This window comes from Phodopus roborovskii, unplaced genomic scaffold, assembly GCF_943737965.1.
Source record: "Phodopus roborovskii unplaced genomic scaffold, PHOROB, whole genome shotgun sequence".
NCBI lineage: Eukaryota > Metazoa > Chordata > Mammalia > Rodentia > Cricetidae > Phodopus > Phodopus roborovskii.
The window spans coordinates 8,253,824-8,325,912 of NW_026126618.1; the positions used below are offsets into that span (position 1 = coordinate 8,253,824).

Sequence of the window (72,089 nt, forward strand, 5' to 3'; positions counted from 1 at the left end):
ATTGTTGGGTGTCTACTTTGTATCAAGTTTCTGTGTGCCTATTGGGCAGTTTAGAGGTTGTATACTCATGAGTAGAAGACTGGGCTAAACCTAGCCAGCAATGCAGCCTACTATGTGCAATGTGTGTTCACAAAAAAAAAAAAAAAAAAAAAAAAAAAAAAATGTGGCATACAATTTTAAAGGAGAAATGATTAGTTTGGCTTATGGTTTCAAATGCTTCAGTCCATGGCTGACTTTCTTCCTTTCTGTAAAACTTGAAACACTTTGTCACTCCATGACCACCAGTAAGCAGAGGCAAGCAGGGAGAAGCCAGAAATAGCATACTCCTATCCAAGGCATGCATTCAATGATTTACCCCTTCATTTCCATTCTACCTTTTGGTTGTCCATCAGTGGATTAATTCAACAATGAAATTAGTGCCCTCATATCCCAATCTCCTTTCTGTAATGCTGTAAGACAAGGATCAAACTTTCAACTATGAGCTATTTGGAGTATGCTTGATATCTAACCCATAGCATCACATAGAATACTAGTTAAAGGTAAAGTTTGTTTTTGGGATTGAGATAATATAGTGAAAAGACCAAAAAAAAAAAATCCCACCCTCATAGAGAATTGTAGTATAATGAGATATAGTTGGTTTTGATGTACTCTGTTTCATTGTAAATGGCACATATATAATTTTAAAAAATATTTATATTTCCTATGTTTTTGGGGAGTTGACTGATGAACAAAAGTATTCTGGCATGTTATGTTACTTATCTAAAAGTGAAAGCCCCATAATAGCTTTCTGAATTAGGACACTTGTTTTCCTTACTTCGAACATAACTATAAGGTTCAAGCAATAGGGAAGAAAACATATTCATGGTCTCTCAGGAATGGAAATAATGAAGCTGGGATTCATACTAGGAATAGTTAACAAATGACCCACTCCTTTAGTGCCTTCCTGAGTACATATGAATCCAATCATCCACTTCTTTGTATCCTTTTCTCTGGAAGTCATCTTGCCCAAATCTGCAAGTTTGCAACATTGACCATGTCATGGAGAGTATGTAATAGCAGCCACCATTAGAATCTGCTTTGTATGTACCACTGTGAGCATGATTAGACTTGGAAGAAATGAATTTCTAAAACAGTACATTTAACTGATTGACTGTAAAAGTTGTTTTATGGCTACTGCAATTCTTAATAAAAATTATCATGAGGCAAAAATCGCTATTTTCAAACCAAGATTCTTTTTCTTTGGAATGAAAAACAACTTCTAAATTTCAGTATTTACCCACACTATAAATAAAAAAGTTCTGTGTCCTTAAGTCAACCAAAGAAAAAGTAGTTAGAAAAAATTTGCAATTATCTTCATAGAATAATTTAATGCAAGTAAAAACATGTAGTAATGGATCACTCTGAATGTATAAACTGTGTGTTGACATGATTCATAACTATATCCTTCATACAAACATGAAAAATAAATTTCTTTAGGAGACAAACCAGATGTAGTCAATAATTACTTATAAAATAATTACTTAGAATAATTACTTATAAAATGTGAAGGTACAATCATTGGAAAGGTTGATGCAGCAGTTTTGAATTTTGAGAACTATGTAATAAGTTTTATTAATCCTACAGTTACTGCGCTTTTCTACAGAAATGTTGTTAAAAGCTGAAAAATGAGGTATTGGCCCACGTGCATGAACCAGTTTCCCTTACTTCTCTGTCTTTAGTGTAAATAATCAGGACTTTCATGAAGGCAAGCTGTAGTAAAACTCCTTGGCATTTGATTTGACATTTATAGTTTCTTAAATCTCAACTTTATCACTGTCTCAGTGTAACACGATACATAAACAGAAAGGGAGATAAACTGATGGAGTTGGAAAGGAAGTTATCCTGGGCTAGGGAGATAGCTCAGTAGGTAAAGGTGGTTGCTGACCAGCCCAATCACCTAAACTCAAATATATTAATAAAATAGAAACTTATAAGTTTGCATAGCAAGTCTTTAAATTGATTAATACCAGAGACACAAATATCCATTCATTCATTAGGCATACATTTATTTATCATATTTCAAATGTCTATTGTGTTTGTAATACATAATATATTGTCTTTATTCTCAAGAAATACATTAGATGCACCATTTAACAGAGAAAAATAAGCATATAAACAATCACAATTTTATGCTACAGCTGATCTGAGAGAAGTCTGTCCTAAGCAAATGATAGTGTAAATAACAATAAAAGATAGTAAATTCTAAAAATTACTAGTGAAAAGTTAGAGTACTTGAAGTTATAATTGAGATATATACTTAAATGTAACTGCATTTTATGCATTGAGGGAAAACAAAGTATAAGCAGGAACCAGAAGACATGAACCACTGGGGCCAGAATAGTTGGAATCCCCAATTGTTCACTGTAACTGGTATTTACAAACAATGTAAAACAATGAATTAAAGGAAGAGGCTGGAAACCTAAGCATGAATGTGATATTAATCTCATATTTGAGCTAATGCAGTTTGCTTTAGTTTTGTATAGGAAGATAAACAGGTGCATGGAAAGAGGGCATAGAAATATACTGAGTACACAGATCCCTGGTTGTTGCTTAAAGAAACACTGGAGTAGATGCCCTGTCCCAAATTATTCAGAGACAAGAATTTAAAACTTAGAGAGAGTAAGAGAATAAAGACCCAGCTATACATTCTTTGCTCAGAAAAATTATTGTACAGAATTAGTGAAACATAAAGACTTTCTTAGTCAAACATTGACAAAATACCTGTGTGAGAAAAAATGGTAAAAGATTTCCACTGGAAAGAAATACAATGGTGTAAAATGTAAATATAGAAACAGTTAAGGTTGTGGTGTTTATAAAAGAGTAAATACTTTGACTCATGCAGGCTATTGTGTGAATGTACCATGGGAAAGTGAAGTGAGAAATGATGGAAGAATTGGAAATGCAGCTGTGGTGTACTGCAATAGGAATGAGACGAAATAGCATCATTCAAATGAAAATTATATAGTTAAAGTGTACATGAGAAAACACATGGAAATCACTGGATATAGAAGATCTTTACTCTTAGCAGATAATGATGAAATCATGTGACATGTTCATTTAAAACAGACGAAAACAGAATGTGCTGTATAAGTAAAAAGATATTAAGTGCTTTACATAGTCAAAATTCCCAGTGTGTTGGATATTAATTTAATTGTATCAGCTGCAATTCTTAATAATGGGTGTTTAAAAAAAAAACCCAGGACATTTGAAATTGTGAGAAGTGATAGAAGCAAGGTCCAGAAACTAACTTTAAAAATAAAATTATAAAATTTCAAGGCTAGGGAGATGGTTCCATCTAAAGTGATTGTCGGGCAATCATGCAGCCCTCAGTTCCATCCCCAGAATCCACCTACATAATCTAGGGATCTTAGGTCACCCATGATCTTAGCACTAGGCACGTACTCCCTGAACAGCAGTGTAAGGAGTAAGGTTTTTCCTCTCGCTGCTGGTCTTGTCCCGCCACCACGCCAGCCCCAAATAACACACTGAGACTCTGTATTTGATATAATTCTGTTGGCCAGTTACTTGTTTCTTATCGGCTAGCTCTGCCTCAAGTATTAATCCATTTCTATGTATTTCCACGTGGTCTTACCAGCGAGAGGCGGCTGGCGGTTCTGCCTTCTCCAGACTCTCCATGCTGACTTCTCCCTCCCTACTTCTTCCTCTCTCCTCCTCGTCTCCTAGTCCCACCTATCTTGCTTTCCTATTGGCCAACAGTGCTTTATTCATTAAACCAGTATGAGAAACATATTTACAGAATTGCATCTTCCATCAAGCCAGTGTAGCCTATTTTGTGTGTTTCAGGTCAGTGAGAGATTTTTGTCTTCAAGAGTGATGGACAGTGCCTGAGAACAACAATAAAGATTGCCCCTGGTCTTCACATGCATGCAAATGTGCATGTTCAACTGTACCTACCACTATCTGCATGTGTAGCTCACACACAGGAACTATACGTATACACACATGCACAAAATCAATTTAAATCTGTATTGGATTTACATAAAAGAGTGAAAAAAGATATAGAATACTTACACCAATCTAAAGAAGGCTTGTGCCATTACATACACATATACATATACATCATATACATATACATACATATATATACATATACATATACATCATATACATATACATATACATATACATATACATATACATATACATATACATATACATATATACATACATATACACATACACATACACATATACATATACATATACATATATACATACATACATACATGTGCATGTATACGATCACTTGGGCTGGCAAGATGGCTGAGTCAGTGAAGATACCTTCTTCCAAGCCTTATGACCTGGGTTTATCCCTAGAACCACAGTGGCAGGAGAAAATATATTCCTGAAAGTTGTCTTCTGACCTCCACAAACTCAACATGACGCACATGCGCTGTCCCCATCACCCCCTACAAAACATATACACACACATACACATACACATACACACATACACACAAACACACACACACGCACACACACACTACATAAAAAGCATACTTCAGAACAGTAACGTTATGAAGAAAATAAGATGCTACATTTTGGTAAAAAAAAAAAAAATCGGTTTTAAATTTTCTTACTTGTGGGTAGTCCTGCCTGAAACATTATCAGTAAACATGAAGAAAAGTTAATCAATTTGAAAGGAGAAAAAAATTAACCCACAACATAGTTGATAACTTTCACATCTCTCTTTCAGTCATTTGTAGATCATCCGGCAGAAAATTAAAGTGTATTTAGTCTCCATATTACTATCAATCAATTTGATCTAACCAACACTCCTGGAAGACTATATCCAACAACAACACATAATTCTCAGGCTCACATGGAACATTGAATAAGGTTGACCACATTCAGGCCCATTAAATAAACCTTAAGAAATCTAAAAGAACAGAAAACATTCAAAAATATTCTATTCTAAGTCTCAACAGAACTAAACTAGAAATAAAACAGAATTTTTAAATTTTAAAATACTTGATTTCAGACAGCATAATAAATAACATTTAGATAAAAGAAAACACCTAAGAAGAAAAATATTTATAATAAATGAAAATAAAAATTCAACTTGTCAAAATCTGTAGAATGTAGTAAAATGGGCTGTGAGAATATGCCACATGAATACATATATGAAAAGAAAGATCTAAAACCAGGGGCCTCAGCTTCAGATTAGGAAAGAAAGTATCTTTAAATTCTATCTATTTGCAGATTCTTTTAACTAATTTTTGTGTGATTATAAGTATAATAAATCATGACAAAGAGGTGTAATTTTTTAGAGGTATGCTGTGGAATGGCTGCAGAACTATTTTATGGACTTAGTATTTCATTGATATGGACAAAAATATTAGTGTTGCTGTGGTAAAAAGGGGCTTTGGAGAAGGATCTTGATTGCTTCTTTCACATAATATCATGGTTGCAACTCCATTGACAAGACAATAAGTTGCCACACTTTATAACAAAGTGCTGTCCATTTCCCATTTGTGTGATCAGGTTCACCTCAGATTTACCATCCTGCTCACACCCCTCAAGTGCTGGAATTACATATGTGCACTAGCATGTCTACACATTACCAAGTAGTCTGACTCAGGGATTATATACCTGTGGCAAATTTCTAGTTTTTACAAGTTTGCTTAATTTTAGCGTGATTATCTAGTAAACCATTGTAGAATGACTGCATCACTTTCGTGCCAAATACCAGAGGAAAAACTCTTGAAAGGATTGGCATACGATCTCCCCAAGTTGTTTTGAGGAGACAAAGAATAACAGGGACATTTTCACAACAAGAGAAAGTCATGTGAACACTAAGTCTGTGAAAGCTTGGTTCCATGTTTTCCCCATGACCATGCAGGAAGCTCTTCTGATGGATGTTATTGTCTAATTCTGTACCAAGAGAGTTCTACAGATGCCAGAATGTTTCACTACTGACATTTCACAGCTTTGTCCCTTGGATGAAGAGAGCATCCTTATGCAAGACAGTAACCCTTTCCTTGGTGGGGGGTGGGCTTTACACATTGTTATGTTGATAGAAATGAAAATCAGATACTTTTCTACATTCAGGTCACTCCTAAAATTTTCTGAGCTTCAAAACTTCCTGTCATCAGCCAGGTCTTTATGATGTCAATGTAGTGTAGCACATTCTGGTCCCATTTTTCTTTGCTCCATAATAAATACTACTTCAAATTATTTACAGTTGACCTTCTATGAGAGAGTCTTACCCAGAGTTTGTCTTATGGGGAACCCAGCATCTCTGATTCTGCATCCATTTAAGAGTCCAAGGTATCAAGGAGAATGTGAGACTGGGTATTCTGTGGTTGGCACATGACACAAATGTGAGGAACTCTTTTGGGGAAATATTAATGTAGGACACACTCAACAGTGTTTGAAATAGCTTTACTTAATAGGGTCAGTCTGGACAATGATTTGGAGATAGAGTATATGCCAGAGGACACAGGTTCCACTAGCTTTCAAATTGACATCACTGTGAATCCTCTATGACACTGGGCACACAGTTAATGACCTCCCAAGTGTAGAGAATAATGTTTAATGTGAGTCTATCAAACAATTAAACCTTCTGTGTGTACATGCCTGAACTTTGTTAGGAGTCAAGTGACATTAAAACATTTTAGAAATTGCCCTTAGGAACAGTGGGGTACATGTATTTATAATTGTTCAGTTCTTTCATGTCTGATAAGAAAGACTTCTTATATTAAAGACTTCTTTACTTAAAACTATTGAGTAAATAAGAGGAGATATATGTTATGAAGCCAGTAATAGATTGACTGAATTTTTAAAGACTTACTTTATTTTTAGTTAGGTGAATTTGTGTTTGTGTGAGGGCATATGTATGTGAGGGCATGTGCTTGTGGGTTCTAGAAGACATCTGTTCCCTTTGGGTTGGGGTTACAGGTGGTTGTGAACTGCCAGAATTGTGTGCTAAGAACTAAACTTGGATTCTCATAACTGCTGAGTCTTATTTCCAGCAACACTATATTTCAGGCAAAATGGTAGTGGTGTCAGAGAAGATACAGTTTGAAAATGGAAAAGTGAGAAGGAAGAACAGAGAGAAAGGTTTTCCCACATAGATGACTGCATCATTTTTGGGTCTTTCTGAGAAGATCTGGATGCCGAAGTCTCAGTTCTGGAATGCAACAGGAAAACCAGAGCCGAGATGTCCAAAATTAATAGCATTCAGCTTGGACCAATCTTGAACTTGATGGTATGCCAATGGAGCAGGCAGCTGCTTGTGAATGTAGTCATTTAGAGGCTTGAAGGATGAAACACAGAAACATCAAACGCCTGTGCCTTGGGTTTGCAAAACCTCAAGTCACACAGGGTAATGGGCAAGAAACATTCAATTTACCCAGTTCACTCTGTGCCAATGCCTGATAGACATGATGAATACCACAAGGAATAGAAGAGACAATAGACCAGCTTTACAGAGAATGCATCCTGAGATGACCATCACTAACCAAACTTGGGGTGGACTAAATTACAATTTTTAAAAATGAGGCCAAAGGAGCTATGAAGATAGATCAGTGGTTAAGAGCACTTTCCTTTCTTGGAATGGAATGGAGTTCAGTTTCTAGCACCTTCCAGGATCCAGAGCCCTCTTCTGGCCTACTTAGGAACTTGTATGCACATAGTGTGAATAACATAACAGGCATATACTCAGACACATACATAAAATAAAAAGGTAAATGTTTAAAATGAGAGGAAAAGTAATTTATTGTCTCCCACAGCAACTTTGTCTTGTACTGACTTGTATTCTAAGAAAGTTTATACAATAGTTCAATATTTACTTTTTAGAATTAAACATGTATGTGTTTTGTTTACTGTTTCAGTATATTAAAATTTTTAAAGCCTTAGAAAGTATTTTATTAGGAAGACCTTAGTCTGTAATGTTTTCATAAAATGCTGATTTGTGTAGAACCTGTTTCTAAGGAGGCCAAGATGAAATCTTTTATTTTGTTTAGCTGGTCCTTATAGTCATAAAATATATTCTTCTCCCATTTAACACATCTATTGAAACAACTCAGGGGTATCTCTGAAGCTGCAGGTGCATCCCCGAAGCTCTGCTCTGTACTGAGAGAACTTAGACGATGAGATTTTACACGAAGAGTCAGCACTGTGCCCTATGTGCATCAGCTGGTCCCTGACAGGCATTTTAAAAACACACATTAGATGCTATCAAGGCTCTACTGAAGGGTTCTTTTCTACAGAAAATCTGTACATTGGGTGTTACAGTTGTTTGGACATTATTTTCATAAAGACTGATAAGCATTTCCAAACTCCACTTTTGGTATGAGGACAGCAAGCTCTGAGGCTTGGGGTTTGGGGTTTATTGGCTTACACCAGGATTATCTTCCTAAAGCCCCTGCCCCAGAATCAGTAGAACATCAGCTACTTTCTTTTAGGACAGTTCCATCGCATTCCATCCTCCTCCCATTTAATCTTGAAAAGAAAATCTAGCCTCTCCAGTACAAATAGAAAGCTGGTCTTATCCTCAAATCAAAAGCTTATTGTGAGCCTGTTATTTGCCCTTATTGGGCATATTCCTGAGTGTAGAAGTGGAATGAAGGGTCCAAGCATCTGGGTGGAGGGGACTTATTGATACTGCTATGTATGTGGGATGAAAAAGCTCTGAAAATGGACCATGGTGACAGATACGTGATGCTGGAAATGTACTTTATGCTGTAAAAATAACTGTAAAAATAAAAAGGGGGGATACTTACGCTGTGCATATTTTGCCACAATAAAGGGAATACGAACAGAAGGAGAATCAATCTTCTTTCAAAGCCACCAGATCTGTAATAACATTACATGCTCATGGCCATAATCCTGGTGCCATCACATTTTAATCACTAGCTGGTAACAGTGAAGATGTGGAACTACAAGGAATGGCATTGAAAACAAAATGAATCTTCCCAGTTCCTCAGTTTTCTCTGCAGCTTTCACTATGAAGCACATGGCATTCTTATCTTCCAGAGGGTAAACAAATCACCTACTTGGAGAATGTTTTGATAGTAGAAACTTCTATGTGGCCTGTGGGAAGAATTAGGCACTCTCTTTCTAGTTGGGTTTTGTATTATCTTAGATCATTAGTAATGCTGGAGAAGCGATTGAAACTGGCCTCCAGGAGGAAAGATGTTTCATGAGAAGCCAATCTTTTGATGAAGGAAGCGCCAAAGAGATTTAGAGCTGAGACGCCACGCCAAATGTGATCATGCTCCAAGTTTCTTTTGTTGTCCCCACAGGCTCCTAATTATAAAGTAAGCTTATGAGCTGGTGATTTAGTGCTTTTATAAATATGGCATGTTAATGCAGCTTTCTAAAAATTGGGCACATAATTTATTTCCAAGAGGTATTATTTGCTCAGGTGTTTGAAAAATGTTTATTCAAGATACAGACTTGTCTCCAAACTGAAAACTCTCACTAAATTCAAATCGGAAGTTCTTTCATTTGTTGTGTTAATATCTATCTGCATCAAAATTCCATCTCATAAATTAAATCAATACCTTCCATAAAGAAATGACAACGACATCATTATTGCCATTGACAGGACAAGTCGAGACTAAGGGACAGTTCTCAAAGGGCCGCAGAGAAAGCTCCTAAATGAAGTCATTAACTGAGTTAAGAATAAAACTTTTCATTCATTTGCCTTTGTAAACACTGCAAGGCTGTTTTGGTGGCGGAGCATTTACTTTTCCTAGGCTACAGTGAAAACTAAAAGGCGAATGTTTACAGACCAAATAGGTGCCCTGAATTAAACACATACTGCAGACATGACCTGCATTTGAATGCTCCAAAGTCAACAGGGTGTTAGCTTGCAGGGAAGGGTATGAATAAAGGCCAGGAGGGGACAGAAATTCCTTAAATCCTTGGCCCTGTGCAAAATGAGTTACTTGACATGAACTTGCAGAGTTATCAACTCTGATAGGCTTGTTTAGACCCTATTTACACCCTTGGTTGCTCATTTTTATCCATATAGCAGAGGGCTCATCTCATTCATGGAGAAGCTGTGCACAGCTACATAGATGGTCAAAGGCAGAACAGAATCAAACATTAGTAAGCTGGCCCCAGAGTCTGTGTTCCCACCACCTACATGCTGCTAACCCTGTATAGCATAATGCAAAGTCTGCACATAGTACTTTTGTTGGTTTCCATAATTAAGTATTATAAGTAAAAAGAATTCAGTGACCAGTATGAACATTGAACCAACAGCCTTGCATATTCTAGGCAGCTACTCTGCCCTTGGGCAGTGTACCCAGAATAGGTTTTAAAGACTGTCCTACTGCATCTTTTCATGCTTAGCCTCAAGTTTAGTCTTTACACGGGACATTTCTTTTTGTTGAACACTACCAAAGGAGCAGGCCTTTGGAAGCTGGCCTTGTTTCCAGAATATACATCAGTTCATCTATGAATAGCTGTGGGAAGGGGCCAGGATGTTATCTTCCAGGTAGTACTGGCTTTTGGCTCTTTCCATTAAAGTTTATACTCCTTTCTAATACTTGTAGTCCTATTCAGTTTCATGCTATCTTCTGCTTTTCCGAATTCAAGGTTTTATTGGTGTAGTTCTGCCTACCTAAGTTAAGCCATTTACTTCCTTTGAAGCCAAATGAATTACTTTTAATCCCCCAGGATCCAGCTCCAATTTTACCTTGTTCTCTATAAACAGCCATCTAACCACTCAAATGTAAAATGAACTCCACCTTATTCCTCCTCTGGCTTACTAAGACAATTTTTGCTAACTATATCATATTTTATTTTGGATGGAATTGTGCTTTATATGCAGGATTTCTGGCATGATATTGTAAAGATGCTGTTATATAAATAAGTAGTTCTCTGTTCTGTCTCATTTCTTTATGCCCTATAAATGCTTTCATGCCATGGCTTTTGATTTGCTTTCTGTATTTCTTGGTCCCTTCCCATGTCCTAAACTAGTGGTTTGTCCTACAGTTGTTCCTTAGCCAATATTTGCTCATTTATTGATAGATAGGTTACTAGATATTCCCTTCTCTATCACCTTGCCTAGATACCTCCATATATTCAATAAATGTTGGTTGATTGTCCAAGTACACACTGATTTATTAGTAGTACAAAAAGAAAACTAAGTATTTTGACAGAAATAGAAAACAAGATGTCTTTAATCACAGAAGAGTCATACAGTTAAGTGATAGCATATAGCCCTACTGTACCTTTATACTTTTCTTATGCACTGTTTACATTAGCCGAGGCTACTCTCTGTTTCTATGTTGTGGTTCATAGTACAGACACTTAACCTGGAGCCCATTAAGGGTTATAAAGTCCATAGAAGCACCTTGCCATTTCCAAAGGCTACTGACACTTAAGGCACAAAGAAAGCTGTGTCTCAAGGCTCTGGTGACACACACCTTTAATCCCAGAACTCAGGAGGCAGAGGCACAGAGGCAGGCTGATCTCTGTGAGTTCTAGGCCAGCCTGGTCTACAACAGTGAGTTCCAGGACAGCCAAGGATATACTGAGAAACCTTATCTCAAACCAACCAACCAAACAAACAAACAAGCCCAAAAAGCAAAAAAAAAAAAAAAAAAAAAAAAAAAAGGAAGAAATTCTTTCAATTGTAGCATGATGTTGTTAGAGCTGCGAGTTGCTGGGCTAAAGAGAAGATGCAGTTCTTATTTTTTGAACTTCAATGTCCAAAGCAAGGCTTAGTAAACAACATCCACAAGGGCCACAACAACAGATCAAAGAAAAAATGTGTGTGTGTGTGTGTGTGTGTGTGTGTGTGTGTGTGTGTGTGTGTGTGATTAGGGAAGGTCAGACAGAGCTCTTACCCATTTGCCTTCTTTAAAGCTCACCACCAGCTCAGACAGGGGACACATAATGGCTGCCCACATTCTAAGTGTTGAATACTTGTGAAATGGAAACATTTTGTTAACTTACACGAGGTGAGAGTGTAATGAATACAGTGGCCATGGATTGGGGACATTGAGGCAGAAGAGAACCAAAGTGAATATTTCCAAACACATATTTTTCCTGAAACTTATCTCAAGCTTCAGTAAATTCCACCCTACCTCTTTTCTCTGCTGAGAAAGAAATCCGTCTACCTTGTTAAGGTACAGAGTGATGTAAAACCCTCAAGTACTGACTTTATTTTGTTCCATCAGTCTAAAAGTAAAACAGATCATCTCATAAGTTTCTGAGGAGAGTCACCTGCTTGCAGACCTCTTAGAAAACAAAAGGTGTGAAGCCTCCTCAAAATGGCCCTTGACTGTATGAGGATTGCAGTTGCTCTAGCTGGTGGGATGTCAGTGTGAGTGCAGCACAGTGTGGGCAGACTTAGCAACAGCTCTGGTATTCACTCTGAGCTGGACTGTTTCACGTGTCTACATGGCAGCCAGGGTTTCAGTGAATCCAGCACTCAAACACTGCAGAGCTGGGGTGCTTAAGCAAACAATCTCTTCAAAGAGCTGATTCCAGCCTTTGAATGCAGATATGTAGATTCCACTGATGGTGCACTGATCTTGCTTTTACTTAACTGTATGACTTAGTGGTGAACTAGTTTCTTGCATCTATAAAAGGATATATATATATATATATATATATATATATATATATATATATATATATATATGTAATTAATTTGTAAAAAGATGAATCTCGATAAATGTGTGGAAATTTAAAGTTGTCAGTAAATTTTTAAAACATCATGAAAATATTTGTTTCTCTCTATATATGAATGAACAAAGTTTATGCAGTATTATAACTTCTTGAAACTTTTTTAAAAAATTAGATAATGATTAAAATGGTCTGTGTGTGTGTGTGTGTGCGTGTGTGTGTGTGTGTGTGTGTGTGTGTGTGTGTGTGTGTGTGTGTGATGCAGTATGTGCTTGAGGCTTGAGGAACTGGTTCTTTACCTCTACCTTTACCTGGGTTCCAGACAGGGAATTGACATCGTAGGCTAGAGGAGTAAATAACCCTATCTTCTAAGCTTTTTCTCTGGCTCTGGTATTGAACTCCAGCACAGCATTGAGAATGAAAAGACATGCTGTCTCAGAGATTCAGTAGTAACTCTCTCTGGGTTAATGTTTAGTCCCCTTAAGATGTGGCAGAGCTATGCAACCGAGATTGAGAATTGCTTGGAGTTGCTTTTGCTTTGCTTCTTACCAGCTGTGTAGGCTTGGGCAGGCCACCGGCCTCCAGTTTTCACATTTGTGAAGTGTAAAGAGTAAATACTATCTCACCTGCCCGGCTTAAGAGAAAACTATGTAACACACTAGAAAATGAAGGAAGGCAATGTTTTACAAAGAGCTTACACTGAAAGGGTCAGGCCTTAAGTAAATTGTTTTTAATCTATTGTCTTCTTCCATGTTTCATCTAAGGCTATAAATTGAGTAATGATATCTATGCATCCCACAGGTGCAGAAACTGAAAAGCAGAGGGGTTATGGGAGTTGTTTAATTCATAAACTTGTTGCCACAGGGAAGAACCCAGATGTGAACCTTGAAGCCAGTGACTCCACTAGTAAAAATGAAATGATGTATGTGTCCCTTTCTGTTCCTCTTTTTTCTATCCCTTTGCCTTTCTTTCTTCTTCTGTCTTGCTACTATACTAGTTAACGAGTACTGTCATAATTTCCCATGATTCACTCTAGATACATTCAGTATTGCTAAGGAACATATCAGGGATTAAGAAGGATTAATGGTCACAGTGCAGCCCACGGTCAATATTTGACTGTCTTTGGTAATTCAGAGAATTTCTGAGATAATTTCCTACATATTTTAACTATATTAGTTTGGGGGACTCTGTATGCTCTTTGGGAGTAAGACATGTGCATAAATAACTGTAATATGAACAAGGAGTCATCACATGTAAAGGTAGAGATAAATGGAAGGAACATTCAGAAGAGAAAATAAATTAATGTCCTATGAAAGGTCCACGTTTTAAAACCGATGTCAGCTAACACTTGTACTTGTCTTTTTCTAAGACACCAGTATAACCCAGTATGTTGTCACTCACTGCAAAAAGGGGGTGGGTGGACAAAGAGTTAAAAAGCAGGCAATTAGACTTGGGAACAGAGTCAAAGTAAGTGTAGCTACATCCTCCTCCTCCTTCAGATTTCCTCTCAAGAATTTAAACCCTTCAAGCTTCATAAAGCTAAAGAATATTTACTGTAAAAGCATCTCCTTAGATGGCTAGAGGGAGGGAAGAGGGAGGGTGGGAGGGGGGTCTTCTCATTTTTCACAGATGTTGATTTCAAGTTCCCACCTGGTAAGAGCCTAGGGCCCCGAGAAGAGGCAGGTCAGAACCCGGGCAGGCAAATAGAACACCCCACAGCATCCAGAGATGGAATTATAAAATCCCTCAAACTTTTTCCAGTGGCTAAACAAACATCTCCTTCTCTATTGAACTTTCTCTCGTTCTTTTGCCCTATTTACTGAAATTTGGAAATAGCCACGAAAAGCCCTGACTACATACAATTCCCATCTATAGCAATCATTTCTAAATTATAGTAGCATCAGCTTCTTGTTTCTATGTGTTTTATTTAGCAACAGCCAAGGGCAGACAATAAGACCGATTTTTAAATCGTGGGTAATAAAAGTAATAAAAGACACACTTTCCAGATTAAATCCTGGCTTGCTTCCAGAACACCCCAGAAATACATTCAAAATGCACAGAGAACTGCAGAGCACTTGAACTTCAGAGCCCACGGGGCGTTCCATGTGAGGCTCTGTCATCTCCGAAGACCACGTTTAAAACAGCTACAAGATTCACTTCATTCCATTTCCCATGCCCCCACATCTCCAAAGCATGAAAAAAAAAAAACCGTTATTTCAGAAGGATAATAAATACTACTTACAAACAAGGCTGGAATGGGTGGAGAGACAGAGTGGAATGGGGTTGGGGGTGGGGAGACAAAACTCTTCATTTACAATCTTTTCGTGGGGGGAAAAAAAAATAAGACAAATTTCAAACCAAGCTGCTCCACTAGACTACAAAAGCAGTTTGGAATGTTAGGCGGATGCAAAAGGAATAAAGCAAATGTGGAGGGGGGAAAAGGAGGCCGATAAAGTTTCTGGCTACAATACAAGAGACGTATCATTACCATATGATCTAATGTGGGTGTCAGCTGGCTGTGCTCATTGAGTGAAACCTTCGTTTTGAACTGTGCTATGGAGTAGAGGCTGGAGGTTTTCAACCTAGTGACAGTCACAGAGCAGCACTACCCCTCCTCCTTCCACACCTGCAAACTCTTTTGCTTGGGCTGAATAGTTAGTGTAATTACATCTCAGCTCTGAGGGCTCCCGTGGCAAATACCCGGATTAAAAGGTATGGCTTTCAATAATTGTCCTGAACTCTGCTACAGGCTAATAAAACTTCCGGTAAGTGGAGGGCAGAAAGAAACGCCAGGCGCGAGAGAGAAATGAGGAAGAAACTGTGCTAGACTTTTAAATAATCTTTATGCAACATTAGGAACAAGAGTTGCTTGAAAACAGAAGTTCAGTACTCGGTAAAATTGTAGTTTGAATGTATTGTGTTAGTGCTTTCTCTTCTGTCCTTGCAAAGATGCTTATTAAAAACCTGTAAGTTAACACCATGACTATCTATATGGATGTTTTTGAATATGTACTGATGAAATGCTTTGCTCTTTGTAAACTGCTAGCAGAAAAACATTCTAAACTTGCCACTGCTTGCGCCTAGATGAGCTATTTAAGGATGTATTCCCCTGCTGGATTCTTGCATACTTCACAAACCTTTAAAACCTCAGCAAGCGGACTGTCTAGCTCTAGAGATATAATGTCTATTTCTGCAACACCAGAAATGAATATAAATTATTGCCAGAGAAGTGAAAAGCAACACTGAAAATATTTATGTTAAAGATCTGAGATAATACGTCACATTCTTTCTTGGATATCAATAAATGTTTCTGTCAATATTTTCAGTGCAAATGAACCTTCCTAGGAGGCACATTGACTATGAGGTGAGGGTGAGAGCTGGTTCTCATTTTAAGGTTAAGCATAGTAATCAGGCTGGTTAAATGTGTCCAGTGATCTCAGTGCCTATGGCTTTTTCTTCCTGTTTTTGTTTATTTTACCAGAAAAAAATGAAAAGAAAATATGAATTTTATAATCACTCTTGTTTATGGACAAATGCTACTCTGATTGTCCTTTAATTATTTCTGTTGTTACTGGACTTTTGAGTTCAGCAAATACTGTGGGATTTAAAATTTGTCCTGAATCTATAGACACTCTTGATACTTAAGTGTTAAGTTTTGACTTTGAGACAACCACCAAGACTATAAACATTTTTATTCAAATGTTAATCTGGACGATATGTCTAATTAAATTGGAGCCAGAAGTACTACTTTTGATGAGGCATTTCTGAACAACAGCAACCATTATTAGTGGAAGAGAGCAACTCTACAAATATTTAAGAGTAGCAGTTTCCATGAAATATGAAAAGTGTGTGGCCTCTGTTACAGTCCCCTTTCTTTGTATATGGACAACTTCTTTTTGCTGTTCTATTTATCACAAAAGGAAAATAAAAAGAAAATAATGAAGAAATCATAAGGATCCTTGGCAAATGTTAATTGCTCTAATATCGGAGATCTTTGAGTATCATAAAAATTGTAATAAGGAATTTAATGGGAGAATTTGAATAAAATTTATAGGCATGTTTTTCTTCTCTGGGATAATGGAGATAACACTCACACACACACACACACACACAGAGAGAGAGAGAGAGAGAGAGAGAGAGAGAGAGCAGCAAGTAGCTGAAATGGTATGCAGCTTTAATCTAAAGGAAGATTTGTGCAGAGAGTTTGCACTATTTTAACAAGGGTAAACAAATATAAACAATGAGTGTTCCTCTGAGCCAGCGCTTAGCATTTCCTTTTTTGGGTTGTTAGGGAAGCCACCAGGCATTTCGGGTCTGGAGAATGGATTACCAAGAGACATCTGCACTAACTCTCCTTGCCCTCATTAAAGCTGAGATTACTTTGATTCATTTTTCCCCTCCTAAAATTACAAGGCATTAAATATGCAAGGCCAGCACACTTGTGGTAAACCATAAACATTGTATTTTAATGTGAAACAGTTAGAAGGCTTCTCCTTTACTGTGATCCAAGAAAACTCCTTGTCAAAACAATAACCTCCCTTTAAGAGAGACCCAGTAACTCAGTGGGAATGGGATGCTACAGGACACTTGGTAGTGAACTTGGGGCAAGTTATGACCCCTTTCACTGAAAATCACAGCCCTCTATGGCATGTGCTGTTTTGGAGATACTCAGTATTAAATATAAGCTAAGAACGAAAGGGGAATTTTTAAAATTTGAAACATTTTTTTTTATCCTAGTGTATCTGGCAAAAGCTTCAAGGATATATATTCTGTGTCTGTTCAAAGATGGTTTCTTTTCTTATTTTGTAGTTACTATGGGCAAATACGACTCAAATGGTCATTTATTTGTATTTGCAGAGGTGTAGCTATACAAGGGTAAATGTATTATTCTAAGTTGAGATCATGAGTTTAAAAGTAACACCCAAAATATGTTTGGGGACATGTAAGAGCTGCAGAAGGAAGGATCTGAAGCCAAACCATCTCAAAAAGAGATTGCTTGGTCTCCATTTAAGCAAATGGACTTTGTTATTTAGACTGTTCACTTGGAGTTATTTAATTCATATCTAAATAAACTGAAATTTGGTGTAAATATACAATTTGTGTTTTAAAGCATCAGACTTGGTTTCTTGGAACAAACGGAATGCACTGTATTGTTAAGAAAGTGATGGTCGGCTGAGTCATTTGTGTTCGAAATATTGTGCAAGGCATGGGTACAGACCAAGGAATAACAAGGCACGCCCAGAGAGAGCACATCCGCTAATGCGGGGAAAGAGAGAACACAAAACACATTACGATATGTGATAAGTTCGTTAAGAGAGGTCAGAGCCCTCTGCTTGGGATCATAGAAGAGTCAAAGAACAGCACCCTACTTGGATGAGTCAGGGAATACAGGAGGGAAACCCAGAATCTCACATAATCTTTAAAGTTCCTCGGACGGTAGGTAATCAAAATGGCAAGAGGGTCTGAGTATCAGGGTTGATGTCTATCTTGGAGAGAGAGATGGAGAGAGAGATGGAGAGAGAGAGAGAGAGAGAGAGAGAGAGAGAGAGAGAGAGAGAGAGAGAGAGAGAGAGAATGCCGAGAAATGTAGCTTTAACTATCGATTGGTACCAGATAATGAACAGTTGCAATCAAATACAACCCAGGGAGCATGGTTAACATGACGAGTCGTGAAATGTCAACAAATGGCGGCAGTAGAAGTGAACTCCGTGAAACCTAAGTTTTATAAGTTTTAGACAATGACTTGGACAGCCATGTGGAAAGTGGTCTGGTGTAACAGAAATGTTCAGAGCAGAAACGAGTGGGACTCTCTTACAATGACTTAGGGAAGGGTTGAGGAAACCTAGGCCAAGGAAAATGCAGGAGGATGAACATGACTTGATGAGATGTCTCTGTAGGAGTTGGAAATGTCTCAGTGTATACGTAGAGATTTATTAGTTGTGGTATGGCACTGCTGAGTGAGCACGGAAAAATCCCGACATGATTTCTTACTCAAAAAACAGCTGGCCAGTGATGTGGCACCTCATCATAACCAGACCCCAAGATGGAACAAGTAATTTAGTACTCTTTTGCTCTTTTGATTGCTCCTGGTAAGTAAATGGGTTATGTGTGTGCTGTGATCACCTTTATCACCCTTCAAAGACTTTTTTTTTTTTTTTGAGTGCCTGACTTCTTCACAACAAAGTGTTATTTTCTTTATTTTTCTCTGTGCTGACTCTGCTATGAGATACTATGTAAGAAACAATACACGAGTTAAGTGACAACCTCATGCCAAAACCCTTCTCTTTGCTTTTCAGGTTCGCAGGCTGCCAAAGTACATGAGATAACCATGAAGGCAACTCTCATCTTCCTCCTTCTGGCGCAAGTCTCTTGGGCTGGACCATTTGAACAGAGGGGCTTATTCGACTTCATGCTAGAAGATGAAGCTTCTGGGGTAGGCCCTGAAGACTCTGGCCTGCCTCCTGATCTACCGCACCTGGAGCCCCTGGGCCCCGTGTGTCCCTTCCGCTGCCAATGTCATCTTCGAGTGGTCCAGTGTTCTGATTTAGGTAAGTGAGTCAGACCAAGCTTGTGCATCTTCTTCATGGAACTGGATTCTCTAAGTGTTTGCTATGTGCAGGATTTATCCGTGATTGCAGAAGTGAGACACAGCGCCATCTAACGAGGAGTAAGGGAAGCTGTCAAGGAGAAAGAACTAACTCAGACTAGGACTCTTTTGCTTTTGCTTCACACCCCACCATACCAACCCCACCTAAGTCCTTAAGTCAGTCTGCCAACTTTGCAGTCTGCAATGAATTGCTGAAAAAATAAAATCTTCCTGACTTTAACACACCTCCCCTTTCAAGTAAGATGTCTACCAATGCCTCATCTTGTAGTCTGTTTGCAGGGTTTCTTTTTCTGTTTTTTTGTTTTGTTTTGTTTTTTATTCTTGATTTGTTTTCTTAAGATTTTAGATACTAAGAAACCATGGCCAGCCCCTTTACTCTTTACAGGGTCCAGGCAATGGAGATTAAACATGACTAACTTGCAAAATATGCAGTTATCAGAAGCAAAACAAGTCAGATTGTGCAACAGTAATTTATCTTTCAGATACATAAATATTCCCTTTATCCTCCGGTCTGGGTTTTCTTCTTACCTTTGGCAGTTTGCAGCCAGGATGATTATGGTCTTTAGAAAATTTCAAAAGAAATAATTATAACTGCAGTACAATGTAAATACCCAGCATAATCTTGAATCATGAAATTCTAGCCTAATACACCAAAGACAGCTGACTTATCCTTTTTAAAGTAAAAACTGGCCTGGAATTCCAAGAGCCACATGCTTAAAAGATAAATCTTCAGAAAGCATGAAGGCTCAGTGGTTGGGTCAAATGTCAATGAACTTGGTTCCCATGGCAGCAGCTTTTCCTTTCTTCCTCTTTACTTGTATATTTTCTTACCATAAACGAAAGAATGAGCACACGTGTGTCATTCCTTATGAGAGGACTATCACAGCGTAAGAAGGGGCTTCTGTAAGAAGCCCCATATTTATTCAGGGCCATATTTCGCAGTGAAAGTGCCATTGATATTAACCAAAGGAATACACTATACGAAGGTGCTCAGAAAAACATAAAATGGTTCACTATCAATGACTGAGAAACATTTATCTCAATCGCCTTCAGTGCTGACACAAACTGTACCCACTTAAAAGTATGCGGATGCTTCCAAAGGCTATAGACAGTTCATTGATCCATCCATTTATCAGATGTATTACACATCTGTGGCATTTCACGGGTGGGGCTATGAATTAGTATCAGTTCCCATGGCTAAAGTTTTCCATAGGACCATCCTTGTCAGGGTTTCTAACAAGGCAGAGGAGGTACAATGTCCAATCTTTAGTCAACATTACCTATATGTGATAGAGTATAAGCAGATAGTTTCCATATAAATGCTTGACTGTGTGTTTCCCACCAAGGATTATTCAGATACAAGAAATTAAAATGGAGAAACTAAAGCCCTGCCATTTGTCTGAGAGGAAATGGAAACGCTTCTGGAAGATGCTTGGAATATTTGGCCCCGGTGATAATTCTTCAGGGTGCCGTCATGACATGCTTCTCTAGGGCACAGAGACCTGAGAAAGGAAACATGAGTTGGCCATAGACAGTGGCCAAATTCTTTTGCAAATTCTGTTGCCATTTAGTTTTGAGTTGAACCAGAATCCAGTTAAGACCCTTAGCTTATCTTCTTTCTTTAGCAGAGAAAGAACACTTAATTGACAAATGAAGCAGCAAATGTAGTCTGAACTAATTAAAAAGGCCAACTGTTATCAGTAAACTGAAAGCACTACTCGTTCCTTTTATATTTACTCTTAAATATATATATATATATATATATATATATATATATATATATATATACTCTTGTAAGATGTGAGTACACTATGGGTACCATGTAATATTTTGGTACACATATACATTGAATACATTGTAAATATGTTAAATATGTCCTTCTCAAACATTTTTTTACTACATCATGAAGAAACTCCAAACTTTTTCTTCTAGCATTCTGAAATATATAGTACACTGTAGCTACCTAGAGTTGCCTGACTGTTCAACCTACTGCAAAACATCCTTCCCTAACTGAACATAGTAACCAGGGACAATCAGAATTTTCTCCCTAGCCCATTCTATCCAGCTCCTGGTCATGACAATTCTACTCTTAACTTCTGTAAGTTCAGTTTGCTGAGGCTCCACACAGCGTGAGATCATTCAATGCCTATCTTTCTATTCCTTGTTTGTTTCACTGAACACAACTCTCTCCAATTTTATTCATGCCTCAAAAGACAGGAGTTCACAATTTTTAACCAGAAGCAGTCCTTCGCATATGAACATCACAGTTTTTCTAACTATTTACCATGTCATGCATGCTAGATATAATATTGTAACAAATTACAAAGCTTTGGCTTGGAAAATGAAACGGTAGAGGCGAGGGATGGCCTACACAATGGAGAAACATATTTGCTAGCTATAAAACTGTAGTTATTTTTCTTTCAGAACATATAAGGGACTCCAAAGATCCACCGCCAAAAAGGTAAACGAAAGCAGGAATGAATATGTCAGCACTGAGGTTGTGCCTAGAAAGCCAGTCTCAGTTATTCCAGACAGCTTCAGCTCAAAAAATCATAGCAGCACAGACTGCTATTCATAAGACTGAGTCCTGGGGGATCCAGTCCCGACCAGACTTCCATGACATTTGGTCCTGTTAATATTTGGTTACAAATGAATGGCAGACCCAAATTGAGAGCAAACTTTCTGATTGCTTGCCAGATTTCTTGTTTCAGGTCATAAACTAACTGAAAATGTTTAAAGGCTGCCGTGCTTGAGGGGCATCCATCAATGCTAACAGTTACAAGTTTTTAAATGAGCAATAGATCAAAATACACATTTCTCAGAAGTGACCCATTAATACATGAAGAAAAAACCACTACTAAAGATCACTCATTATCAAGGAAAGGCTAATTGAAATTCTATCACCTGACAGCAGTAAGAATGACTTTATCAAGAATACTGGGGCTAGCCAAGGCTCAGGAGCATGTCAAAAAAGGAAGGCCTTAAACTCTGTGGGGAAGAATTTAAAAAGAGCATAGTCCCTGTGGAGGGAAGTATGGGGGTCCTCAAAGCATTAAGGGTAGCACAATACCTCTAGCTGTCCTACTCCTGACTATGTGGTAGAGAGGTACCTTCATGTTCCTGTTCACTGTAGCCCAATCTACAGAGGCATGAAACACAGAGCTGCTAACAGAAAGTATAGAGGTGAATGTAGCTCATTCTCTCCAAAACATGGACAGTTGCCTGATTTTGATCTTGAGCAGATGTTCTATTTTGTGTGTATGGTGTCATGGAGGAAGACAATATCTCTTGCCTATGGACTCTGGTTCAGCTATTCATGTTGGGTTTATGGGCCATCAAAGAATGATTTGGTAATAACTTTAATTTCACTGTTAATATGCATGAGTCCTGAAACATCACACAACACACTCATTGTCTTATGTTTAATTTTTTAAAAATTAAGAACATAATGAATCATGTTTGAAAGACATTTCAATACCTTTAAAATCATTTAGAAGTGGAAAGTTTTTTTGTTGTTTTATTGGTTTTTATTTTTTGTATATACAGATAGCCTTGAACCTAGTTTGCCCCATATATATATATATATATATATATATATATATGTATGTATATATATATATATATATATAAAACAATATTTTAAAAAGCTTATTTTCCCATTTAGTTAATGGACATGCATTTTATTTTGCTAAACAAGGACTGGTGTGTGTGTGTGTGTGTGTGTACTACTTACAATAGTAACTTTTATAATCAGGCTATCTCATAGATGAGTAGAAATTGGTTATCTCCTATGTACATGCCTCATGAAACTACAAAGACAGGAATGGTGAGAAAAGCCTATATTCTCAGCTACTCAGGAGGCTTGCAATTTCAAGGCCTGTTTGGGTTTGGGCTACAGAGAGAGATGGGGTTGTAGATCAAAAGCCATTCTAGGCAAATAAGGATATATCAAAATAAATAGTAACGATATTACGCTCCCATGACCTATCACCTGCTCTTATAAACAGTGGGGATTATCTTTAGTTTAACTGACAGCAGTTAGCCATCAAATTGAACTTTAGCTCTAAGGTATTTCTATCTCAGTGTTTCAAATGAGAACAGACAGGCTCGTGTGCTAAGCTGGGGTTTAGTCATCTTTAATTCATGCCTGGATTAATTTTAATCCAAATCTCTGAAGCCAAAAGTGGTTTTAAAATATCTGCTATTTTATCAATATACAAAAAACTGGAGTATATCTTTGTCCCCATTAAATAGGATGAAGTTGATTAGGGGAAGATTAAGGGTATAACCATTTGTTAGGAAGCATGCGCTAAATGAATTGAAGGCTTCCTATCCATACAGGGATCTCTGTAGATAAAATCTGATGGCCCTGGACTTCATGGAACAGCATTAAAAACAACTCTAGTCTTTGCTGACAAGAGGAACCAACTTAAGGTTATGATGTTTCCATGAAAAATCTATGTTTTATATACCTGCAAAATAGACTATAATCTCCAGGACAACATTTATTACACTCTAATCATCAGCAAAACAATTAGTCTAAATTCATTCTTATTGATAATAATCATAGATAATAAGAATTGAGACTGGCTTTCCACTGATTTTTCCCAAAAGCCCTATGAAAGGTAGCATTCAAGAATACTTTTCAAGTCACTGACAGCTTATACAAAATTTGGGGGGGGGCATAAAATGACTAAGAGGACAAACAATTATTGAAATTAAAATCATAAGAATGAAATTATGTAAATGTCTTTAAATAAGCAAAATCTGTATAATAAGATAACAACTTGGAGATTAAGATCACTTGTTCTTGAGGAGAACTGATATTTAATTCCCAGCACTCACATGGTAGTTCGCAAACATCTGTAGTTCTAATTCCAAGAGAGATCCCATGTTCAATTTGGAAGTCCATCAGCACCAGAAACACATGTAGTACAAAACATGCATAAAGGCAAAACATCTACATACTGTCAAATCAAATCAATAAACCTTAAAAATTTCTAAGTAGGATGAAAGAATTTTTTTTTTAATCTACTTAAGCACTTCAACTAGTCTCAAGGAATTACACTATATTCCTCTTTCTTCCTCTTTCAAGTAACTTTGAGGTAAATTCCAGGTGTTTCATATAATACATATCAAGTAAACATATTTTTGTAATATATATAGTGAAATCAATAATGGAAATTAAATAAAATATTCACAACTAGTTAACATTCTAAATTAACATTTCTCAATATGTATACTTCCAATGAATCTATAAATACTAAAGTGTTCATTACACACCTAATTATTGTTTATAATGGTCCAATTGTAGTACATACATTAAACAATTCTGGCGAGAGGTTTGTGTCATCAATGACTAAACTGAAGGTCTCATATGTGCTAAAGCACATGGGCTGTGAACCAGGGCCATTCTCCATTTTTAAAAGTAACTCTTAAATTTTCTTTAAAATGAAGTCCCACGAATTTTCCTTTGGGTTCCTTCCAGGCCATTTCCTGAAAAAGTTGAGGTTTTTGTTGGTTCCAAACTTATTAGAGTATCTTGACTCATTTAAAGTGAAGGTGTAACTCTATTTATGAAATTCAGAATTAATTGTGTGCACTGATTTCAGTCAATATTTGTCCATGAATGCATATCTGTGTCCCATTTAGCAGCTTACAGTACATCCTCCTCCAAAAGAAATAACATAACACCCAAAGAAGTCATTAATCCTGACCCAGGACCATGTAGAACAAAGAGAACAATCTTCTTCAGGTACACATGTGACCAAAGATGCATTAAAAATACACTACAATCAGAGAAGAGAAAGGACTTCATTGGTAGAAACAATGGAAAGGACAGCAATGGCAGAATTAAAATGAAGAATCCTATAGCCAGTTTTGTCATAACACATTGGAGGAAACAGAAAACTGTAATAGCAATAGGATTTGGAAAAATTTTACAACACAACATGGCAGAAGAAGTTTCAAGACTGTACTGATGAACTCTTCAGTGTACGACCACAAGGCAGCTTGATTTTTTTAAACTGATGTGTCAGAAAGAAACCTGTGTACAGCCAGAACAACTTCAAAATGGAAAACCAGTAACAACATTTTTCTGTTTATTCTGAATTTTTAGGTGAACATGCAACGATTCTAAAAATCTAAGAATGCATGCATTAGTCTCTGGTTTGTAAGGAGTGTGGGCTCAAGGCATCACTGCTCCATGGTGTGATGTGGATGGGTATTTATAAAGGAAACAAAGAATAAGCTCCAAAGGGTATGAGAATAAGAGTGATGGCTGGGAGGAGTTTCTTACCAAACATCCATGGTATGAACAAAAATGGGTTTCTAGAGTCGACCTTAAGTGCCCACAGTGCAGTAGTGGTGGCGTGTATGAATAGCATACCAGCTCCTTCTGGACTGAGGATTCAGACCATCTTGGTTCTTGGTCTGGACTGAGGATTCAGAACATCTTGGTTCTTGGTCTAGCTTAGCTATGAACTATATTGGAAATTTTACTTCTCCTGTCTTATTTATTCAGAAAAAAAAGACGCTTCAATTAGGTTACTAATTACCCTCCCCCTTTTTGTTTCTGGGGCAATTTTTTTTTTCTTTTAGACAAGAGCTCACTATTTAGCACTGGCTCTCCTGGCTCTTGACTTGCAGACCAGGTTGTCCTCGAATTCTTAGAGATTTTTCTGTTTTTGCCTCCAAGTTTGGGATTCAATGTATCTTCCCACCAAGCCAAGACAAATAGATGATTTTCCTTTTGAATTTGAAAATAGCCTATCACTTAATACAATTAAAACAATGTTGGCTAAAATAACACAACCTTTCAGCACCTAACAATTCAATTTTAGAAGGAGATACTTTTAAAGGCAAGAAATAAAATAAAAGCAGAGAATGGTCTCTGAAGTGCGCGCGCGCACGTGTGTGTATGTATGTGTGTGAATTTACATCAAAACTAGTTAGACTAACATTTATTTTTCTTATTTTAATGTAGCCTTGTAAAAATTTGATAGAGTATACAACAAGCAACAGACTAGCTGACAATTAAGGCTCTTTCCCTTTGGGATATCCCAAGGAACTCATATATTGGGTAATTTACCTATTACATTTTTAATCTTTGAACATACCAATTTATAGAATCTAGACATGAAATGTATAGAACTTAGGGGGAATCTGGCATAAGAACAGTTTTTTTTTCTTGAGGGGTACAGATAAATTGACATACAAATATCATATTGGATGCCTGGAGGGTTGTCTTTTAGCCACACACTTTACACCTCATTAGAAGTTTTGTTCATGCCATTAGGTACTTTCAAAAGTTGACTTGGTGAAATTAAGTTACTACAATGCTTTATGTTTCAGCATTTATCAACAGTCCAATATGCTGTCAAAGTGCTGCTGTAAAGCGAATAATTTCTAAAGCTATCCAATTCAAAGGAATGATGACAAACTACTGAGGTTGGCCAAATGGATATGAGTCCATTAGTAATTCAGAGAAGATGCATAAGTGTTAAGATTTTTATCACTAAAGTAGATCTCCAAAAGCTAATCTGCATGTACCAGAAGTATGAAAGAGTATTTTTTTTTTCTGCTAAGTCTTCAGCTATAAAGCATATGCCTGGGTGAAACAGTTTCTGTTATACAGTTCAAGGGTGACCACATGAATCAAAAGATAAGCATTCTTTCCTTACATGTGTGGGAATTCATGTCAGCTTGACATTGTCCAAATGTTAAGACAGCCTCTAGGATTTTAGTTCACAATTATACAGAAATAAGCACAAATGGGAATTAAATCCCTGGAAGCAAACAGAAAAAGGCGTAATAATGAGGCATGGCACCATATTCCAAATGGAAGGAAATCATGTCTTTTTGTGGTTGGATCACACGAATTATCAAAGATTTGGCAAAAGTCTACCTCCTCTAGTTGCACACAATTAGCAAATTGACATTTTTGAAAATGGCAGTGATTATGATTGTGGAGTACGTCCTCCCACAACGTAGCTGTTTTGTAGTTTTCTTCTCAAGGCTGAAAACACTTCAATCTTACATTTCTATGGGAAAAGTGTCTGTAGTGAGTTCTATGTTTATAAAGCACATGATGTCAGTTGAGTACCAATTGCATTTAATATTAAACTTTATTAAGACACTGGTCATGGATTTGAACAATATTTCTTCCCATTATCGTTGGAGTGGTCACCCATGGACAAGACCAACAACAATAACAACACAAAAAGACACCAGAAATAAGTGATTTTAAATGTATGTAATTTTCGTGGAAGAAATGAAGAGATTTGAAATTTGATTGCCATGTGGTTTCTGAGTGCATGTTCATTAAAAACTCAGAACTGGAAATATCTCTTCCCAACATAGCAGTTACTATATTTTGTTGAGATTTTAGTTTAATTGAAAACTGAAGTCAATTATGTTTTCTATGAGTTACATTTCCAAGTGGGTAGAGTCTGTTTGTTCCAACTGCATGTCTATAGGTTCTAGTCAATGAAACAATGACTTGTCAAATGAGTCAGAGATTGTTAGTACTTCAAATTGTAAATGATGGAGAACTTGCTTCTATTAAAAAATAACAAATTAGAATTTTTGTTATAATATGTTAAAATGTAGAGATTGACATTCTATGTGAGAATAGTTTCCAGGTTTTTTTTTCTGTTTGAAAATAAGATTTGCCTTTCTCTTTTTCTGTGTATGCCCTGTGTGTGTGTGCCTGTGTGCAGGCAGGGGTGTGCCTATGTGTGAACCTGTTTATATGGAGCCAAAGAGGTCATTGGATTCCCCACAGCTGAATTTATAGACTGTAGTGATCTGTTGACATGGGTGGTGGAAACTGAACCCAGACTCCATACAGAAGCAGTAGACACTCTTAAACACTGTGCCATCTCTCTGGACTTAGATGTCCAGTTTTTATTTTACTTCCTACACTTCCCAAAATGAAGATAAAAAGTTTAACAAAATTGGCTATATTACTTACAAATCTATTTTAAGGCAAGGACCTCTTGATCGTTAAGTATCTACATTAATATACTGAAATTCTACATTCAAAAATGAAAGCTTCATAAAAATAATTTCACAGTACATATGCCACCAAATTTACCCCAATTTATACTACTACACCATAGATCAATGGATTATAAATGACTATTAAAGCTGACTTTGTCATGACATTCTACTTAAAATGAAAATAATACCCTCTCTAAAGCTTAGATACATTTCCATTGTACAAATAAGAACTTGGTTATAAGTTCAAATAACTACAAGTTTAAATATAGATATGTATCAATGTTGGATGTATAAAAAGGAGATGGAAACTGGAGCGTTCTATTGATACAGCATTTATACTGGTAGTACAGGTTAACAATGTACTCCTATCAAACATTCACAAAGCTCTATTAAGGTGCAACATGTAGAAAGTGATTTGAGCAACATGCTAAAAGAAACCCAATTTTCCTCTATGTAGACAAACAATTATACTGGAAACATTTTCAGTTTATGACTAAGGAAAAAAATCCTTGACTTGGTTGGGAAACATTTTCAACTATAATTGATGTAATTCTTGGAGGAAAACATGTTACAGACAGAAGCACCATTCATTAAAACTTTAATTTCTTTGTAAACTCACACTTTTTAAAGTTGGAAGGGCTGTAACTTCAGTGCTTAGTAGCCCTAGGCAGAAGGGTGGCAAATGTAAGTTAGCACACAAAGTGAACTATTGTCTTAAAAATTCTTAAAAAAGATCTTTTTGTGATTCTGTAGCCGGGAGTTCCTTCACGTGGACTATGCATTCCTGTTTCTTTTATGCTAGGTTTGGATAAAGTGCCCAAGGATCTTCCACCTGACACAACATTGCTAGACCTGCAAAACAACAAAATAACTGAGATCAAAGATGGGGACTTCAAAAACCTGAAGAACCTGCATGTAAGAATTATTTCAGAGTTTCTTTCGTCTTTTCATTGTCTTTTCAAAACAAACCTACAATAAGAACAAAACTAGATGTGGTAATAAAACAGCACACATGTCTGTGTTTATCAAATTCTCTTTCTGGTAAACAGAACAACATGTTCAGCTCCACTAAAAGAGAAAACTCACCAGTTTCTATATATCATTCCTATCATTGGTAAAATTACTTTATAATCTTTATACCTTTATCTCTGTCCATGTTTTCACAAGTAAATATATGTATTGCCTCAAATAGATTGCATTTCAGTCAGAATAAGACAAAACACCATGGTTTTAGTGTTATTTTATGCTTTTGTTTCTTTGGTTTTCTGTGATTCATTCTCTAAAGCTGTGTGACTAACCTTTGAAATTCACTTGGTACCAGTAGAGTAAGGAATAAGGACCCACATGCTGGTTAGTAAGTGTAACTCTACAGATATATGTATTTACTGCAATCTACTTTAGATTATTCATGTTGTTGTTTAAAGATGGAGGTAAGCCAAGAACACATGGAAATACTTAGATTAATAGAAATGGTTTAATAATTAAGAGAGCTAGCCAGTAAGAAGTCCCAGCCATTGGCCAACAATTTACAAATTAAGATAAGTCTTTGTGTGTTTATTTGTGGCAAATTTGCTGCAGGACCAGACTGGAAAGAAACTCCAGCTACAGTTGTTTGTGTGTGTTTTCACTTATCTCTACTTCAATATCCAGTAGCATAGTCAAGAGTGTATCAGAAAAGGGAAGGCACTTTCAAATGGGTTTCATGAGAACACTTCACAAAGTCCTTGTTCATACAGCAGCACTGGGAAACTGCACAGGACTAGGAAGCATTCAGATCTGAAGAGCATAGGAGGTGTGAGAACTACGGGGCACGGCACTAGGAAGTCTCACCCAGACTTCTCACAGTTGCCTATATATCTGAATCTTCTTAAAGGATCATAAAAGCACTTGGTTGAGGCAGAGGTCACTTTTTCACACACACAGTGTATCACCAAAACCGGTAGAGAATGAACATCATTGTGATAGGCAGTAGGTAATGATCAACCCAAACAGTCAGTGTCAAGCTTCTTGAGGCCAACCCTTGTAAGGTCATCTAAGGAGGTCACCAGAGTCACTAATAATCTTGTTATCAGTTGGCTTCCTGTAGGATAAGTATGATCCCTCTCAAAATATCAGTGCACACTTAAGATAGGTAAGCCAGGCATCAGTGCCTGAAGTATATTGCACTGTGAAAATCTCATTGTTTGTACTCTACTGCAGAGCAGCTCTTGAAGTATTGAGTATGATCCTTGACAAAGAAATTCAAGATGGCCTTTAAAGAAAGAAGACAGGGATAGTCACGGGGAGGAAGCATATGACTGTTGTGTTCTCAACACAATCAATAGAGATGTCTCTGTCTACATTGAATGAAAGGTGACATAACTTATTTGAGAGGCCTGATTGAAAACGAAGAACTACAATTATTTCTGTCAATAATGAGACAATAAAATCATCCTAGTGGGAGAAACTTAAAGGAAACACAATTTCACTTCACGGTAAATTCTAATTTAAAGAACATTTCCAGAAAATAGAAATGCTAGTGATATGGCTCCAACTGTGGTGATAATAGTTCATAGAGATTTTATTTTAATAACGAATGTCATAGTAATATGGTTCTGAATCCCAGAACACTTAATTTACATGCATTTATTTATTATATTCATTGCAGAACTAATTGAGGGAGTTCATAATAAAATAGGCAATGTATGATAAAATACAAATATAAAATGAACCATCCAGCTGTTATATATTAGAAGTTGTAGTTATAAAAACAACACTGATATTCAAGGCAGAATAGGCTAGTCTGAAAACATTATAGAGTTAATATAGTCAAGAAGAGAAATAGTAGTGAATTACTTGAGAGCCAAGGTGACTGAAGCCGTAAGTATTCATGAGACAGCATACTAGATTTGTAAAAGAATTCAAATATTTTTTTCTCAAACTCTAGATTCTATATTGACAATGCTAGCCAATGTGTAAATTGAAAAAAAAAATAAAATAAAATCCCTATCTCACTGCCTTCACCTGAAGGCTCCACTACAGAGTTTATGGAAAACCCAGCAGTATTTGTCTGGGACTGTCCAAGTCACCGCTCAAAGAATTCCATTTAAGTGAAGATAAAGAACAAATATCATGTCAATTAACTGAACCACTTTAAAATATGAATTTTCTCTCACAAATTTTATTCCAAATGAACATTACTAGGCAAGGAAATTTCCCTTAAAATAGCTACAACTTCTTAGACATATAAGTGAAATTTGTGGAAGTCCTTTATAGGAATACATTCATTGTCTGCATGTCTCTCTCCAACTCTGCTGTTTCTTTCCATAAGTTTCCTTCTGGAAAGTTTGTGAAACAGCCATCAACTTGGCAAGCCTTTGTTTCTACTTCAAAGTGTGCATTGGAAGAAGAGGAATCGTTTATTAGAGCCTGTGATTGCTCAGGGGATGCCAAACAGCTCTTTTCCTCTTTGCCTTTTATTCTCAAATTCCTTCCTTCCTTGTTATTATGCAAACAGACATTATAATTTTGGTCAGGAAAACTGTACCAGAATGATAAGGAAAGAAAGAAACAAAAGTTTAGAAAGGATTAAAATAGAAAAGGATTTAGGGGAAAACAAAAGTCCTTTATTCTACAATTGTTATCTGCATTTACAACTCTGTGGGTTATTGCATAAGTAGTTTCATAGACCATATATATGTCTAGATGTGTATGTATATATAACCTTTTAAAATAATAGAGCTACATCCACATTTGATATGCTTGTCTGAAACTATGGCTTAATAAATGTAGTAAGGAATGGGTTTTAAGTAAAAATCAGCAAAAATTTTTAGCCACTAAGTACTATCAAATACCTGTTTAGCACTCATGGTACTATGGTTGTAGTTTTCAAACTAGGAGGCCTTATGTTAACCATCCTGGCTATTATCACTTTAATATTCCTTCTATGGATAAGGAAATAGGCAGAGAGAGATTTGTTGCCTTACTATTGTGGAGAGTGACCTTTGATGTTTCTTTTTTGTTTTTTTCGTTTTTTTTTTTTTCCCCAAGAGGTTGTGAGGATGGGCATCCATGAGATCCCTTTGGCTGATGACTAAACAAGATGTAACCTATCCCTGACACAGAGAGTTTTACTTGATAGTGTAAGGTATCTTGTTGGGACATTATCACCCCTGTTGTATGGTGACTCTCTTTAAACTTTTTCACTTCTGTGTATATTTTAGGAAACTTCTACTGCAGTAGGTTTCCAGATTAGTGTTCAAAAAGCCTTTAGTGTCATTTGTCCTTGTCCATATTTTCTCCTTTATCCTTCTCTCTCATTCCTCTACCTACTTAAGCTGCTTATTCCAGTTTTCAGCTTCCCTCTTAAATCCTATATTCTATTTCCTCTTACTTTGAAGATTCCCACCTAGTCCCTTACTAGCTACCGGAGATTATTCTGTTATTATTTTAATTGAAACCCACATATCTAAAGCATCAAGATAACATCCATATATATGAGAAAACAAGCAATATTGGGGGGTGGTTTGTGTTACCTCGGACAGTATGATTTTTTTTCCTGAATCCTTTCAATTCACTTACCTGCAAAAATTTAATTTTTCTTTACAGCTGAGTAATATTCTATTGTATAAATGTACCACATTTTCATTAACTATTAAGTAGTTGGTTGGCAGCTTGGCTTTTCTAATTTCTGTCTGGCTATTATAGAGCAGCAATGAATATGGATGAGCACATATCTTTGAAGTAAGGTGTAGAGTCTTGGGGGATATGCCAAAAAGCAGTATAGCTGGATCTTGTGGTAGATCTATCGTCAGCTTTTTGAGGAACCATAAAGCTGACTTCCACAGTGGCTTTAGCACTTTGTCCTCTCACCAACAATTGATAAGTATTCCCCTTCCCCTAAATCCTACCCAGCTGTGAGGTTTTATTGATCTTGGCCGTCCTGACTGCAGTAGGATGGAATCTCAAGTTTTAATTTTCATTTTACTGATGGATAAGAATGTTGAATATTTTTTTAGTGTTTCTCAGCCATCTGTGTGTTATCCTTTGAGAACTCTTTGTTTAGTTTTATACCCCATATTTTGCTCATTTGTTTCTTGAGGCAAGGTTTCTCAGTACAAATCTAGCTGTCCTGGAATTCTCTCTATAGACCAGGCTAGCCTCAAAATCAGAGATCTGCCTGCCTCTGCCACCTAAGTGTGGGGAATTAAGGCATGCGTCACCATGCCCAGCTCTGAACCCTATTTTTAATTGGATTGTTTGTTTTCTATATGTGCAGATTTTTAGGTCATTGTATATTCTACTCTATTAGAATATAACATTTTATTCTAATATGATATTGTTATTTTTCTTGCTTTATAGTTTTCCACTTTGCTGATATGGTAATTTTCTTTGCTGTACAGAAGGTACTATTTCTTAATTATTGATCTTAAAGCCTCACAGGACCTATTGGACCTTGTTGGGGTCCTGTTCAGATATTCTCTGTTTGTGCCAATGATTTCAAGCCTATTCCCTAATTCCTCCTCTATCATATTCAGGCTATCTGGTCTTATATTGAGGTCTTTTTGGAGTTGAGCTTTGTGCAGGGTCATAGATGTGGATTTATTTTTGTTCTTTTACATGCAGCCATCCAGTTTGTTCAACACATTTGTTGAAAATGCTATCTTTTCTCCAGTGTGCATTTTTGGCTTCTTTGTTAAAGACCAGGTGCATTAGGTGTGTGAACTTATGTTTTGATCTTTATTTTTTCCCTATGTATTAATGTGTATGTTTTTTTATGTCAATACCATGCTACCATGCTGTGTTTATTTACATAGCTCTGAAATACAACTTGAAATCTGGGATGGGGATACCTCCAAAAGTTCTTTTATTATCCGGGATTGTTTCAGCTATTGTGATTTTTGTGTTTGCATATGTATGTGTGTTTTCATATGAAGTTTCAGATAATTATTCAATTTCAGTCAAGAATGGTGTTGGAATTTTGGTAACGGTTGTTTGGAATCTAAGTACTGCTTTGGGTAGGATGGCCATTTCCATAGCAATAATCTTACCAATCCTTGAGCACTGGAGATCTTCCCATCTTCCAATATCTTCCTTTCCAGTATTGGATAATTTTTATTATACAAGTCTCTCATTTTCTTGGTTTGAGTTATCCAAAAATATTTTTGAGCTATTGTGAGAAGTATTATTTCCCTGATTTCTTTTTCAATATGTTTGTCATTTGTATATAAGGAGGCTCTTGAGTGTTGTGTGTTAATTTTATATTCTGCTCCTCTGCTCAAAGTGTTTATTGGCTGTAGAGGGTCCTTGGTGGGGTCTGTATTGTATTTTATGCAAAAAAAAAAAAACAGCAACAAAAATCCCTTATCATCTGCAGATACAGGTAGTGTCCCTTCCAATCTGAATCCCACTGATCTTCCTCAGTTGTCTTATTACTTTAGGTATGATGAGAGAGGACATCCTTGTCCTTGTTCCTGATTTTAGTGAAAATGCTTTAGGTTTCTTTTCATTTATGAAGATGTTGGGTATGAGCTGACTGTAAATTGACTTTATTGTTTTGTATACAAGTCAATCTTAAAATTAATCTTTTATATTTTTACATTTTAAGTTTGTCTAGCAAAAGCAGTTAAGATATTTATGAGCACACAATAACAACATATACTTAGCTATCTTTACATTATCATTCCTAAGTTTCATGATCAGATTCTTTTTCCCAGCCAGAGTTTTGATAATTAACATCTGAAAGCAGCAAACTCAGGTCATTTCAAGGAAAACCTTAATATTAACATTTCAATAAGTTTAGATAAGCCTGTCAAGGATAATCTTGAGGGCTTTTTCTTTTTCTGTAACTAACACAAATTGGATATTTTTTTCTTCTTTTCTTTTTTGGTGGCAGGAGAGGTCACCAGGATGGAGGGGCAGACTTTGGAGGACTAGGAAGTATGATCAGAGTGAAAGATGTGAAATTTCCAAAATATCAATATCAATAAAAATATTACGTTGGGAAAAAAATTCTCAGAATCCTTGGATTTCAGGGTTAAAAAAAAACAGAGAAATGACTGCTCTTATATAATCCAAAATAACCCTAAGCACATTATTTATACACACACTCACATATTTTTAAAAGCATGCCAATCATGATCATTGGTTCACAATGAATTTAAAACAGAGAAGCAAAACTTAAATGGCCAAGGTTTCTCTTCAAGAGCAACATAGATAGAGACTGTTTATTGCTCCCTTACTGTCTCAGAAATCACCTCAAATTTATACAACACTAGTCAGTTTCAGCTCTTGATAGAGGGTGCCAAATTGGTAAAGCCTCAGGATTTTCATCCTTATGGGAATGGGTGCTGACCACAGCACCATTGTCTGTTTAAAATGGCTCCACAGAGCTGCAATGGCTCAAAAGTGTCCCCAACCCTTTTCTGTCCCATGGCAAATGCACCAAAAAGCTCAACAGTACTCCCAAGTTGCTCAACAGGCCTCTAAATTGGCAAAGCCTGTTTTATGGTTATGGGATTACTCCTTTAAGACACTTGTCAGTAAAGTGAAGCCAGGCTTCCTCCTCTGACAGGTCTCTTCCACACAGGGCACAGCAGGACAAAAAAGGAAACCCAAGTCAGAGGGGACCTAAGCATGTCTCCCTGAAGCCTCCCACTGTAGGGGTGACAGTAGATTCTCCTCTCTTTAGTCACCTGCTCCAGCTACTTTCAGATTCTCAGTTCTAATGACAGTGTTACCCAAGGCCACCTCATGATAAACAGTGAAGCTATACCTTATGCAGAAAGGCTGATGCAGGGTGAAATCTGTGGCATTGATGACATGAAGGGATCTGGCGACTTTCAGTGATTTCTCTAGCATCATTTATTTCAAATAAAAATTATAAGTATATGTACACACATATCCACACAAGAGGAACACATTTCCACATTGTTCCTGATTTATTGTGATTTTGCAAATTTCTCCATGTTGTTCAGTTCTCTGTGTTGTTCAATTTCCACAGACCTTGATTCTTGTCAACAACAAGATCAACAAGATCAGCTCTGGGGCGTTTACACCTCTAGTGAAATTGGAAAGGCTTTATCTGTCTAAGAACCAACTGAAGGAACTGCCCGAAAAAATGCCCAAAACCCTCCAGGAGCTCCGTGCCCACGAGAATGAGATCAGCAAAGTGCGGAAAACAGTATTCAATGGACTGAACCAGATGATTGTCATAGGTACATATTTGATTATAGCTCAAGGACCTGGGGTCATGAAGGGATCTCAACTAATCCTTAGCTGCTGAAAAGGGGTGATGAGCCAGAGCCCTGTGTGTCTGAAGGCTGTGTGGACATCAGTTGCAGCTCCAGGAGAAAGGGGACATTTTTCCTGGACTTGGTCATCTGATAATATGAAGGGAAGACAGCACACCTGGTCATATGAGCAAGATGCAGGATGGACAGGGCTTAACCTGAAGGATTTGGGAAAACTTTTCCTCAGAAGAGGTTTTCCTGTGTTCCTACTCTCTGTGAATTATTTCCGTTCTAAAACTGTTTAGAAGGTTTTGGTGGGTGTGTGATTATTAAATGTGATTTTACAATTGGCTGGCAAAAATGATAGATTTAAATTCGTTAGCAGCCTTTAGGATATTTATAGGATAATGTGTGATTTATTAATTTCTGGGGAAATTATAAGTAGTGCCATGGATATTATTTTTTTCATAAATATTTGTTTTAATTGTTTGATTAATTGATTCATTCATACATACATACATACATACATACATACATACATACAGGGTTTCATTGTATAACCCAGTCTGCCCTTGAATAGTGATCTTCCTGCCTGGGGCTTTTGAGTGTTGATGGCTAATTCCATCACACCAGTCTTTGTTTAATAGGACCACGTTTATTTCCTTTTGACGTTTCTCTGAAGAAAATAGTCTTTCTACCTGTATTTTCATTTGTTTCTCAGTCCAGAAGAGACGAAGATTTTTTCCCCCTAGAATCATCACCAAAAAAGATACAGACATCCTAAAAATCCTCTAATAGCCTTGCACTTTTTGTCTTTGTAGAACTGGGCACCAACCCATTGAAAAGCTCTGGGATTGAAAGTGGAGCTTTCCAGGGAATGAAGAGACTCTCATACATCCGCATTGCAGACACTAACATCACTGCTATTCCTCAAGGTACCAAAAAATTCTCCAAAATATCTCAATTCCTGGAGGTGGTTCTGTTGGGCCTAGTTGCCTATTGGGTCATGCAATCCCTATAAAGTCCTTTCTAAGATGCAGCTTAAGACACAGTAAGTTTGTGTTCTGCATTCATGATTTCCTAAAGAAAGTGTATGGTTAGTAAGAGTGTATTAGTGTTTTGTTTTGTTTTTTTAAAAAAAGTAAAGGGAAAATTGCTCATATGTGGCAGTATCTCTGAAACTGAGACAAATTTTACTTTGATTTTCTAATTCAATAGGGAATTCTTTTCACTGCAAAACTTTCCATTCATCAGTGTCTTAATAAGCAGATGAAACCGATGGCGTAATCTTGGTCACCATAAAGAATGTAGATGTCAAATCTTGGCTTGGGCTCAATTTGTCACTAATTGGCTCAAGGAATCTCAAAGTCATAGGGTATGGGCCTCAAATTAAGTAGCACATATGAGTATAGATAAGCAGGGAACTAATATTTCCTTCTATTATTGTGTGAAAATGTGTTAAAGTTTCAAGCTCACACAGTGTATACTGGAAACATTTAAGTGAGCAAGAGACTATTCCTTAAGGCAACCAGAGTTAGAAGGCTGAAGGGTGACCATTGTCTGTTATGAGTATGTTTCCCTGCCAGTCTGGTCCCACAGCCGCGCCAGCCCCAAGTAACACACAGAGTGCTGTATTAGATATAAAGCTGTAGGCCAGTTACTAGTTTCTTATTGTCTAGCTCTGTCTTAAATATTAACCCATTTCTATTAATTTAAGTAATTCCACATGGTCTTATCTTACCAGAGAGAGATCCCAGTATTCTTCTCTCTCAGTCCTCATCTTGAATCTCCTCCCTACTCCTCCCTCACTCCTCCTTGTCTCCTAGCCCCGCCTATCTTGCTTTCCTATTGGCCAACAGTGCTTTATTCATTAATCAATACGAGAAACATATTTACAGAATGGCATCTCCCATCAATTGTCATCAGTGCAGCTTCCTGCGGCCACATGGTAATGCTGTCTTGTGAACCTGCAAAGGCAGCAAAATGCCTGCCAAAAGTGCCTTGAATGTCTCTTTCCTTCTACCTCAAAGTTCAGTCTCAGAAAAGCCACTCCATATTTCCCACCCATCCCTCACCCCTGCTATCTTCAAGACAGGGCCCTTTCTTTGTAACTTGATACTAGATGCAAATTCTCACCTACAGGAAACATTGGTTACTTTTACAAGATAGAAAGCTCTCTTATACCACTGACTACTCTAGGCTTTTTATACAGAGAGTGGTTTGGTACCCTGGTACCCGAGGAAATAACTATTGGGATAGTTAGGTACATACATACATACATAATATACATATATTCATACACAAGTATATGCTAAATGATAGATAGTTATCTAATTAAGGATAGTTAGCTAGATAACCACATAAATTAAAAGGTATGTTTATTTTGAGCCTCTCACTTCTTGCATCCATCAAATGCTCTTTTTATATGAAGTAAAGGGAAATTCAATATATGTGTTTATATATATTCAATTAATTATAGATCAAAAATACTTAAAAGATTTTTCTTTCCTAGTGGCAAGCTATTCTTGCCACTATCCCTGAAACAGTATAGTGTTACATTTATTCACAGGGATTTAATTGTATTAGAAATCATATGTGGAGGTAATTTAGAGAATAAAGCCACATGTGCATAGGATTTATGCAAACACATCACTTATACAATTAAGTTGAACATCTGCACATTTTCACTTACACAGAGATTCTGCACCAATCCTCCAGGAATGGAGGGGCAAATGTGTGCATGTATACCTACATACACTGAGAAAAGTGTACTCATATATGCTGATTATGCATATTATAAACTATACCTAGTATACTCACAATAGCCTAAACCTGTAGGAAATGAAGCAGTTGAAAATTCTGCATCACTTTCTGCTGTCATGTCACCTGCGTTAGTCACAAATTTTGACTCTGACTTTACACTCTACTTCAACGTATCCTCCAAAATGTCTCTCAGTGGCAGATTTCAATGAGCGATGTCTGTTTCCCTTTACTTTGTATCTGTCCTCTCTATCCTGTGAGCCAATGACCACTTCTGGCTTGCTTATTGACTTCCTCTTAACCACACAAAACTTACAAGTATGACCAATTAAGCACCCACAAGTGCTAGGTTTTGTGTCAAACACATTTTATATTAGTACTGTCCCTGTTGTATAAGAAAATCAAGGGCTTAGAAAGTCAAATAGCTGGACCTTGGAGATTTGAATTGATGGAGTTGAGATTTTGATAGGACACCTTAGAGTTCACTTTTTTGACTTAAGTCTTCTTCCTTGTGCATATATACACTTCTCTAATTTGTGACTCTGTCATTCTTAGACTGGGACCCTTATGCATGCACGTCACCAGATGCCTGGTTATCTTTTCTCCCATAATTCATGGAAGTGCAAAGTTCATGTAGTATATAAATTATAATATTGTAGTTTTTAGGTACACTAGTCCAGGAAATGGCATAACACACTCTTGTAGTTATTCATCGACTTTAGGCTATATAGTCACATTTGTAATACATGAGTTTTGTCAACTACAAATATAAGTATTAATAGCAACTATATTCCAGCATTGCTATGGTGATTACTAGATGAAAGTAAGGCTCATACTGTATAGGTAAAGTACCTGTACCAAGCTGATATTCATTCATTATTTCTCTATAATGAAAATGTAGAGAAAAATACATGTCTCTATTGAACAGATAGATTCTTTGGCCAAATGTCACCATGGGGAAGAATGATGACAATCGTTCTGAATTCAATTCTCTGCAATAAAGCAACCACTTCCTTCAATGTCAAACTTCTTCCTGGCCCTAGCTTTTGGGAAACCGAACTTCTGGAAAGAGACGTATTTAGGGGACAGCAAGCAGTAACAGAGGAACTGTTTATTGGTGTTCTGATGACACTGCTTTAACAACAACAACAGAACTTCACTGAGTTAGAGAAGGAAGGAAGGCAGGCAGTATCTCAAATTTGCTTTATTAAATATACCTTTGTCATACTTACAGGAAGATGTTTAATTTTTTTTATTTGTGTCTATTTATTCATGAGAAAAATTCAATTACTATTTAATTTCCTCTGGCTTATAGAGTGCTATTCTAACTTCCCCTGTCCAGATGGGAAGCATGGTACACTTCTTGTTTAAAACTTTCAAATTTATAGCCTTGAATGTCTGTTTGGCTACTAAGAAAAGGCATTGATTTTCATCATTTTGCACATTGAGAAAATTAATGTAGTTGATAAAAGTAACATAGTCAATGCTTGGCACATAACAGAAGCAGAGCAAATAAAAACTTATTTATTTACATTCTCATACTATCTGCTACTCAAAATCTTTATCTATGAAGAAACTTAATAACTTTAAAACCAACATATAAGACATATTGCAATAAATGAAATCATTAACATAATTTGGAGAGTCTAATGCAAATTTCATAGCAATGAAATCTGTCATTTCTTAATTATGTGTCTTTATAGACAAGGAAAATTAAAACTAGCTTCAACCCAGCACTAGGTCTACATGTATTCATTTTCTTTGTAGGTGTTGTTAGTCCTTATAGTGGAACACTGCATTAATATCAGCCATATAAACAAATAATCCCATATAAACACATAGAAGACACAGAAAAATGAAAATAAATGCAAATATTGCTTACTATTTACATTACTTTGGAAATCACAACCATTAAAGATGTGTTTTTCAGAGTTTAGTGGACCAATTGGATGTTAGATTATGTATCCAGGTGCTCTAAATATGTAAGGTTACTTGATCACAAGGCCTTTCACACCCTTCTTAACAATAAAGGGCCATGTAAACCAGAGGCTTCAACCTGTGTGTCACAATGCCCTTCAGAAGTCACTTAAGCCCATTGGAAAACACAGACGTTTACCCTACAGTGCATAACAGAAGAAAAATCACAGTGAGGAAGCAGCAATAAAGATAATTTTATGACTGGGGGTGAATGTTAGGAAGTGTTATAACAGTAGGAAGATGGAGAATCACTTACACTGTAAGAATTAGCTATTACTGCAGGGCTCTCACAGAGAAGTCAAGTCTAAGGGCCAACACCAGCGCTAGACAATGCTGCTAGTTATGGGTAACACTTGTAAATGAAATACCGACTAACATTTACACACACTTGACAGATACATGGATCCATAACCCTCCCATGTCATTTCCAGTGTTCGCCTCCTCATGTTGTCTTTACATTGCGGATTGTTCACAGAACAGCAGCAATGTGAGCCCACTGACCCAGCAGGAAAGGACAATGAGAGGGGACGTGTTCATTTGACTTCCGTTCTACAGTTACCTGCACGGAAATCGATCAAACGATGCATTCATAATTTTATCTAAGTCTCTTTGAGACAAAGACAGTAAGGTAGCACGTCACTTTAAAGTGTGTATCATTATCACAAAAAGGAAGGATTAAAAAAGGCGAAGACCAAAATTATTTGAAATGTCTTTTTAGAAACTGACCATTTGCATCCCCACTGAAAGACATTTTCTGTGTATAATGGTTGGTGACTAATTTAGCATCTTTTTACACCTCTCAGGTCTCCCTCCCTCTCTCACTGAATTGCATCTGGATGGAAACAAAATCACCAAAGTCGATGCATCCAGCCTGAAAGGACTGACTAATTTGGCTAAGTAAGATAATTTAATAGTTTCTATCAAGACGTTGAGGGGGTGTGTCATTCATTGATAGACACACAAGGCTCTACATATTTTACAGACCACCTAAAGTTGTATGTTTTAAAGTGATATTCCAGCTTACTTGACAAATTCTTGACAAAAATCAATGAACTATTATTATATTACTACAGACAACAAGATTGATAACATATTTTGTGGATATTTTGTTGTTTCTAAATATTTTGTAAAGGTGTTCAAATAAAACAGGTTTTAAATGTGATATATCTAATTTAGTGTCATTAAAGGGAAAGTTAAGAAAACTAACAAGTTAATTCAAATTTGAGGATGTATTCAAATGGCATCTATATAGACATAGAAATAATACTTTTGGAATAACTGCAAGGAAATTATCTAGCCCCTCTTCTCTGAAGGACTTAAAAGAAAAATGTCATTGAACATTTACTGCATGCTCACAAAAGAAAAAAAAATTGTGGCCCTGCCTAATTGTATTTTTTTTCTTTGTACATCTGCTTTCTAACTGTGCTTCATATCTCCTCTGTATTTAAAACTTGGTTATAGAAGAAAAAGCAAGCTAATGAATTTATTCAGGAGTCTTCAAGAAAGGCTTCCTTGATATGCATAGAGCTGAATATTCTTACAGGGTGTGTATACCTGCTGTAGCATAATACCAAGTCAACATGATAGTTGGATGAATATATGGAGCACATCTCTTTAGCCTTGGGAAGTATCAGTAATCTAGTCAATACATCAGGTAGCTTTTCCTGTTTCCAAGTATAGTCTCCAAATGACCCAGTAGATGGTGAAGAGGAAGAATACTACAACATTGTGAATATAGCTCTATGTTTCCCTGGTGCCTGAAATAATAAGAAATATTCTATGTAGAAAACTTTAACCAATTTCTAATGTAAAAGCATTAGAATTCACATTATGCGTCACCAATCTTTTCTTACTTACTCCCTCTAGCTGAAGATGAATATAAGCAGATCAATTGCATTATTTATTACATATATGCCATTAGGATTTTATCTCCATATTATGATGATAATGATGATGATTAATAGCAAAAGAGGAAAATATTTTAAAACTCTAAGAATGATAAATCATTCATATTATATGTATTTCCTTAGAAAAGATGTTTGTGTTATATGAAAACCAGTAACAGGATTCTGGCATTCTGAACTTTGATACTGATGACATGTGCTGTCTTAAACAGAAGCTTAAAGTACTAGTAAATTATAAAAAAGCTAATAAAAAATCAGGTTTCTGATTCTGAATGGATTCTGAATTCCATTTAATTACTATATTTTTAAGTCCACATTTTCTAATTCTTGGATGTAACAAATCTGTTTCTTTTGGAATCAAATCCAGAGAAAATTCTTTATTAAATCATCAAATCACTGTGTTCCTTATTATTCAGTTGATGTTTGAACACAGTAAATGTGTTAGTGTTGAAAATTAAAAAAACAATAAAACCTGTGAAAAGAAACCAAAACCTCTTTTCAAGAAGGAGTTCCAATTTATTATCAAGACTATGTTGGGATAAATTACCACAAATCTCTCTTGTGAAGTGTGAAATATAAATGATTATTATACACATATAGTCATATATATATAGGTATATAGACATACACAGACATTTATGTTATCATGTCCTCTATTAGAAATATTTTACAATGGTAATCATGCCTTTTGAGATATGTCACAGTTCTTTTTAATCCTAGGGAAAATATAGATTCTTAAAAACACTGATTATATAAACAAATACTTTAAAATAACATTATTCTTGAAAATGTTGTTAGGAATTATATAATCTAAGAAATAGTCTATTGCAATATTGGTAATTGAGACTTGGGGTGTCACAAAGTATAGGAAACCTAATTCTGAAGTAAAAAAGAGAAGGCCATAAAAAATAAATGGGCATCTGAAATGAAGGGAAAATCTAAACATTCTTAGGCAAGATGACAAGTTAATAATCAGCAGCTAAGATAACCAGAGATGCTATTTATTCTCCAAAATCTGATATTTTAACCATTATTTCAAAATAAAGCCAGAATCATGCTTGGGAGACTATTTACATAAGGACAGCATCTGAGTTTCATTGGGATCATTACTGGACATACTTGAAGGCTAAGGAAACCACTCTGCTTTCTCCAGACCAGCCTTTACATGCTAAGATACTTGATAAATAGTCTCCTCCCTCCTTGCAGCTGTTAGATCACTTTCAGTATTCTGTGGCCTCATCTTGGTATCTGCCCTATGGATTAACATCTCTGTATTGGGTGATTTTATCCCTAGAATGTTTAATGAATTAGTCATGCCTCCAAGCCAAATTCTTCTGGCTTGGAATCCCATTAATATCATAGAATCCTCATTTGTTATGCTTTTAATTTAACAAATATGAACCAAGACCTCAACCAAATGAAACTTATAAAACACAGAGAAATGAGGGGGGTGTCTGAGTGAAAGGAAGTGAAGCTCATAGCAAGCTGATCCTGAGTGCCACTTAAGGGTCACTCGAGAACTTTATTTTATCTACTACAACACACTAATCCTATTTATTGCTCTAGAAAGTAGGCTACTGACATTTTAGAATGTTTTACCTTTAATTTTCCATGAATAAATACATATGATAAATGAACAGTTGTATCATTTCCAAAGTGACTAAAAGGTTCCCACTATTTCTTTTTGTTCTTTATCAAATTAATTGTGTGCTTATTACATGTAGAAATAAATTCCTACTTATTTGTGGACTATGTAAAATTCTACACTGATTTTATGTTAGGGCTAGATTGATTAGAAAAAAGTTGCTGTTTCAAAGGAGAGGCATACCCAGTAGTCAAGTCATTACACTGCCTTTAATGTTTTCCAATATGATGCTATGGAAGAATATTTAGTAGAGCTATCCATCCAGGAGTCTTGATATAGGTCATGCTGAGCTGAGAAGTAAAGAATAAGCTTTGGGAGTGGTTAAGATGGTTCTGCTGGTGAAGTCATTGTGGTGTAATCATGAGTACCTGAGCCAAGATTCCTTACATAAAATCCAGGCATGGTGGCACTTACCCTGGAAGAAAGAGACAGGAGATCCCCGGAGCTGGCTAATTGACTGATTTTGACAAATTGACGGACTCCAAGTTCAGTAATATCTGTATCAAAAACAAAAGTGAAAAAATATGGAGGAGGGAAACTCTATATCTGGCCTCTGAACCCATGAATACACAAATATATGCTCATTTGTCTTCACACACACACTCACGCACGCACGCTAGCACACACACTAGCATAGTTTTTGTCTAAACTAAGAAAGGTTGGAAGAAAGCATTTGAGAGGAATAGTCCATGCAAAGGCAAGGGCATCTTATCAAATTGCCCAATTTCCTACAGCGTATAACAAAGGGATTCTTGACTGCTGTGCACATCAATTTCTGCTCTCTTCTGCAGGTTGGGGTTGAGTTTCAACAGCATCTCCATGGTAGACAATGGTACTCTGGCCAACACTCCTCATCTGAGGGAACTCCACTTGGACAACAACAAACTCATCAGAGTGCCTGGTGGGCTGGCGGAGCATAAGTACATCCAGGTGATGCAAAGCCATTCCCACTTATGAGGACCATCTGGAGCGGAATCTCCTAGTGTGGTTGTGGGAGGAAGGGAACTCTCCTTGGGAATAGATTTTTAGTGTCATAGCCCTCTACTAGTACACAGCCCTGTGAGATAGGGCCTTGAGAACATTTACGGCCTAAGATCAGAGTGCGTGCATGGATAGGGTTTGGGTGGGGGCCTCTCCCAGATAGTGAACTCTTGTTGGCTCTTAGTCTCACATGACAGAAAGAGAGTGTCCTCTTGGAAGGGCAGTAATCCCATTTGAGACTGGTCACTTTCCAAAGGCCCATCCCCCCATGCCACATTGTTCGCATGACAGTTTTAAAACATGAATTTGGGAGGATACAAAATTCAAGCCACTGCATAGAAAGGAACTTCAAGTACTGTCACATGTACATTCTTATTGTATAGACAACATGCTTGACTTATTAATTTTTAAAAGTAATTACATCTTGACTATATTATGAAACTCTGGCTAAAATGGATATTTCTTATGAGGTAGGCTTGTTTGAAGTCATTGGTCAGTGTAACAAATGCCAGTTGTATAAGCCAATGAGCACATGATTAGTGACATAGAATAAATTAATTTCAACTGTAAGCTAAGGCAGAGTCATAGCTGATAAAAGCAATGTATTAGGTTTATACAAATTATCAAAGTACATAGCTTGGTAAAGATAGGAATACAGGAGCCAGTAGTCCACTGGGATACAGCCTTTGGGTCTCTAAATCTAAAAATGAAACCCATGCTTACTAGGAAGTGGCAAAAAACAATTACATATAATAACAGACAGACTTATAGTGAGAAACTAAACTAAAACTGTTTATTCAAGTTTTTCGAGAAACCGGTACTTTTTAATTAGTCTTATGTGCATCATTATTTTTCTATTTTTTTCAGTGTTTTTTTGGGGGGTGTTGTTACTTATTTATTTATTTTGATTGTTGGTTTGAGACAGGGTCTTATTGTGTAGCTCTGGCTGTCTTGGAACTCACTCCACAGCCCTGGCTGATTGAACTTAAATTCAAGAGATCTACCGATCTACTTACATTTGCCTCCTGAGTGCTAGGATTCAAGGGGTGTGCCACCACACTCAGTTTCTTTTAAACCCTTTTACATTTAAATATGTGTTGCATTCAATCCGCTGTATCTCAGAAACAATATTTCGACACATTTTATAGGTAAAAGAACATAATATCTAAATTTTTCTGGTGCCTCAGGGTAGATTGACCTGTTCTGTCCTCAGAAATGTCAACACGCATCTCATCTCCCATTTGGTGTGGTTTAGTTGAGGCAAGTTCAACTTCATTTGACATTAGCTAGGTGGAGTAAGAGTTTGACATAATGTGAGCAAGAAGTTTGATGCATTATCTTGAGTTTTTGTTGTTTTCAGTGGGGTGGTGTGTGTGTGTGTGTGTGTGTGTGTGTGTGTGTGTGTGTGTGTGTGTGTGATTTAGACTTAACTAAAACTAGTTATACATTTACTGGTAATGTTTTCTTCCTGCTTAGTTTTGTTTCTTTGGCCCCACTTTATTCCTGTTTTTCTCATCCACTTGGCACACCCTGTGGAGACCACGGAATTGCTTTACATTGCTTTACTAGAAACATTAAGGAATGAAACACACTAGGAAACTGTTGTCCATTTTGATGCCACTTTCTATAATGTTGCTTCATATATTTCTGCCCTATGCTTGAAGGCATAACTCACCTTTTTTTGTGAGTCACAGACAAAGATAATTAAACACTATGCTTTGAAGAGTGGAAGAGCGTTGAATTTCAGGAAACAATTCCAGAGTAACACAAATTTGGAAAGTAGCATGCTCAGCTGTTTCTCCCTAGCTTTTGGTACTTGTATCCTATTTATTTTTCTCCTGCAAGATCCTAGGGGTTTCACACATATTATTTCTTTTTTCGGTTATTTTGTAAAATTTGTAAACATTTGTTTTTAATATCTATTATTAACTTGAGATTTTTATGCATTGACGGAAGATATTTTGCATATATGTATTATATTTGCATGCCGTCCTTCCTCCCCCTAACTCCCTTGTGTCCATATCCTACCCCTCAAACTCTCAAACATCAGATCCTCTTTCTCTCTCTCTCTTTATTTCCTGTATTACGAAGAGAGTCCATTTTGTGCTGTTTGTAAATTCATGGACCATTCACTGGAACATTGTTAATTTACTAAGTACCATCAAGTGGAACATGTTCACATACTTTTATAGAAAACTAAGATCTAGAATATTGGGGAGGGACACGGATGTGACCAAGTTATATTGTCTGAAAATGTTTAAAGTAAATTAAAAAAAAAAAAAAAGTAAATTTGGCTTTCCCTGCCTAGCGGTCATCAGTTGGCAATAGCTAGGTGGCGGCTTGTGAGCCCCACCCTTCTCCATGTTGAAGAATTTAATTTACTGGCTTGATCTTGTGCAGGCTAGCACAACTGCTGTGATCTCATGAGTACAACAGCCCCGTTATGTCCAGAAGACACCATTAAACCGATTCCTCCCAGACCTCTGGTGTTTATAATCTCCCCACACCCTCTTCTGCAATGTTTCTTGAGCGTTGGGAGTGGGTGGAGTGTGATATTGATAGTGTATTTATGCCTGAGCACTCCACAGAGCATTATGTTCTGCACTGAGACTAGCGGTGACATTCTGTACTAATTTCCACCTACTGCACAAAGAGCTCCTCTGATGAGGACTGAGATGACCCTGACCTATGTAGTCATCTCACCACAGCAGCACAGTTTTGAGAGAGGGGATCCCCCTCCCCCCATTTTCCTCTCAATCAGCTTAGCTTGCCATCCACTGTGTTATACAGACTTGGCAGTGGATGTGCAATGAAAGTGATGTAACTTTCTTGTCTTAAAAGAAGGAGGGCTATTCACATTTACCACGAAGGAAGACAATAACCACCAACTGCAGCTGTTTTGCAAATGCTCTTTATCAAGTGATGAAGTGCCCTTCTATTCATAGCTTTTGAATGTTTTTTTTTTCTTTGCAAAAATTGTCTGTGCTTGTTGAGATGTTTCATATTTCATTGTTAATATAGTACACTAAATTAATTCATTGTAACTTGTTAAATGAGCTTTAAATCCATGAGATATATCACTCTTGGAAATAGTATACAGTCCTGTGTATTGTGAAATCTAGTTCTCAATATTTGATCCAGTATTTAAAAATGTATGCTTATTTGACTGTAATTTTCTTGTATAGTTTTTATCTGGCCTTGTGTTAGAAAACACTACATGGTAGGATATGACATCCATTTCTTCTTCACAGTTTATTGCTTGTCATATTCCTTGACATAGTCTCTCACTTTCAACATGAGCTATCGACTATTACTAAGTATTACTTGCTTTTTTGACAAGTTCTGCTAGAATAGAGGATAGTAATAACAATATAACACTTGCAAAATGAAAGAATCCTAAATGAATTATCAAAACTATTGCTTTGTTTTTAATAATACTCCTTTCTGTTTTTTAATGATTTATACCATTACCCCTTTAAGCAATTACATGAGTAAGGGTGTTTTAAATACGGCACAGATAGGGATTTATTTTCCTGTAGGTAAAACATATTACAAATCATCACTTGAAGACCTCATTTCAGAATCTTTACTTCAAATTTATTTTGCATTATTTCACTATATAGCCTAGGCTGTATTCAAACTCATGAGCCTCTTACTCCACCCCCTAAGTGTCAGGATTATAGGAGTTCTTCATCATGTCTGGTTGAGTCTCTTGAGTTTTTAAATAAACCTGGGGTCTAGTAACACTAAGAAAATTTATGAGCAAGTTATTATTGTATTAAGCATAACAACAAAATAAATATATTTTATAAAGCATCTTGATGAATTAAAGCTCAATATTTTTATAGTAGAGTTTGTAAATTAAATATTAGCAGAGTATTATGTTGGTACTCTCTTGTAATCCCAAAATTGGAGATGCTGAGGTAGGACTGAAAGCTTGACAACAACTTGAGCTACCCAGAAAGGCAAACAAACAAAATAACAAATAAAAGGAAAACCTTTTTAAATCCTGCCTTTGTAAATGTGATACTTAAATATACTTTGGAGTTTGTGTTACTGTATTTAAATTCTAATGTGTAAATTTTCCTCTTTTTATTCAGTTCACTGCATATTACTTCCTCCTTCCATGTATCTTTATTCAGTAGTTCAATGCTTTGGTTTTTGCTTTAAAGGTATAACATTCCATGAAGATAGTATATGGTAAATGCATATCCAATATGTGAAACAACACCAATTCATTCAGTGTATTTCTTGACTTCCTTCTGTATAGGAGGCACTGGAGATGTGGCCATGAACATAGGGAGTGCCTCCCTCCCTCATTTAGGTTTTGCTCTGGAGAAGAAAAACAGAAAACCAATTACACTGCATAGTGATAACTACTATGAATAAAGATAGATGTAACCGAGTTAAGAATGGCAGATTGGGATACTGAGAGAAGGCCTATTTGTTAGAAGAAAACAAGGCAATAAGCCTGCAGATGCTTAGGGAAGTTACTGCAGGTGAGAAAGCCTGTGTGTGACAAGGTGACAAGGGACTGGGCTTGGCCAGTGGCAGGATAAGATACAGGCAGAGAACAGAGTGGTATCAGACTGTAGGATGGGGAGTCCCCGGTGAGAACTTGCTTTGTCTCAACCTCCCCTGTCCTTCAGGAAAAGGTAAGGTGTAATTTTCATGTTCTTCTGTTTTTGTGGCCTGATCTTTTTTGTTGCTTTGTTTTAGAGTCCCTCTGGAATATAATTTTTTTTCTTTTTTCTTTTTCTTTTTCTTTCTTTTTTCTTTTTTTTAAAGAGTGGACTTTTGGAAAACAAAGGAGAAAGTTTTAGGGGCAACCAGTGGTTTCAGTAGTTGAGGGAGAGGCCCTGGAGACTTGGGCTGTGGGAGTAGACGTGAGGAGGACCATTCTATGAATGCCCTTTTAAGATTAGTTGGATGAACTGGATGATGAGGTAGAGAGTAGATGAGTAGATGAGGAAGTTGAGTACAAATGTAAATGTAATGTTTCTAGCCTGAACATCTAGAAGGATTAAGAAGGAACTTGCAGAGACAGGGCATACTGAGAAAGGAAACACAACTTCTGAAAGGAAGGCAGGGAACACAATTCAGTTTGAGGAGTGGTAATGTATTCATACCCCAAACCCCAAATTAGAAATAATATTTATGTGGGGAACCTCAATGCAGGTATGGAGAATAATCATTCCATACTCTTTCATGTTGCAGGTTGTCTACCTTCACAACAATAACATCTCTGCAGTTGGGTCAAATGACTTCTGCCCACCTGGCTACAACACCAAAAAGGCTTCTTACTCCGGAGTGAGCCTTTTCAGCAACCCAGTTCAGTACTGGGAGATCCAGCCATCCACCTTCAGATGTGTCTACGTGCGCTCTGCCATTCAACTCGGAAACTACAAGTAACCCCCAGACAGCCTCATCTTTATAATCTGGAAAAACAAAAACAAAAACCAAAAATCCAATCTGTCAATATCATTACTAAAAGCGGGGGAAAAAGAAAGCTAGATGCTGGAAATTCAAGAGTATTATGGATGTTTTTTCCACATGACCTATTATGCATCAAGCCAAATATGCAGATTGAATAATTGCCTACAATAAAAATATTTTGCCTGCAATATTCAGAATCATTTTTAAAGGTTTCTGTAGATGTGAACTAAGCTATCAAAATCTGAAGTAACCATAGAGGCCAGCCTTTTAGTAAAGCTTTAAAAGGAACCAAATACAAAGTATTTTGTAATTCATAGAGCTAAATTAACACTTTTGACATATAGTCAAATGCCAAACTCTAGCAATGTATTAATCTCCTTTATTATTGGTAATGCCTCATTTGAATATGTAAATTCAATACAGGCTGTGTAAAATTTTCACTGTCATTTTATTGAAAAAATAAAATTTTGAAAATGCACTCAAAATGGATATTTTATAAATATTTAATTCTAAATATTACTGAAATCTTTGGGCATTTGACAATAAGAGTATATAGTTTCAAATTCTTAACATTTCCTCTACTCTTTATATTTATACTTGAGAATGACAATGAGTACTGTCTACATTCAGTGTTAGGCTTATAAGCAAGAAGCAGATTTGGTTTCATTAGCACAAAGAATTCATGTTCCCAGTATTCATTTATGAAAGCTCTCTTAAAAGAACTATATGGACCATCAGGCTGCTTGTCTAGACATGTCTGCACTTACGGATGTAAATGGAAATTGATATTGCCTTTAGTTAGCCTCTGACTTTAGGAAAACAAAGTTTTTTTTTTGAGTTGGATTTTGAAACAGCTGTGGAGTCAGGCAATTAAGTACGTCTCAGGAGTGGGCTGCTGGGCTAAGAGAATTTATGACTTGGAATGTTTGGGCCGTCAATACCTAGTGGGAAAGTGTTCAAGAACAGTCTGACTGTGCTGCAGAGTTCGATGTCTTATGGTCAGCAATCATAAGATGGTAAATTAAACCTGGCTTTAACCATGGTGGACAGATGGGTATACCCATAATTTGGGATGTGCCTCCAGGTTCTCTTCAGTCAAGGCTCCCACCAACTTTCCTTTCTTACTCCTTCAGCATTTCTCCCCTCCCTTTCTTTCGTTCCCAGCCTGGCTTTCCTTACAACTGTATGGCACGAATTCCACCACAGGTGGCTCTACTGCAGTGTAAACAAGATGCATGTTACTTCTGGTGACTCTAGAGCACCTGCTGGCAGCCTTGCAGATCGACTGGTTGTAACTAGAAGCAACCATAAGAACACCAAGTGAAGGCCCAGGGCAGTGACTGGGGAATGAACAGATCAGAACAACTGGAGAAGGACTCACAAACATTCAGTTGTTGACTGAGTTCCCCAAGACCCAGATAAGCTGTATGGTCACAACATTCATTGTGCACTTTGACTGAATCCTAGTCATAGACTCTGCATTGAATAGTGGTGCAAAGACAAATGGGTAAAAAAAAAAAAAAAAAAAAGGCCAGGAAGATAGCTCTGTCAGTAGAGTGCTTGCCTCATGAGTGTTAAGTCCTGTGTTCAGTCTCCAAAACCTATGTTAACAAATAAAGCTCAGTGGCACTTGCTTGTAATTCCAGTACTAGGGAGGCAGAAACAGGCAGATCTCCAGGGCTTGATAATTAACCAGCCTAGTCTAGTCTTCAAACAATGATCTTTGAAGTGGACATGTCTCAAAAACATCAAGGAAAATGACATCCTCAGGAATGATACATGAGGTTCACCTTTGGTCTCTTCATCCATGTATATACCTGAGCATCTGCTCTGATTCATATGTGTACACACAAATATATATATATGTATATATATATTTCATACATACACACACACACACATATATATATATATATATATATATATATATATATATACATACATACATCATCTGGTAAAGGTTTGCCTAATGACTGGTTAAATGTGCTCCTTGAGAAACTATCCATGTGTCTATAACATGAATGCAGATGTATTTGATGTGTGCAAAAGTGGGTAGGACCAGTTACTATGGCGAACATGTAAAAAAACAGAATATGACATCGTGTAGTCTGTTCCTTTTGTCCACATTTACGTGTGGGTTCCGGGGATTGAAGTAAGGTAAACTAAGGTCACCAGGTGTAGGTAACAAGTGTCTTTTCCTGCTGAACTATCTCACTAGGTGCAATATCTGATGTTTCTTTTTATTTTTCATGACTATATCAGAATCTTAAAGCACAAGTGGTGTGATGTGATGATAATAATGATTTTCTTCATATCACATCCTAAATATTACTTAGCAAAGTCATATTCAGTACTCAATGACTGTGTGGGACACATGTCAGCTCAGCATTTATTATTCCCTTTACCCATGAGACAGTGAAGTTGTAATGACGTCGGGTAACAGGTCCATGGGATACAGCTGTAAACAGGGAAGGCAAACTTCCCATGATGTTTCTTTTTAGTACTTTAGCAAAACACATTCTCATTTCAAAGGAACCCCCAAATAGCAATAGCTTCTGCATCTCCCTTACAATGGTGTGGGTGTGCAGTAGACTAATGGACCACCACCTGAAGTGGCATTACTGCATGCCAGAAGGGATGTGTTTGTTGATATTTTTTTTAAAAAAATAACATGATTCAGTTTTAAAATTAAAATTTCATTACCCAGTCTGATGTCCTCTAACTACATTTAGTTACAGGCAAAAATGTGTGCTACTATAGGTAAATGATGGAATTTTAAATGTACTTCATCTACTTATTTATTTAATTGTGTGTAGTGTATTCAGGTGTGCAATTATGCTCGGCAAGCACTTTAACCACTGAATGATCTCCCCAACCCTGATCTTAAATTTAAATAAGCATACACAATTAAATGACATCATATTGGCTTGGGTCAGGTAATTCTAGTGACTTTAAATATTGCTTTCAAGGAGTGGATCTTGAGCCAGAGGGGGCAATATAGTCAGTAGAATTATTTCAGGTGCATGATACAAAAAAAAAAAAAAAAAAAAAGAGTCAGATGTGACACTTGAATTTAAGTCATAATAGTTTAATAGAAGATACAATAATTGGAATAAAAGCAAGGTGAGTTTTTGGAATTCATTAACTATTTGACATACAGAAAGTGGCTGAAATGCATCAGGAAACATTTCATTATAGAGATTTACCTACTCACAGCGGTTACCCAAAAGAGCTGGCTGCATTCTACAGTCATAGCAGAAGTGCAAAGGAACAAGGAAGACATCAAGGGCAGCTGGCAGTTAGCAAGAAAGATTGGTAGGTGACAGTGACTCATCAAGGAGAGTGGGTGGGGAAGGGCTATTCAGAGCTGAAAGCAGGTGTCAAGAGGAAGCCCTGTACAGGAAGGTGTTATGGTTGAGTGTCAGATGCCCCCTGCTGGCACATATATTGAACACCCACCAGCTAGTCTGTGTTTGAGGAGATCCTGTAGCCTTTGAGAGGTGGGTAGAGCTAGAGAACAAACCTTGAGGTCTATAATCTGACTTTGTTCCTCATCATCCTCCCTGATGTGAGCAGGTAGACTCATGCCCCTGCCACAACAGCCAGGAGCTGCCCTCCCCACCCCACCCCACACACACCAGGATGGCTTGAACCTTCAAACTGTGAGCCTGATAAACCTGTCTTTTCTGTCTCAGGCTTCGGTCACAGTTATGAAAATAGTAACAGAGGCCATACTTAACTTCTCTATCCTTTGGAGGAGATACAGAAACATACATTTTCATTTGCAATGGATGTAATGTCATTAAAAGAAGCGACCACTTCCCTTCTTTCTCTGAATCCCCCAGTATGTTCAAAGGAAGGAGAGAGAAAAGAAATTTCCTTTTAAGGACATTCAGCAGAAAATTATATCTGTCACAGGACATCTTTTTGTTATCATCATAGAGCTGGACTGTGAAGGGCATGGCTTTTGTTCTATGTTAGGATGAATGACCCACTCCCCATGCAGTAGCCTGTCTCTTACAAGGGGAAAGACTAGGGTTGCCCTGTTGCTTGACTGCAAGCTAGAAGAGAGATGCATTTAAATAGAAGGGAGGGAAGAGGACTTCAAATTGTCATTTCCAATTAAATTCCCTAAAACATCTTGTCTACAAGTAAAGTATATCTATGTATAATTTTGTTACTTAAAAGGGGGAAGGATCTGACCCTGGAACCCATCTTTATATGCCAATACCACTTTCTTTTTTTTATTCTTTCAGATGACGATCAGTGTAGTTCCTCACCATAATTTCCAAACTCACCATTTGCACATCTGAGAGAAGCAAACCTTTTGCATTTCATTTCCCAGTTGTTTACAGTGTGGTATGTGGTGTATCCAAGTTAACTTGGTGTCTAAACAAATATCTAAGTCTATAAGATGAGAAACACTCAGATAAGTTTGCTGAGGTTGCTGCTATCGTTCTCCAGACACATAGCTTGGGCTTTAGTCATCTCTGGGGAAATTCCTTTGTCCAGCTCTGGTTGAAATTTGAGATTCTGCATTTACGATAAGGAGAGCTGATGCTCTAGGAGAGCAGTTCTCAGCCATTGGGTGTGACCCCTATGGGGGTTCAAGGACTCTTTCACAGGGATAGTCTAAGATTCATAACAGTAGCAAAATAACAGTCATGAAGTAGTAACAAGATAATTTTATAGTTTGAAAGGTCACACAACATGAAGAACTGTATAAAATGGTCACAGCATTAAGATAATTGAGAGCTACTATTGTAGTCTTATCCTTAGAGGAAGAAGACAATGGGAAATTTCTGTGGTTTGTGTTGGACCATTACTTTCTATGTCCTGTTATGCAAAACCAACACTGTATGGGGTCTCTAAACCCTTTTGTGACAAAGTAGTGCAAGCTAGCAAGCTAGGTAGCTTTAAATGCTAGAAATCTCTGCTATTATGATCTCAGAGGACAAAATTGAAAACAAAAGTGTTGGTTCATATGTTGCTATAATTTGGTCCTACAATGATTCTTTCCAAAGAGGAATCTAGCTTCTGCTGTGCACAATTGCAAGGCAGTGGATGTTTTAAGGGTGAAGCCTAGTGGGATGTTGTAGTCACAGCAATATGCCCTTTCAGGGGATTGTGGGAGCCCATCAAGGATCCTTCTTGTCACCTTCCATGTTCTAATCAGGAGATATATGATTTGGTTAAAACACGTTACCATCATGATTTCTTGATGTTCTCTACCATGTCTATAAGAACAGCGTTTTATTACTTTCTAGACTGATTGTGCCAGGTAGTTTGTTATATTAATGGAACCATGAATGACTTAGCTGTGACCTTCCTAAAGCTTCTAAGTAACCCATTCTCGTTTCATCAAGTTCCAGGACTTGTGGGACAACTTGAATGCAATCTCTTTGTGTGTCTTCATATGGCTGTCATTGACTGGTTTTGTCTCTGGCTCTCATAGACCCATGAGTATTACTGAACTACAGATCAGTCTGACTTAGTGTGAACTCACTGTAGCTCCATTATATCTATAGCCTACCTTCCTGTGATGCTATAGTTCCAGGCACTGCAGCTTAATCTTAAATATCTTTAGGAGGACACTCTTAACAAAGATCCTAATTTTATTAAATAATTGCTTTTGTTTTATTTTTATTAACATTTTCATCTGAATAACATATGGCTTATATGAAGGCAGAAAACCATGAATTTGCCTCTGACCTGTGGTTCTTGCACATGCCCTAAGCTATTCTGCACCATCTCTTGCCTTTTTCACACGACCCACACTTTCCGGCATAGTCTCTTAATGCATTTTTCATCCATGATCTTGACCTGGCAATGGATGCTGCTATATCAAATTCATCACAAAAATCACTGTAAGCCAGGTCTCTGTGTTCCACCTGGAGTGTTCATTTCTCCGAGTCATCATTTTCATCTTCCATTCTCCCCCTTCTTCCCTTCACGGCACTGCGCCAAGGAGCCCCTCCCCACCCACAGTTTTATTGCTGTTGCAGACACAGGACATAGCTATCTTATCTTTGTGCAAATGGAGAAATAGCTAATCCCTCAAGTAAACTAAAGTCTTCCACCCATCTGTTTCTCATTCACTCCCTGTTCCAGGCATGCCTGTTTCTAGGCTGCCACGCTGGACCTTTCTGGGATGTCTATAGCACAAAGATTATGGGCTGCTGAGTGGCCACTGTAGTCATTTCAAGATTCCCACACTTATTGCTAAAGAATTTCTGTGGATCTGTTTATGTGTGTAAGCATACCATCTGCCCCAAGTACTACACAGGCTTATAAGAGTTTCAAACTACCACGCATAAAAGTGGAGAACAGAGTATAAACAGAGGATAAAAAAAAAACACACTATTAACAAATTCACATCCAATCATAAATATTTCCCAAAGTTTAATAACCTTCAATGGCATGACATGGTCTCAAGGAAAAGCTATAAATAATAACAAATATAATATCAAGTATCATAATTAATAATAGTAAATAATCAGAATAGGACTGGGAAAGCCTCATGAGTCTCTGAGAGTCAAAGAATGCCATCAGGTGATCTTCTCAAACACTTAGTTCAACAAGGACTGTAAGAGCCTACTTAATGTTCCAAGGTCATTAGCAACGAGAATGGAGGACAAGCATCTTAAAACACACACAAAACATTAAAACCATCCCATCTCCTGGGCATTTCTTGAAGTGCCTATCAAAAACTTTGCCACATTGATTCAACAATAGCTCTCACAGACCTGCTGTATCTTTGGTATTGTTCTTCTGGCTAAGATACTTTGGTGATGAACACCTGTCTTTAATTCAGCAAACAAGGCAGGAGGAAGAGACATTGTAGGGCCTGACATGTGAAATGGAGGGAAGTGAGGCAGGGTTGAGCAGTGAGCAATGAGAGAGGATGGGCTCGGTATTTTATAAATTAGTGCAACGGCCTTTTCACTGGAAGTGACATTTGAGCAAGAGTATGGAGGGTGGAAAGGGCAACTCGAGACAGGTAGGCTCAGTTTAGGGAGGTACACGCCAAGCTCCAGAAACAGCAGAGAAGGAAACTGTGAGCCCAGAGAAGTGAGCAAGGTAGACAAGGCCAGAGGGATGATGGGAGCCACTTCTGCAGACAGGGCTTCTTTACTTTCCCACTTATGAGCTCTTTTCACCAGGGACACGTTGACAGAACAGGGCATAGAGACACATAACACAGATGTTCAAAGCTAACATTCACTGATAATAAGTGATGAAGAAATATAAAATAATACTGCAGTACATATACACATAATATTACCACTTACTAAAGCAAATTTGGCTAATCCATGCTGCATAGAACCTAGTCTTAAAAGAAGTGTAGCTGGTTTCTGTATGTGCATGTGCATAATATTTTCTGCAGATGTAGTTTTCAGGCACTTGTGAGCCACCTAATTTGAGTACGGGGAACCAAACTCCTGCCCCTCCCGCCACACAAGTGCAGCAAGCATGTTTAACAGCTGAGCTATCTCTCCAGCCCCATGATTCACATTTACTTTGGGAAAGATGGAAAGCTATTAAAGAGTTCTCTAGGGGGATGCCTTGATTAAACTGTATTTGATAGAATATTTTAGCTGTCCAGACTTTAGAGTCACAGGGATGGGCAGAGCAAGAATATGCAGATTGTTGTAAAAAAATTGTCAAGCAAGAGATGATGGTGGCTTTGGCTTGGATATGCAAGAAAAGACGCTGAAAGAGGCCAGCCCACAGATCTGTTTGGAAAATGAAGATGATAGGCTTGGCTGACCTATGAGAGGGGGCACAAGACAAGAGATGACTCCATGTCCTGGCCTGAGTCACTGGAAGGATGGAGTAACCATGGGCAGAGATGGAAAAGATTGAGGAGAGTAAACTGGAAGGACTGAAAATCAGATGTTTGGTTTGTAATTTATACTTTTAGGGGCACACATTCAACTTGCATGTGTATTCATCACGGGGAATTTAGGTGTTGGACTTTTGCTATATACATAAGTCCTGGCTAAGACAAAATTAAAACCATGGTCATTCTTTATCAGCACAGAAACAACTTGACTCTATCCAAAGTAAGCAATCATTCCCTACACATTAGTAACACATTTTACAGGGCCAGTCCTGGCTGTCTGCAATGTTCCTGTGGTTGCTAAGATAAATAAACAGTACATGTGTCCCTGTGGATCCCGTTGCTGTCAGCTTGTCAGCATTTCCCAAACTGGCCTTGCTGGACCACACCAAGAACAACCAACTTCTCGATTAAGCATTTTTATTGTTTGTTTCAATATCAAGTTGTTTTCTCTTGTGAATTTAAAATTGTATAAAGGTACTCTACTCTCTGTTCCCTCAAGAGTTAGCATTAACAAAAAGCATTGCTGGAGCTGCCTTGAATGCTACTTGATAACTTGCTAGTGGTTTCACAGTCACAAACAGTATTAAAAGATAAAATAACATATTCCTGAAGCTGTAGGTGGTCTCAGGCACTAACTATACAAGCACACGTAACCATAAAACTGTAAAAAGTTGTGAATAACTGAAGCAATTTATACTGAAAAACTAAGAGGACCATTTAGACAATTCTTTTATAACTTACATTAATTGCTGGTCTATAGATAACACACATGATCACTTGACCCAACAATGGAAGGAAATAAAAAGAAACCTTGAGATACTTTACCTCTCTCTCTCTCTCTTTTCATAAAAGAAGGGATAACTGTGTATAGGCAAGGTGTGCTCTTCGAATCTGAACATGCTTTTGTGACAGAAAATGGAAAGGAAATCTTAGTCCTACAACTTAGTCATTTATTTATTAACTCACATGTTTGTTGGGGTTCTAGAATATTGCAGAAGCTATAATAGATTTCAAGAAAATAAAAACAAAATATGTCTGTTTCCTTTGGATTAATAGATAAATTCGAAATGTGAGCTGTTACTTAAATACTTTTCCTCCCTCCCTTTCCTTTTATTTTTTCCTTTCTTTCTGTCTTTGCACAGGCATTTCACTATGTAGCCAAAACTAATCTTGAGTTTACGGACCCCCTACATCAGCTTCTCCAGGACTTGAGTTACAGACATGGAGCACAACATCTGGCTGCAATGAATGAAGTGACAATATCTAAAAAGGTCCTCAGAGGAAATGAAAGTCAAAAATATTGCATGGCGATTGGTGATTAAAAAACATAATGCTGAATAAATTTCCTGTGCTTTATTCCACTTCAGCAAAGCCATCTGGAACATGGTAACAAATGCCAGTCAAATGAGAGCCTTCACCTGGATCCAGAAAATGATAACCAAAGCCACAGTTCTTTCTGGATGCTTCATTGTAAAACTAAAACTTTTCTCACATGATCTGGATTGATAGGTGACTTCGAAAGCTATCCCTTCTTGGATTCCGCAGCTCTCACTGGTGAGGGTTTTATTTTGCAAAGGTGGATGCTCTTAAAGCAGTGGTTTTCTGAAGTGGAAGTTAATGCAGATCTTTCCTGCAAGGAACTGTGTGATTCAGCTCAAGCTCGTAAGCTGTTGTCACTTTCACAGAGTAGATGTTTTCTCCAGATGTTAGTGTCTAGTTCTAAATTTCTTTCCCAGAAACTGCTTTAGACGCTGGTTGGACTAACGTAGTAAAAAATGCAAAGAACGGTGTCTTGTGGGTTGCTAGTGCCCTTTAGCTTTCTGTTCTAGTTTGTACGTTTATGTTTTTGATGGATGTATCAAAACACAAGAGAGTACATGTTAGTATGTATGCATTTGTACTGACTTGCCTTTGGACTTCTGATAGGATATGTTCTCAGCTGCTGCCACTAAGAGCATCACTGTGCCTAGTCACTGTGTTCCCTTTTAAAAGGGCCCTGCCCACATCCCATTTCTCCCCCATCTTTCTCTCTCTCTCCTCTCTCTCTCTCTCTCTCTCTCTCTCTCTCTCTCTCTCTCTGTTTCTTTTTTCCTCCCTCCCCCCACCTTTCTTTCCTCTCTCCTGCTGCTCCTGTCCCTGGAGGCCAATCTTCTCCCTCCCCTTTCCCCTTTTTAATGATTCTTTTCCCTTAATAAAACACCCCTCCACATGAACTCTGTGCATGGTGTCTTCCTCTCTTGAGCTGCTTTTTAAGATTCCAACAGTAGACATTAAGGAGATGCCGTTTGGTGTTTTTTTTCACATCCACCACATGCAATTTGTTAAATTGAGTTGCTTGAGTGTGACAACACACAGCTGCTCCTCTAGCCATTGGGAGGAAGGAGCAAGGGAAGAGTCGTCAGTTCAAGGCCAGCCAGGTTTATACAGTGAAATCTGGTCAACTTGATCTACATAGTGAGATTCCCATCTCAGAAAAACAAACCAAACAAATGAATAAACAAACCCCCAAAAGCAGCTTAAGCGTATCAAACTGCTCAAATGTTAGTCATATCTCCGAGGGAAAGACATTTACAATTTTTCCAGTTTTAATTTTTAACATACGGTTCATAATTTGTGTTTGTGGTCATTGCTTCTGTGATAGCATGGCAAAATTTTGATTTTTATGTTAGTGCACTCTGATCCACTTCTCCTCATTCTTTCTCCAGCTCCTGCAGCCTCCTTTCTGCTCTCCTCTTCTGTGGGATCAGCTGTTTAGATTTAGCTTGTGAGACCTGGTACCTCTTGTCTCCCCGCTTCTGGTTTACACCAGTTAGGACAACAATATTTCAAACCTATACCTTTACATATGTACTATGGGATACTAAGCTTTTGCTTGTTTTACAGTCTTGCAGTGGAACCCAGGCTGGCCTGGGACTCATGGCAACCCTCCTGCATCGGTCTCACAAATGTTGCTATTACAGGTAGGAGTTATCATACCTGAGTAAGAAGAGTAGGAAAACCAAACAAACAAAAAGAATATAAAACTCTCGTTTGCAACCATACGGTTGGAGAACTGAACCTTGTGACTCTTGAGAACAGAAACTTCTACGAGGTTATGGCTGTTAGAGTGACTCGCAACACCAACCAAGTGCTACACTCTGCATTCTGTGTGGTTCTGTTTGGTTTGCAGTGCGTTCACCGGTGTGTTCTCATTGTTGTTTGTCAATGATGAAACCAAGTGGTACTGTGGTAGGAAAAGGAGACAAGGACTAGGAGATCCACACGGGCCTTGATATGTTGATGTAGGTGGCTTCTTCTGTTAGCCACAGGGAAGGACCTGAGGAGCTAAAAGTGCTGGTGAAGGAACTAGTCTCACTGGTTCCTCTCTGTCTTCCTCTTCCTTTACCTTTACCTCTCCCATTTGTGCATTCCATTTCAGGCTTGCCACAGAGGCAATGGTAAAGAGGGTGGGGCCTGGCTGTGTGGCCAGTGAAGACTTAGAGTACAAGAATGGTGTGCAGGCAGAAAGAGACAAGGGGCCTGCATGGACTCTTGCACTGTAGTTGCTGGATGTGATCCAGCTTCTGCGGGCCAGTGCAGAGGAGGCCTTAGGACAAAACTTCTGGGGCCAAGTTGACCAGGTACAGCCTTTGCACCTACATGTGTAATTTATTGTTATGAGTTTCACAATCTTAACCCTAAAACTGCAATAAAGGTGTCTATCGGGGAAAGTAGAGGCACATTAACATACCTTATAAACAATGAAAGTCAGTATGGTCTTTTAAAGTCAGAAAGACAACAATATTACTAATCTTACCATTTCTATTAAACATTGATCCAAAAGTTTTAACAGTACATTAAAACAGTGCACTAAAATTACAGAAAAAATAAATATTAGGTAACAAAATATAAATATAAATCTTTGGTCATTACATGATGGCATCAGTATGCACACAGATAACATTTACACTGGCCAAACCCACTGTTTGAGCTCATGAATGTGAACAGAATGAATATACACCATTTTTATTTTGCTCAGTATAGCAGTTTCTCACAAAATTGGGAGTCAATCTACCTCAAGACCCAGCTATACCAATATTGGTCATATACCCATCGGATGCTCAATCATATCACAAGGACACTTGCTAAAATGCGTTCATAGCAGTGTTATTTGTAATAGCCAGAACCTGGATACTACTTAGATGCCCCTCAACAAAAGAATTGGTAACAAAAATGTGGTAACTCATATAATTTAGTATTACTCATCTATTAAAAAATAATAACATCAGGAAATTTGGAGAAAAATATATTAAACTAGAGGTAACCTATACCTACAAACACAAACATCATTCTGTACTCACTTATAAGAAGATATTATCTCATGAAGTAGCAGAATATGGATATTCCAGGTAGATGTACTACTTTTCCCCCTATGGCAAATAAAGACCCAGGATCTTCCCATATAGTCCTTCTCATTCCCTGAAGGACTTGCATGGTTTATACATAGCAGCCAGTGAAAAATTTAACTCCATCTCAAACATGTTTGAACCTGGACATGACAGACACTCCTGGCATACATGTTATAATGATGCATATCAGTTGTAGCACATTCTTTGCTGAAGGTAAGAATAGAAAAAAGGCTTTCAGAAAGAAACATAAAATTCGATGGGTTATTTTTACCAGAAGCTGCAAGTTTTCAACAGCTCCGTAAATTATCTTATTGATAAACAATTATCTTACTGATGAACAAACACTTGTTAGACTCCAGAAAATTTTGCCCCAATCCAGGCTCATATTTATAAAGATGACTGAGAGGATAAAGAAGAGCATTTTGTGAAAACAGAGAGAAACATGAAACATAATTTAAGGTTCCATACTTACCACTGAGTTACTCTACCATTATGATACTTGTCAAGTGGACTAAGAAATGAAAAAAAAAAAAAAAGTCCAAGGTTACTTTTTAGGGCAGCAAAGCCCTTTCAAAAATGCCTAATTGTGTCCCAGGAAACCTTTTGTGTTATTCAATAATCTCCAACATGACTGCCCAAACACAGCTGAACAACGATGGCAACAATAGACTTGCCAAAGTGGATGGGAGAAAGCCCAGAAGGCCCAAATGCTACACGAATAGCTACAGACCGCTAAGGGGTGAGCATGGGAGAAATAATCAGAGAAGAGCACATCCCTTGGTTATCCAGTAGCAAATGGTGAGCCCTAAAAGCTTGTGTGTGTGTGTGTGTGTGTGTGTGTAACATTATAAAGAGTGAACAGGCATATTTAGGATATATATATATATGTATATGTATATATATGAATACATACATATATATGTGTGTATACGTATATGTATGCATCAATAATTATAATAAAAGAAGTCACAGATTTGGGGAAGAGGAGCTAGAAGGGATGTATGGGTGGGTTCACAGGAAAGGAGGCTGTGCCACCATCGGTGCCTCTGTTGCTGCCACCTGTTAGTCACCTTGGGCACCAAATGGTGTTTTTAACTAAGATTATTTTATCAGTAAAGACTCAGGAGCTGGATGTTGGGGTGAAAACCTGCTAGGTTGAGAGGCAGAGAAAGTAGCCTGCTGACCTTCTCTACTGTCCTTCCACAAAGAGAGCCTTCTCTACTCCATCTTAAACAAAAACTCTCCAGCTGGATCTCTCTCCCCTCTGCTTCCTGTGTATCTCTCTCTCTCCATCCTTCCGACTTCCCCTCACTCTTGATGGTTGCTTCTAGGCAACTGGATGTTGCTTGCTCGGCCTTTTAAGCTATGGAATAACCTATAGAATGTTTTTTGTTTTGTTTTGTCTTTTTTTTGACATATTTATAATAAACAGAAATTTCTTGAATTAAAGATGTGTTCCCGTGCTGAGCCACACAACAAGTAGAACCAGTCCCGACCTCATAAATAATGCAACCTTGCATTTCACAGTGTGATCAAATATCCTGCAACAGAAATGTAAGGAAGAATTGAAATAATTACACTATTATGTCAAAACTAAAAGAAAAATGGAAAGGATGCATTACAATTAAGAAAATGATATGTCTTGCCTAATAATGTCGTGTTGGAGTCATTCGCAGAGATGCCATTAATCATAGCACGTGTATACAGGGCTTGATTTATGCATGTGGCTTGTAAGAACAATAACAAGATGATGGAATCAGAAGTGTCATCCTGTCATATAGGCATCCAAGAAAAGATTCTAAAGTTACAAACTGTCAAGCTCCACATTGTCTTATTTTTGCCATATAGCGGGGATGGTGCTTAACAAGCTGAAAGAAAAACAAATACAAAGATCTGTAAATTCTACTTATGAGCAAAATGTCACCAAGGATAGAAGTCTCTCAATGATAAATAAATGTTGCAAAATTAGCCATAAACTTTCTACAAAGATCTTGTCACACAAAGTAAATTCCAAGCCCATGTAAAGAAGTCAGTACGTCAAAAATGACTTTCCTGTGAGATCAAGACTTTGAAAGCAACCTTACACTCTATCGAACTAAACACAGAGTTGTATATGAGATGACCAGATAGAGGAACAGAGCAGGCTGCATAATAGGCTGAGTTTGATTAAGGGAAAGATACTTTCGAGCCACCCCAGAAGTAACAGTGTTATTTCCAGTGTTAACTGTGCAGTACAAAGCAAAGGTGAAAAGAACACATGACTGATCAAATGCCATGACATGTGAGAGTGGGAACAAGCTATGCTGGTTAGCTCTTGCCAACTTGACCCAAACATAGACTCATCTGGGAAGAAGAAATCTCAATGGAGAACTTGCCTCTATCGGATTTGGTGGTGAGCATGTCTGAGACGCATTTTCTTGATTGACATGGGAGGGCCAATCTTGCTATGGGCAGTGCCATCTCTGGGTAGCTGCCTCTGGGTTGTATGTAGAAGAAAGTTGAGAGACATGAAGAGCAAGCCAATAAGAACTCCTCAAAGGGTCTCCGCTTCAGGTTCTGCCTCCAGGATCCCGCCTGTGTTCATGCCCTGGTTTCCCTCAGTGATTGGCTGTGATGTGAATGTGTAAGCCTGTTTGTCCCAAGTTGCTTTGGGTCAGTGTTTTATCACAGCAACGGAAAAGCAAACTAGGACACTAGCTTATGTATAATCACTGTTCTTAAAAAGTATTCCACACAGCAGACTTCTAGTATTCTAGCTCCTACAGTCTTCAGGTTCATTTATATTCTTGTGGATGTACACACACACACACACACACACACACACACCAATAATCAAAGAAAAAGATGCTCCCCATTGATTATAATAGGAGAAATGGGGGAAGGGCTTGAGAGAAGAAAGGTAGGAGGAGTATTTTATTTTAAATTGTAAAAATTTAAATTAGTAAAGCAGAAAAGGTACCCCAAAAAGAATAAAGTCATTATTTCTAAAGAATAAAATCCAATGGAAATGCTGCGTGCTAAGTTGGTATTTTGAATCAAGCCCTGAAAGTGTAGAAACAGAGCATTTTGAATAAAATGAAACAAAAGTTCTTGAATTTAAAAAATTAACACTAACAAACATTTACATAAGGACATTTGAGACAAACACCAAATGAAATAAAATTTCTGCAGAGTATAGGGCATTGTATTCATTTCAGATTTGTAGTGAGAACTACTATATTTTGGAATAAAATGAAAAACTGATAATTTAAGCAGAAAAACTAGCCATATTGCAGTGATGAAAAAGAATGAGTCAGAGTGTTAGAAAAGCCCCTCTCTCTCTCTCCCTTTCTCTCTCTCTCTGTCTCATTCTCTCCCCCCCCCCCCGCCCTCCTTTCTGGGTTTTTGACACACTTTCGCTCTGAAACAGTCCTGGCTGGCTGTTCTGGAACTCACTCTGTAGACCCAGCTGGCCTTGAACTCACAGAGATCCACCTGCCTCTGCCTCCTGGGTGCTGAGATTAAAGGCGTGCACATCCATCACCTGCACATATCTTTTATAATCAGTTGAAACATTGTGGATTAATAGCAGTGTCTTGAAACGGAAGGAATGGATGGTTTTGTTCTTATGAAGTTTTAAATGTTGCAGTGTTCCTGGCATTTAACTCTGCTTGCAGCCAATCATTATTAATATTCTTAGCTTTGTTTGCCAAAGAAAACATAATAATACTTTTTAAAATCCAAATTTAGTTTTTTGACCTTTTCTTTAAGTTTTGAGATCATAATATAATCACAACATTCTTCATTTCCCTTTCTTCCTTTCAAACACTTCCAAATACCTCTTCTCATTCTCTTTTCAATTTGTGACTTCCTTTCTATTAATTCTTATTACTTGGGCATATTATTCTTAAATATAACCCATTCTGTTCATATAATATTACTTGTATATATGTTTCCAGGGCTGAATATTTGATAAAACATACATATCTGTGCTTTACATTATCTTAAAATTATAGAAATAGATATAAATTCTTGTGTATCTATGCATTGCAGTATTGTTTACTTATTTGTAACCAGAAAAGCTTTTTAGAATAATCCATTAGTAAGTACTATCCAAAACATTTCCTTAGTGAGTTTTGTTTTCTTCTTTATCATCTCTACCACTGTTTTGTCTAACACTGTGATTTCTCAACTAGGTTATGAAATATTCACCATGACACTTTTTCCATTCTCTAATTCTCCTACTTCCATTTTCCACCGAATGGTTTAATTCCATTATAAAAGATAAAAGATTGAATAGATCCACTCCTTCACCCTATTATATTTTTTTCCATAGCATCACTTATTATTTCCTCAATTATCTTACTACTTCCAAGTACATAATATTTTCAGAGCAGCGATCTTTTCTGTTTTGGTAGCTGCACTAGCAAAAGTAGGATAATTCTAGGTAGAAATTCAATGTTGTTGGGTGAATAAACAAATGTTAAAATAAAGAAATGACTAAACAATAAAGAGCCACTTTTTGTCAATATACTTACACTGACAACATGTGCAGAATTATTACTCAAAACAGTGCAAATCATGTCTTTACCCCCAGCTGCCTCATTTTCAGAATCATGGAGCTGTGGAACTTGGCTTAGTTGTGAAAGGGATGTTTTCGTTGCTTAAGGTCTGAGAGGGGCAAGTGGAGGACAGACTAGGATGCTGGGGCATGGAGAGAGCGCCACGTGACACCGTGCCACTGAACGCAGCACTTTTTCCATCACTTCCCAATTGAGACTTGTGCTTTCAACAAGATGACTTCTATTTTGCAAAGCGTACAAAGAGTGGTCACAGCAAAGAAAAGGTGAGGATGTAGAATGAAGAGAGGCATGGGTGGAGGGTTTGAGGAAAGGAAAGAAAGAGGCAGGAGAGAGAGAGAGAGAGAGAGAGAGAGAGAGAGAGAGAGAGAGAGAGAGGAACAGTCAGATGCCCGGTGATCCTCTGGCTTGGTCCTGGACTCAGAGCCCCTCTGTTGTGGTAGAACACATTTTTCTCCACAGCTGCAGGAGGGAGAGCCCCATCCTGCCAGTGCTAAGTGAACTGTGGGTGATGGTGACTTATTCAGTCTTTGGAGAAACCCTAGTGGAATCCTGTGGTGACATGGAAAGTAAGTTTAAGAAGAGCTACAGCAAAGATCTCTTGCTGCAGATCTTGCTTGAGCTGGTCATCAATGAAATATTTGAAAACATTTCTTTGATCATTTAACTGCATATCTACTTAAAACAGTCAATTCTGAAGGCAAGATAAGCAATCTTGAGCAACCCAGATATTTACTTTAAAACAAACACAGGCATGAATACTTGCAAAATTCTGGCCATGGTGCGCCACAGTACTTAACACCCTATATGGAAATGCCATGGGCATTTTAGAATAAACACATATGACTTTCCACTGTTTTCATGTTTGCATGAGAAAGTATAATTGCATTTCATCAAACTACTATAGTAATTACAGATGTTTACATTTTCAAAGATTTGCACAAGATGCACAGATAAATGTTCAGCTGAAACATATACTCTACTTCTAATTTAAATAGGAATTATCAGAACAGAATGAGTTAGTAAAACCATAATTACAAAAGTCTTGTAAGATGAATCCTGAACCTGCATTTAGCATCCTTATATGTTTCATTTGGTTTCAGGCTGTGTAAAATCACAATGGTGAGAGAATCTTCGGTTCAAGGAAACCATCGTGTCTCAGTTTTTGTTTTATTTTATTTTGTTTCATTATTAAGTGTGTATTCCCTGGGTAGTCTCTAGGTACTGACCCTCCCCACTTCTTCGAGACATCCTTTTAGCCTTTCCTTTTAGCCCATCTCCAATCACTGGAGTCTCCTTCTGACTCCCCAAACCACTCTCTACCAGGCACCCACTGACGCAACACTAGGCTGGAATTCAGTCAGTATGCCCTTGTACTTGCTAGGTGCTACTTCATGACCTTCATCCCATTATCTCCAAACCTAATCTTAGTCCTATGGCGTCCTGCTGTCAGGACTCCCTCTTCCAAGCCCACATACATCCACTAGTGCAATGGGTTCCAACCTGTGGTTGCAAACCCTTTGGTGGTTTAACCACCCTTTCACAGGGGTTGCCTAAAACCGTCAGAAATTGGAGATATTTGCATTGCAATTCATAGCAGTAGCAAAACTACCGTTATGAAGTAATAACAAAAATTTATGGTTGGGGGTCATCATGCCATGAGAAGCTGCATTAAAGGGTCGCAGCACTAGGAAAGTTGAGAACCACTGTGCTAGAGACTCTGCCTCTTTGTGTAGACCCAGGCTCTCCCTATTTCTGTCCTATCATCCCTTCAGTCTTTCCTTCTAGCCCATCCCCATTGATGTGTGTGTAACTTAGGCTGACTGGCAGCACCAGCCTTTTACCAGGAACCTCACGGCTACTACACTTAGCTAAAACACAAGGTGAACAACAGTAATTGTACAAAACAAAAACAAAACAAAACACAACAAAAAAACCCACTCAACAAAGATAAGACCAGATATCTACACCAAGAAGCACCCTCTAAACCTTAACTTCATGTATGTGTATCACAGGGCAGAAACACAGACATGAAGATACTAAGACAGTACACTTCCTCTGGAAGCTAGAAATCCTATTGCAATAGGATCTGAGACAAGTAGTTTAGCTGAAGCACAAGACAGAGACTTTAAAATAGCAATCATGAATATGTTCAGTGACCTTAAAGAGGATATGAATAATGGCTTAATGAAGAGTGTGAAAATACAAGCAGCAGTTGAATGGAATGATTCTAACAATCGAAGGAGTGAAAAGTAGAATTTAACAAAGAAATACAATCACTAAAGAAACCCAAACTGAAATCAACTGTGAATGAAAAGATCAGGATATGATTGGCATCTTGAACTGTCCAAGTACTTACACTGTCATGAATTACTACATTTTGAATGGCATATGTGCTGGATGGAATTGTTTACAATTTATTACCTAATAAAGTTATAATTGCGATCATGCTTCATAATGCTAATTATCCATGTAATAATTTGTGTGTGCTTTTATTTCTCTTAATGTTTTAAAGTTCAATTATTATATAATATTAAAATACTGTTCAGATCATAAGTAACTAAGTTTTTGGGTGTCAACTTGACTACACCTGGAATGAATTACAATCTAGAAACACAGGGCACACCTGTAAGCTTTTTTTGCTTGGTTTGAAGTAGGTGAATCGACTTCCAGTCTGGACCTTTGAGGTAGGAAGACACACACCTTTGATCCCGATCTTGAGGTGGGACTCATGCCTTCGATCTAGATCTTAAGGCAGGAAGATACACCTTTCAATCTGTGCAATACCTGCCTATATGAAACAAGGGAAGATCGAAGGGTTTGCTCTTTGCCTGCTTGATCTTGCCTTGCTAGCAAATCCATTCCTTCACTGACATTGTAACCTATTTTCTTTAAGATTCTAGCATCTGCTGAAGACGAGTTATGACATGTAGCCTCTTGGACTGATCAACTTCTGGATTCTTGGGCTTTCCATTCATAACCAGCCATTGTTGAATTAGCTGGACCATAGTCTGTCAATCATTGCACTAAATTCCACATATAGAGAATATATATACATATATGCAAATATACTTAATAGATTTGTATATATTCTCTGTAATTAGAATTTGTTACATATTACATAATATGTATGGAATTTATTCGAATACACACACATATATGTATATACATACACATATATATACATATATATATATATATGGAGAGAGACTGAGATTCATTCTATAAGTCCTTTTTCTGTAAAGAACCCTGACTAATTAACTACTTAACACTTTTAAATCAAAATATTGTCATCATCAGATTGAAGGTTATGAACCTTTTGGTTCACAATGCTAATTTAAGCTGTTCTGAAATAATCATCACAATAATATAAAGTGTGTGTACTTAAATATGTTATTTATCAATGTCCAAAATAGTTCCTTATTTTAACAAATATATTCTGTTCTTGCTATTGTTTTTATTAGTGATATTTGCCTAACTACATATGTGTTTGTTTGTATGTATATGTGTGCAGCACACTAGTGTGTGTGTATGTGTGAGTGTGTGTGTATGTGTGTATGTGTGTGTGTGTACAGATCTCTGCTTCTGGAGTCCTGGATAACAGACTCATGCCAGCATGTCTGTTTCTTAGGGCAAGAGTCTCCCCAGACATGCTTCTTATTTGCATTTTATTAACATCATTAGAAAGATAAAATGGTAAAGATCAAAGAAGTCAGGTGGCTTAATCTTCCTGAAAAGTCAGACAGACATTGACCAGCAGCACTCAGACACCCTTCAGCCTTGGCATTCAGTCCTCACCACACAGGCCCTCTAGCCTAGATAAGAGCTTTCCAAAACACAGAATTGGTCTTGGAATGTGCATCTATGCCCTTGCTAGGTGTAGCAGATAGGAGTCAGTTTACTTTGGATTATTGATAACTGATTGTTAGTATTTGTTTACCCACCTATATGGAAAAACATGTTTTTGCTGCTGAGGCTTTTCCACCATGTGTGGCTTGTCCTTGTAATTATACACATTACTCCTGTGACTCCTCTTAAACCTTAGAGTATAAATTGAATGATATTCTGAATGAAGTTGGCTATTGCCTGAGAATTTATCAGCACTGTTATCCCAGGTCCCAC

At 37.4% G+C, this 72,089-nt stretch overlaps 1 protein-coding gene across 2 annotated transcripts; it reads left to right on the forward strand.

Annotated features, from left to right (window-relative positions):
• The first annotated feature begins 15,019 nt into the window (after positions 1 to 15,019).
• Positions 15,020 to 51,659, forward strand: Dcn (decorin). 2 transcript variants are annotated; one of them, XM_051206344.1, is made up of 8 exons: positions 15,020 to 15,363; positions 18,956 to 19,199; positions 29,064 to 29,176; positions 36,243 to 36,456; positions 37,293 to 37,406; positions 42,012 to 42,105; positions 45,549 to 45,687; positions 50,956 to 51,659. In XM_051206344.1, the coding sequence occupies exons 2-8, from the start codon at positions 18,980 to 18,982 to the stop codon at positions 51,148 to 51,150; spliced, it is 1,089 nt and encodes a 362-aa protein (XP_051062301.1). In that variant the 5' UTR covers positions 15,020 to 15,363; positions 18,956 to 18,979; the 3' UTR covers positions 51,151 to 51,659. The 2 variants fall into 2 exon arrangements, with proteins under 2 accessions (XP_051062301.1, XP_051062303.1); XM_051206346.1 differs by lacking the exon at positions 15,020 to 15,363 and having other exon boundaries at positions 18,948 to 19,199.
• Positions 51,660 to 72,089: the final 20,430 nt, after the last annotated feature.

What these genes read in the sequence shown, in the direction of transcription:
- Dcn (XM_051206344.1), top strand. Translation starts at nt 18,980, where the DNA reads ATGAAGGCAACTCTCATCTTCCTCCTTCTGGCGCAAGTCTCTTGGGCT. An exon ending in AAAACCTGAAGAACCTGCAT is followed by an intron (nt 29,177 to 36,242) that starts GTAAGAATTATT and finishes CAATTTCCACAG; the next exon opens with ACCTTGATTCTTGTCAACAA. An exon ending in GGACTGACTAATTTGGCTAA is followed by an intron (nt 42,106 to 45,548) that starts GTAAGATAATTT and finishes TCTCTTCTGCAG; the next exon opens with GTTGGGGTTGAGTTTCAACA.